General features: G+C 40.8%; 1 protein-coding gene across 1 annotated transcript; it reads left to right on the top strand.

Annotated features, from left to right (window-relative positions):
* Positions 1-44,605: 44,605 nt before the first annotated feature.
* Positions 44,606-48,411, top strand: LOC147883285 (putative receptor-like protein kinase At1g80870). Its single transcript, XM_087399864.1, has one exon. The coding sequence runs from the start codon at positions 45,442-45,444 to the stop codon at positions 47,977-47,979; it is 2,538 nt and encodes an 845-aa protein (XP_087255990.1). The 5' UTR covers positions 44,606-45,441; the 3' UTR covers positions 47,980-48,411.
* The last annotated feature ends 23,678 nt before the right edge of the window (positions 48,412-72,089 follow it).

The following is a 72,089-nucleotide window of genomic DNA, read 5'->3' as shown; positions in this document are numbered from 1 at the left end:
TAAAAGGGGTAGGCCTTGAGCTTGTGCACTCGTTGAAGGTTTTCATAAGATGTGCTAGGGTGAGAGAATTACTTGTCCTCAACTGCTCTGAAAAACGGCTAAGAAATGCATCAATATCTTCATGGATATGACCAACCATTAAGAAACCCATCTTTGTCATTAAGAAAACCCACCTAGCCACCAGCAAAGATAGGTATGCAAAAACATATATGTTTTTGTTCTCTGACCCACAGTTGTCGAATTACAACAAGAGGCAAGGTGGAAGAGTTTTGAAAGTGTAGTGGATGTGTTATATGTGCTTGCAAGCACTTGTTGAGCATAAGGATTTGACTTCCCATCCATTGATAGATGAATATCCATGGCTGTCCTCGAGGTCACACAATTTAGGAGCTGGCTTGAAGTATTTAAAGAATTGTGTACAAGATCACCATACTCATGCTTATCTTCTCTTTCCAAGTTATGAAAACACAATGCTAATGATCCCACGATAAAGTTTGGGTTTGCGGGCCAAAGACCACATGAAAAATGTCCATATGCTTCTTGTCCATGTCCATGTGTTAGCATTCCAGTCAATGATACTAGCAACAACTGATATGATTTATTGATATCTTTTGCTCTAACTTTGAGCCTCGGTATGGCTGTCTTCTGTTGATCCATCTTATCATGTATGATGCATAAGACTTGTTGAGGGTCCTTCTCTTATTTGTAACGCCATGAATAATATACATGTCGACAACTCATTTGTTGTGTCATATGCTCCCTCCTCTCTACAAAGAGCTTTTCACGTTCTGCTTGTTGGAATACTGAAAGGAAAGCAAAGAGTGGACACAAACTCAGAATACTTGCATTACTTGCTTGTAGAATGAAGAAGAGTGAGGTCCTTAAGTAGGCACCTCATACATGCTCACTGACATCACTGATGACTTCAGAGCTCCACAATCATCTCCTCAATCTGCTCCTAGATTCTCTCAATCATCCTATGTGGCTTTCCACCACCTAACTGTGCTTGTGGGCACCTAACTGTGCCTCTAGCACTCACACATAGAAACATAAGGTGTGCCTGAGGCATACACCTTGAGATATCCCAACAAACCCCCCCTCAAGGAAATGCCTCAGGCTATGTCAAGGATACATCTAGTCTCATAGTTTCTCATGCCATCTCATGGTGGTCAAGGATTAATCTATGGCTAGGTTCTCATGCTAGCAAGGGTTCCCTTGGGTGTAAGGTAAATAAAAGGGATACAAAAAGACCTTCCAATGGTTATCTCCCCTGCATGTACATGCACACAATGTCTGCAGGAGGTACCATGGAACAAAACATACACATGGCCTACATCATAAGGTGACCAGAGGTGTTTACAAAACACACAACACACAATATTTTATTTTCATTCATTTTGGAGGACTATCCAGGCTGAGTACCTTAACATAAAAGGAGAGATCTGGAGCATACATAGAGATGTGTTTAAAATGCATAATCTTCAAAGGATGCCTCATCTTGTGGAGGCTCATTCACTGTAAGTAGATTTGCATTTTCTGTCTTTGCTTTGGCTCTGCAAAACTTCTCACTATGGTTGTTTTTGCCACAGTACTTGCATGGATTAACTTTGAAGCAGTCCTTTGAAAGGTGATTTGTCTTTCCACAGTGATTGCAAGGAGTATACTTGCCCTTCTGGAATTTCATAACATAAGCAGTGTCATTGCCTTTCCTTAGCTCCATATGCCTTTCTTCTTCTTGGAGAGCTGAGATAATGCCTTCAAGGTTAGGATTGGGAAGATTCTTCAAAGTGCTAACAATGTGATCAAAACTTTCAGGCATACTCTTAAGTAACACTGCCATAGCATCATCAGGGGTGATAGGAGAGTTGATAGAAGCCAATTGAGTCATAAGACTCCGCATATAGTTGACATGAGCAGCTAAAGTAGTATCACTTGCCATCTTTAATTCAAAGAAAGAGATTTTAAGTGATAGTTTAGATATGTGAGAGCTTGCTCCAAAAATCAAGTCTAGCTTCTGCCAAGCTCTGATGGAGACTCCAAGTCAGAGATATGATGTATGTAATCATCACCCAAAGCAAGAGCAATGATACCATATGCCTTTTCTTCTCTTGCTGGATCCCTTGCTGGTCGTGTCGGTGTTGAGGATTCTCCAGCATTGGAGGCTGTAGAAGAAGCGGTAGGAGTAGGTTTGACAAGTCCCCATAAGTTCTCCCGCATCAATGCAAATTTCACCTTCATTTGCCATGTATGGAAGCCCTTTCCATTGAACTTCTCAAGATTATATATGGTAGCCATGAGAGGGTCTAACCCAGATATTGGGCAGTGTCTATCTCTCTTACAAGGCAAAAATAACTGAAAGACTTCCAAAATATGAGCACTTAATGTAGCAAATAGTAGTGACTAGATTTCAAACAATGATGCTTCTTCTTACATGCTTCATAGAAGTGGATGAAATAAACATTTTCCAATCAAAACCAGGTCTAGCAAGTCAAGACAAAACTGAATCCACACTTGTACTGAAGTTATTGAAAGCTTCAAAAAACCAGAAATGCTAGAGTAGCATTTTATGTAGCATCATCTTCAAAAACTTGTCCAAAACTGTCAAAACTGAAAAGCTGAACTTGGAGGGCTTGTAGCTCACTCTTCAAAGCAAGGAAAAGAGGGCTTTCTGAAGCAAAAGAAAGCTCATATACCAGAGAAGGTCCAGCACAGAGGTTGGACGAAATGGTGCGCACTTTTGCCCAGGAGAGTTGCTACAGGCTGAAACTGAGTTTTGACGATTTCTCCCTCGTTACTGAACCAAATGACCTGAAAAATGGCTCAAAATCTTCGTCTTGAGGTCGCCCATCTACTCCTAAGAGGGCTCAGGCAATGGCGGAGTAGGCAGGGAGTATTGAGCAACAGAAGAAATTCGCTGTTTGGAGAATGGCAGCCACCACAGACGTTTTTTCTTCAATTGCTTACAGGTGGAAGTTTGCCCATACTAGAGGAGTTTCCAGCTCAGAGGGTTTGGGCAATGGCTGTTTGTAGATGGAGAACCAAGCTCTCAAAGATTTTGGGAAGAAAGAGGAAAATGGAGAAGAAGAAGATGAAGAAGAAGATGATGATGTGGCAGAAATGGGCTCAAGGGGGATCAAATGGCTCTGATACCATGTTGGAATACTGAAAGGAAAGCAAAGAGTGGACACAAACTCAGAATACTTGCATTACTTGCTTGTAGAATGAAGAAGAGTGAGGTCCTTAAGTAGGCACCTCATACATGCTCACTGACATCACTGATGACTTCAGAGCTCCACAATCATCTCCTCAATCTGCTCCTAGATTCTCTCAATCATCCTATGTGGCTTTCCACCACCTAACTGTGCTTGTGGGCACCTAACTGTGCCTCTAGCACTCACACATAGAAACATGAGGTGTGCCTGAGGCATACACCTTGAGATATCCCAACACTGCTGGTATCTTAGTAGCACCCAATTTCAACTTGATTGCCCTACAAAGGCTACACTTTGAGAATGTGCTTGTATGAGAAAATGAGACATGCTTGAAATCTATGTTCCAAATTCTATTAAAGGTCGACTTTGGAACCTCCTTGTACCCTAGGTCTTTCATGGTCAAATTGGTCTCATGCATTATGTCCACTTGTTTGTACATATCTGGAATGACAAGTTGTGTTTCTCTCATGCCATCTATTGTTGTTAGAGCTTTATGCGGCATCCTTTCAACATTGTTATTCACAAAATCACATAATACAGCTCTTGCCATCTCCACATGATCCCACCCTTTTCTAATGATGCCTATGTTTCCATGCATGGCATTTGTGCATCCAACATTATGTTGCTCCTTGTGCCTATAGTATGAAGTTTTAGAAATTGCGTGCAATTCATACCATGCCCTGCAACATATTTCCCTCCCATCAAAGCTAAATAGGTGTGAAACAACACCTTTTAAATCAATCTGCATAGCATTAGTGAAGCTATTGAAGATATAGGTCATTCGATTCTCCAAGTCCATGCTCCAAATTTTCACTCTCATTTGCAAAACCAAATTATGATCTGCAATCTGGCAACACTTCAACTCACAACAATCTATAAGTGCCACTTGTTGAACATCTTCATACGTGCACTTCTTCGTCAAATGGCATTCAATTTCCTCTCTAGGCTTGTGATTGACCATATTATATTTTCATTTTGTGCGAAGTGGTTTGACATTTAGGCAAGTACTACCACTCCCATCATGTGCTTTGGAAATTTTCAACCAATCATCCATGTAGCTTTCATAGACTAAGGATTGTAATAATGAGCCATCCTCAAATGTGATCTACCATGTCTCTAGCACTAGAATAGAAACTTTAACCTTTTCATTGCTCAAGTTCTCTAAGTGTGGCATATTACCTTCCACTATCACTCCAACATCATTTTCACCTAACTCTTGGAAGTTTACAACCTCATATGGTTGTACTAGAAACACTACCCCTGTTTTAGGTGTTTCTGTCTTATCCTTAACCCATAGAAGAACTTTTTGCTCTCTCCATGTCTCCTGTACATCATATCCATCTAATATGCTAAGTTGCATACTAACATTATGTTCATGCACGTCGACCTCCTCTGCAATGCTATTTTTATCATAGATGTTTAAGTCTTTCTTGTCCTAGGCTAATAGTGCTTCTCACTGCATCTCTAAGTTTGCATGTGTCCATTGTTGGAAAAGGAAGTTCAATGTTTGCATCAAAACAAACATCGATTGACATAGATACACATGAAGACCCAATTTGCACACCTTGACACAAGCCACCTGCATCATTGTTGAATATTGTACCGTGTGCAACAACAATGCCACTAATACTAAGTTCCACCATATCACCAATGTTGAGCATATTGCCTACAGAATGTTCATGACATTGTGTCCAACATCATCATCTTATATAATTCATCTCTCTCTCTCTCTCTCTCTCTCTCTCTCTCTCTCTCTCTCTCTCTCTCTCTCTCTCTCATTGACATGCTAATTGGGAGCCAAAAGTACAAGATTGGTTTGAAAGCCAATCTTTGTCTCTCGTGCCCAATGGAGGATGAAAGTTCAAGATCAATTTAAAAATCGATTTGAACTGTCATGCATGGTGGATGATAAAAGTTCAAGATCGGTTTAAAAACCGATCTTAATGTCTCATGCCTCATGAAGGATGGAAGTTTAATGGTGGTTTCAAAATTGATCTTTGTCTCCCATTCCCGATTTGGGATGAGAGTTTGAGATTGGTTTTAAAACCAATCTTGATCTCTTATGCACGATGGATGACAAGATTCAAGATCGGTTTTAAAACCAATCTTCATCTCGATCTTCATCCCTCATACCTGACGAAGGATGAAAGTTTAAGATAATTTCCAAGACCAATCTTGGTCTCTCTTGTCGTATGGATGATGAGCTGTCAAGAACAGTTTTGAAACTAATCTGGTACAGAATGCCTCTTAAGGATTAAAGTAGAAGTTCACATTTAAAATAGAACGTGGTCACTCATGCACAATGGAGGTTGAATATTTAAAACCGATCTGGATCTTGATCTCTCATGTCTGAATTGATTTTATAACTGATCCCAAACTCCACCATGTCATATGAAGGATGAAGCTAAGATTGGTTTTAAAATGATCGTGGTCTCTCTTCATGGAAAAGATTAAATTTTTGTTAAAACCAATCTTGGACTCTTAGGTGAGTTGGAGGATCATTGATCAAGATCGATTTTGAAACCGATCTTCATGTCGGAAGCTAAACGGAGGAAGAGAATTTGAGTTTGTTTTTAAAACCGATCATGGTCTCCATCATATCATGTGAAGGTTCAAGCCAAGATCAGTTTTAAAACTGATCTTCATCTCTCAACCATGGTAAAGTTTAACATCAATCATGGAGTCTTATGTGTGGTGGAGGATAAAAGTTCAAGGTCGCATGAAGCATGAAAGTTTGAGATCAGTTTTAAAACCGATCTTAATCTCTCATGCCAGATGAAGGATGAAATTTGAGATCGGTTTTAAAACTGATCATGGCCTCCAACATGTCATGTGGAGGATGAAACCAACATCAAATTTAAGGATGATCTTTGTTTCCATCATGGAAAACTTTAAGATCGGTTTTAAAACCGATCTTGGACTCTCATGCATGTCGTGGATGGTGAAACTTTGAGATCGGTTTTAAAATTGATTATGGTTTCCATCACGTCTTGTGGAGAATGAATCTTAAAACCGATCTACATCTCTCATCATGGGATAGTTTAAGATCGGTTTTAAAACCGGTCTTGGACTCTCAGGCATGGTGTGGACTTGGCCAAACTTTTTAGAAACCAACTATACAAGCATTCTACACAACTACATCTATGCTTAGGATGCAAGAAAGATCCAAACCTTCACTAAGACTTGTACATTTTCCTCTTATTCAAACTGTACACAACCACCCAAGATCATGTAGACAATCGCCAAGGTCCATTTCTATAGGTAGTTTGGTTACTGTCGTATAGCCACGAGCTCTTCCTGGCTTTTCTCCCATTTGTGAATTACTGGCTATAGTGTGACCATAAGCATAAGGGTTGCAGCTATTCCACGCATGTTCCCAAGCTCTTCATGCTAGTTCTTTGATCACCCCACACGGTTGCAGCATCTTGCACCCTACTATGCAAGCATAAACTATTCATGCACTCGGACTGATGGCGCTTATCTATCTACATGATGATAACTACCTTATAGCTTCTCTCTTGCTCACGGAGCTCATGAACATGCATAGTAGCAATGCCACCTCCTGTCCATCAACTCTCGACTAGAGCAAAAATTTGTATTCTATCACGTGATCATAGTCAACACCCAGTTTCTCTTTTTCTCATAGTATATGCCCTCTATCTTCCAAGGTGCTCCAGCCCCGCAGTCAAGATCCACACCCAACCATAAGTTCCCTCAAGAGTAACATGTGACCCCCACTGCGCATCATTATAGACTTGCTCTCATAGCCAAGTCCTTGAGCTCCCCCGTAGAGATTCCCACAGCCCATCTCCAAGCTCCCATCGACTGCAAAAGTCTCTCCTTCTAGCTAGATCAAAGCTCGCTACTTACAATCGCCCGTTATCTCCATTGCCATCTCCTCCATGTAATCATAGTTGTCTCACAGTCTCCCTCATCATCATGGAGGTCCTCCCATACCATATAGTAGTGATGGCCATCTCAAGAAGCTCACTTCCCCCATCCAAAGCAATCCACCTCTGTAGTTGAGATGCCCTAAGCAACAGCCACCACTAGTTCTCTATAAGACTCCAGCAACAGCCAACTGTGCCAACTACAATGCACAAACGGTGGTGTACCAAGAGCTTGTGGCCACTCTACAAGGAGAAGATCACCTCAACACACGAGTGCTTATCCAATGGAAGCAACTCCAAATCAGGATCATATGTGCTCATCCAACAATCAAATGGGAATGTTCCATAGGGACCAAACTCTACCCATATTTTCCAAGACTTGTCCAAAGATAAGAAAAATTTATTCTGCATGTCTACACATGCCGGGTTTATAGTACTCAGGAAGGATGCTTTTATCACATATGTATTCCTCATGGGTAGTCCTCCCCTTAGAGTTATCGCTAGTTTGTTGCCATTGCTACAAAGGCCATCACTATTATTTGCAAGGAATGACATAACTGACATCCCACCCTTGCAGTTGATTCCCATTGCACCAGCAAAAAGAAGTGTCAAAAGATGATAGGGCCTATCTCACATCCAACTTCCCATATCTAACCACTCTCTGTGCCAACCTCATAACCTCACTTACCCTCACTACTACCACCCTCTTAACCTTCCCTAAGCTCCATCCTAACATCTATTCCCTTCATTGTCTCTTTGCTCATGCCTCTCACCACTTTCAACTAACCCAATAGTCACAAACTTACGAGCCCCTCACACCTAGCTTGTTCCCTTCCCTTGCTAATCCTAGCCTTGAGGATTACCAAGGTGCTCAAACCATTTGCCCAATTCTTCCCCCCCTCCCCTTTGATCCCCCTTCTACAACTAACACTCTTCCATTATTTTCCCCCATGTCCCCAGATTCTCTCCCTGCCCCATCATCACCTCCAACACTACTTGTGCTGCCATCAGTAGAAAATGACCGAGTATTTGATTTTGAATATCAGGATTTGGATAATCCAATTCGCACTCCCATGCAAAATTCCAATGATTGGTATGATTTTGATGTGATACCACTTCCCAGTAACCCCATCAAGGAATTTCGGAGCAAATATCCTGATATGAAAATGCGAGGTGGATGGGACCCTGGACAACTTTCCTACCAACCTTCGTTAGTGTCAAATTAGTGAAGATTGGGTAAGCAAGTTGGATCCCCAACCTGATTGGCACCTTCCCAAGCTCTTTGGATGTAATCTTCATGCCCCTCCATGTCTCAAAACCCATCCCAAGTTCTATGCAGTTCCACGATGTCACAAATGGGAAGCCAACATACACACTTTGGGTGAAGGTTGCACCATTACTTGGCCAATGATCGAACCATACTCTGGTGTAGAATGGAATATCTAAGGCACATTGATCTGACCACTTCAACCGCATGAGCAAATAATGATGGCAGCGGCAACATTGACCGCTTCCTTTGCTAAAGTGCTATCTTCTACAAAACATTGGAATACATTCTGGAGGTCCCCATGTGGGGGTTAAAGGTCACTGTGCCTTTACCCCGGTTATGTACAATACTCAAACACATATATAAATGAATGAAAAAGAAGATTAGGGTGGTTCTGCACCCACCAAAACTTGTGTGGCTCTCTGTCTCTCTGTCTCTCTCTCTCCTTCTTCCGTTCTTGCTTCCGTTGAGAGCACTCTCAACTGGTATCAGAGCCCGGGTGATCTAGCTGAGCGTGCGTGAATGCTTGAAGCTCAGCAGCTCTGTGGGAGGAAGGAGAAGCTCTGTGGGAAGCTTTGTGGGTGACTTTACTTGCATTCGAGTGTGCAGAGACCTTGGAGGAACCTTTGGAAAAGTCACTTTGGCTTTGTGAAGTGGTTTTGAGAGCCTGTTAAGTGTTTTCAAAGAAAAAGTCATTTTTTGAGCTTTTCCCTGTTCCGTTCGATTGTTCCGTTCGATGACAGAGACTCCGTATTGACTTGTAGAGGCAACTATTGCTTGCTTTTGGTGTCCACATTACTTTAGGAGCTTGGAAACACCTTTATTCTTGAATTTGGGATCATTTCAGTGGATTTCTGACTCACTGTGTCAGTTTCTGCGTTTTTTGCTCGGGTGTTGGAACTCAAGTTTGGAGCAACCATTTGCAGATCTGTCAGTTCCGGTGGACTCAGGAGGTCTTAAAACTGCTATGTTGCTCATCATTTGCACTCCGGTGGAGTTTACAAACAGCTCTGTTTCCAAAAACGTTTTTCAGTCCGTGTGTTGGACCCAGTGATTGAGACCACGGTTTCCAAAACCGTCTGTCCCATTGAGTTTCGGACGCCCAAAAACCCCTACCTGTCAGTTCTTGCGCGATTCGGTGGAGGATTTTCAGAGTTATAGATCTCTGTGTATTCGATTTCGTCTCTCTGTTATGCATTTTTCATTCTAAGGTTTTGAAACCTTAGATTTATGCCACATGGCAGTGGATAAGTGTTGACTCCCATTTCTCACTCATCGGTTGGGATTTTGGAGTTCTGGCAGAAGAGAGATATTTGCAGATTTTCTTGCTGAGTTCGATTATGCAATGGCGCCCATGTTTTGAGGCATCTCAGGTTCTATTTTCAGTAGCGGTCATTACCGTAGGACCATGATTTCCTGAGCATACCTTATGCAGATCACTCTGGTTGTAGTTTGAGCAGTGTGCACTCATTTGTGGTGTGCATTTGGTTGTAGTGGATGATTTGTAGGCCATTTGGATGCATTGCGGTCCTTATTGGATGCGCTGATAGGCTCAAATTACCTTATGGGATGCTATTTTTTATGGACGCTTTGCACATGGATGCTATTTTATGCTAAGGGACAGCTTTGACACATTGCAGGTGATGCACTGATAGTGCTATGCTCTCTTGGATGAGATATTATTGATGCATATGCCAGTGGACGGTGTTTATGCTTGAGTCATTTGGCACTTATTGGCATTTTCTTTTGGTCTAGATTTGCTCATATGGATGCATAGTATATGCACATGAGTCAGATGCATCTTTTGATGCTTTGAGCTTTGAGTTTTGGTGATATTTCACTCTATTGTGACATACACATTTGGGTGCACCTGGTATTTGGTGTGATTCTCTCTTGCAGGTACTAGCATATGGGATTTTGTTTTATTATCTGAAAAGGAGTTTTTCAACATTAAAAAGTTTGATGGGACAAACTTTTCTTTGTGGAGAGAACAAATAAGGGATGTGCTTATTCAAAAGAAGCAGATTAAACCCTTGGCAGGGATTGAAGCTAAGCTTGCAAATATGTCTGAGGATGATTGGAATGAGTTGGATGCATTAGCAAAGTCTACTATTAGACTTCATCTTGCAGAGTCAGTTTATTTCACAGTAGTGAATGAGCAGACTAAGGAAGATTTGTGGAAGAAACTGTGTGCCACTTATGAGAAGAAAACTGCCTCTAATAAAGTTTACCTCATGAAGAGGTTGTTTGAGCTGCAGATGAAGTAAGGGGTCTCCATTGCTTCTCACTTGAATGAATTCAATATTATTTTCAGCCAACTTCAGGCTCAGAAGATGAATTTTGATGCGGAGACTAAGGCAATATTTCTCTTATGTTCATTGCCATCCTCATGGGATACCTTCCATACAGCTGTCAGTAACTCTGTACCTGGTGGAGTACTAAAATTTGATGATGTTGTGGGTAGCTTGTTGGCCGAGGAGATTAGACGGAAGTCTATGGATGGCAACAAGAAGGATGCAGCCTTAAATATGCAAAGGGGCAGATCACAGTTTAGGGGGAACTCCCAAGAAAGAGGGAAGTCTCGTAGCAAATCCAAGGCACGGAACACTGAGTGTTACCATTGTGGCAAGAAGGGCCATATGAAAAAGGATTGCTACAAGCTGAAAAGAGAGCAAAAGGATAAGAAAAAGAATGCAAATTGGGGTGCAAATCAAAAGGAAGAGAGTCCAAGGGAGGACAAAGGAAAAGTGAAGATCGAGGAGATCAATGCAGTCACACATGATAGTGACAATGACGTTCTCTTCATGTCTAGTTTATCTGCAGAGTTGCTTACCACTTCAGATGATGCATATTCCCAGGATTGGATTTTGGATTCTGGTGCTTCATTCCATGTTACTCCCCATAGGGAATGGTTCTCCACTTATGACAGTGGAAAGACAGATTGTCTGCATCTTGGAAATGACTATGCATGTGACATAGTGGGAGTAGGTGACATAAAGTTTTCTTTTGCAAATGGGTCTGCATTTGTTTTAAAACATGTGAGACATGTGCCTAAGCTGACCAAGAGTCTTATTTCAGTGGGTCAGCTAGATGATGTTGGTTTTCACACCACTTTTGGCTTTCAGAGTTGGAAAATTCAGAAGGGCTCTATGCTTTTGTCTAGGGGTGCCAAGTGTGGGACTTTGTATCCCTTACATGTATCAGGGGTATTTGATCATGTTGTTGCAATAACCGAGCAGCCAAGCACTTCTTTGTGGCATTGCAAGTTGGGGCACATGAGCCAGAATGGAATGAAACTCTTATGCCGTTTGGGTTATGTATACCGCATTTGAGTTTCTCTAATTTTGAATTTTGTGAGCACTGTCTCTATGGGAAGCAGACTAAATCAGCCCATAAAAGAAGGGGAAAGAAAGAGTTTGAAAAGCTTGATTTGGTGCATTCAGATGTATGCAGTCCCATGCCTACACGGTCATTAGGTGGGGCTGAATACTATGTGACATTCATTGATGATGCAACTAGGAAAGTGTGGGCTTATGCTATAGCTCGAAAGAGTGATGTGTTCCAGGTATTTCAGAAATGGCTGGCCTTGGTTGAGAATCAGTCAGGTAGAATGATTAAAGGCCTACGGACTGACAATGGTGGAGAGTATCTCTCTCATGACTTTCAGCATTTCTGTGATACACGTGGGATTAAGAGGGAGCTCACATCCCCTCATACTCCAGAGCAAAATCCAGTTGTAGAAAAGATGAACCGTACCATTCAAGAAAGGTTACAATGCATGCTTTCCAATGCAAGTCTTTCTCGTGGTTTTTGGGCTGAGGCAATGAAGACTGTAGTGCATGTGATCAATAGATCACCTAGTAAGAGTTTGGATGGTGGTATTCTTGAAGAGGCATGGAGTGGCAAGAAGCCCTCTTACTCTCATTTGCGTATATTTGGGTGTGAGGCATATGCACATGTGCCAAAAGAGCTTCGAAAGAAGCTAGATCCTAAGTCTAGGAAATGCATCTTTCTGGGTTATGGTGAAAGTGGAGAGATGGGCTATCGTCTCTGGGATCCAGAAGCAAGGAAGATCATACACAGCCATGATGTGGCCTTCAATGAGAAGAAGATGCATAAGGCACCCATGAGGGATGTGGAAATGAGGAGAATCACTTTCCAGGATGTGAATCCACCTGCATATGTTGATAGACAGCAAGCTGTCCATGCACCAAATGTGCAAGAAATGGTACCACCAAGTACTCCCACAGGTATACAATCAAGGGTAGATGATGGATCATCTATTGGTGGAAATGATGAGCCAAATGTTATGCAGGTGGGGCAGCAAGCTGAAATGCCCTTGAGAAGATCATCTAGAGTGTCAAGACCGCCTGATAGGTTTGTTCCAGGGGTGGACTATGTGATGCTTACTCATTGCGGGGAGCCTTCTTGCTACAAAGAGGCTATGATGCGTGAGGATCAACGCAAGTGGGAGTATGCTATGCAATCAGAGATGAGTTCACTTATGAAGAATAAGACTTGGGACTTGGTTTCTTTGCCACATGGAAAGAAAGCATTGCCATGTAAAGGGGTCTACAAAATGAAGGTCACAGGTGATGATAAACCTAGGTACAAGGCCCATTTGGTTGCTAAAGGGTTCAAGCAAGAGAAGGGTGTGGACTTTGATGAGATATTCTCTCCGGTTGTGAAGATGACCACACTTAGATGCATGCTTGGACTAGTGGCAGTAGAGGATATGGAGCTTATGCAAATGGATGTCAAGACAGCTTTCTTGCATGGGGATTTGCATGAGGAAATTTACATGGTGCAGCCGGAAGGCTTTGAAGAAAAGGGCAAAAAGCATTTAGTTTGCAAGCTAAAGAAGAGTCTCTATGGTCTTAAGCAAGCGCCTAGAGAATGGTATCAGAAGTTTGATGCTTTCATTCGGTCCCAGGGTTTTAGAAGGAGTGAAATTGATCACTGCCTCTACACTAAAAGGGCTAAGGATAGTAGCCTGATAATCCTGGCACTATATGTGGATGATATGCTATTGGCTAGCAAGAATACTTATGAGCTAGATGCATTAAAGGCCAAGTTGCATGAGGCCTTTGATATGAAGGATTTGGGATTTGCAGGTCATATTCTTGGTATGCGCATCACGTGTGATCGGAGTAGGAAACTCCTTTGGCTTTCACAAAAAGAGTATGTTACAAAAGTATTGCAACGTTTCAATATGGAGGGGGGGAAGGCAGTGAGTACTGCATTGCCTCCATATGTGAAACTGAGTCATACAAATAGTCCCAAATCAGATGAGGAGAGGGCCATGATGGCCAAGGTTCCTTATGCATCAGCGGTTGGGAGTCTTATGTATGCTATGATAGCTACTAGACCAGACATTGCATTTGCAATGGGAGTTGTTAGCCAGTATATGGCTAATCCAGGAAAGAGGCATTGGGGAGGCAGTTAAGTGCATCATGAGGTACATGAAGGGTACCAAGGAAATGTGCATCTGCTTTGGTAAAGGAGACATGCGTGTACTTGGGTACACAGATTCAGACTATGCAGGGCATGTGGATAGTAGGAGATCCACTTCTAGTTATGTATTCACCTTTGCAGGTGGTGCAGTGTCGTGGATGTCTCGCACACAGAAGTGCATTGCTTTGTCTACCACAGAGGCTGAGTATGTTGCAGCCACAGAGGGTTGCAAGGAGGCTATATGGCTTGATCGGCTAGTGGGAGATTTGGGGATTCATACAGGTGTACCGACATTGCATAGTGATTCCATGAGTGCTATTCAGCTAGCACGGAATCTGGTCTTTCATGCAAAGACCAAACACATTGAGGTCAGGTACCATTTCATCAGGGAGGTACTTGAGGACAAGCGCATAGAGCTTGTCAAGGTTCATACAGATGATAACCCTGCAGATATGCTGACAAAGAGTCTACCTAGTCAGCGGTTTGAGTATTGTCGTGTATTGATGGGCATTGGATAGTATGCTCACTGGTTGTTCTCCCTTAAAGGCACATTGTCCTTTAAGTGGGAGGTTGTGGGGGTTAAAGGTCACTATGCCTTTACCCCGGTTATGTACAATAATCAAACACATATATAAATGAATGAAAAAGAAGATTAGGGTGGTTTTGCACCCACCAAAAGGTGTGTGGCTCTCTGTCTGTCTCTCTCTCTCTCTCCTTCTTCCGTTCTTGCTTCCGTTGAGAGCACTCTCACCCCAGCCATGTGAACATAGATTAAAGGCTAAGGTATGGTATAGGAAAGAATTAAAGTAGCCACCCTAGGATGTGGACTACATGATGTGGAGATGTGGATCAAGGATATCCACAAGGAGAAATGTGGATGAGAGGATCCCACAAGTGTTGACTATTCTAAGGGCACTCTCTATCTAAGAGGCCTATCATGTATTGTTGAGTGGAAGAGAAATGCACACTCACTCAAGATTTTGTTTATGAGTCCAAGCTAATCTATCTTGGAACCCTGGGGTGCCAACTCCCTTTAGTAAGAAAACCTATCAAAATCTTGAGTATGATATGAATTTAAATAAGTAGAAATTATTCAAATTAACATGGTTGTGTTCTACACTAAAAGAGCTGCAAATATGTCTTTACACCTTGAAATTTGGGTAACACATGATAAAGTTACATTAATATGAAAGGAGATGGGTTTTCATATTTTAGTGTATTTTTTGTATTACCCTCCCTCATCCAAAGGACCCCCCCCCCCTTGGGCCTCACATATTATGAAAAATATGAACAAATCTTAAAATCTTGCATATTTTTCAAGGTATACACCTTATATTTAATAGGAGGGGGGGCATGAAATTTTCATATTTTTCCCTTGCATATTTGAAATTTTTTAAGGAAATCCATGCATATTATATATGGACCTTGTCCCCCCATACCCTGGATTTTGGATGAGGGTAGTAACATATTACATATTAAGTTGGTGCCCCAGGCTTGGAACCTAATTGACTTGAGGTACATGTCATGAGCACTCTCTTCATCATGTCTCCACATAGGTTCCATCCACCTTAGAGCACTCCATCGATCTTGAGGCACTCCAGTTTTATTATGGTGTCAGAGCTCCCTTGCCTTCCGCTAAGGCATTGCGATTCGTATGCGAGAGTATGAGAGAGTGTGATAGTTTGAGAGATTGAGAGATCGAGTTTTCTCTTCCGTGAGAGAAAAATTCCGTTCATTGAGTGATAGAGAGATTTCCATTAATCTCTTTAGATTTCTTGAGTGTTTGCTTTGATTTCTTGATAGAATTCCGGTTGAGAGAGAGAGATAGATAAGACTTTGAGTGAGAGACTTCTTGTGCCTAAAAGAACTTAGGGAAAGAGAGAAAGGTGATGAGCTAAGGTGGCCTCTGTAACAACTTTAGTCATCAACTCTGCAATGAACCGCTCCTATGAACAGTGCCTCCAAGAGCCAACTCCAAAGGAATATGCCCTCAACGGCTAGTCTCTACAGCAACTTTGGTATCGGCCAATGACCTCTATGACTGCTCATGGCTAAGCAATAGCTCCTGCAAACAAAGCAAGTTTAAACAACTACTAGCAGGAAGAATTTGGACACGCTCCGAAAAGGAAAAGTGATCATCTTTTGGAGCTCTATGCGTCTGTCAAGTCAGCATCATTGTTACCAATTAGACACTACCAATATTGAAAGAAATCAATTGGTAAGACCTTTGCAACAAATGACAAATCAAAGCATGAATGTACACATCATTGTCATAAGCATGCTGGAAGCACAAGTGCATGAGATGACCATAGCACAGAACATGGCATCCACACATAAAGCATTAATGCACATAGAAGAACAAAGCATCATGCATCAAGCTACATAAGAAAAAGAAGAGAACGCCATCGATATGAAGCATTGAGAAGCAAAAACCTTGCCATTTTTAGCCCACATGCTTGTAAATCAAACCTGACCACCTAAGAGTAGCTAATGAAAGCACCTAGGGGAGGTATTGACATGTAAAAACCACACTTGACCACCTTAAATAGCAATGCATGCACTAAGGGAGGTGATGGAATGTAAACTCACATATGATCACCTTGGAGTAGCCCATGGATCATGGCACCAAGGGGAGGTGTTGAGATATGGTGCCATGTGCACATAGATTAAAGGCTAAGGTATGGTATATGAAAGAATTAAAGTAGCCACCCTAGGATATGGACTACATGATGTAGAGATGTGGATCAAGGATATCCACAAGGAGAAATGTGGATGAGAGGATCCCACAAGTGTTGACTATTCTAAGGGCACTCTCTATATAAGAGGCCTATCATGTATTGTTGAGTAGAAGAGAAATGCACACTCACTCAAGATTATGTTTATTAGTCCATGCTAATCTATCTTGGAACCTAATTGACTTGAGGTACATGTCATGAGCACTCTCTTCATCATGTCTCCACATAGGTTCATCCACCTTAGAGTGCTCCATTGATCCTGAGGCACTCCAGTTTTGTCATATTCTACATGCAAGTCCTACATGCGATTCCTACATGCATGTTCTACATACGAGTTCTACATGCAACATGCAACATGAGAGTTCTACATGCAACTTTGATATGCAACTTCTACATGTACAAAGAGAATGTCTTACAATTCCTACATGCAAAGAGAGAAGCTCTCCAACTTGTATAAATACCCCATAATGGAATGAAGCCCACACTCTTTGGGGCATTGTGTTGAGTTTTACTTTGGTATTCCAAGCAATTGTCTAAAGTGTCCTTGCTTCCTTGCACTTCACGTCCAAAAGCATGTCCTAACCTTGTAACTCCTCCTCCCCTCTCCTCCAACCTTGCAACCCATCCTCTCCCTCTCCTCCTCCCTCCTCCTCCCTTCTCCTCCTCCCTTCTCCTCCTCCTCCTTCTCCTCCTCCTCCTCCTCCTCCTCCTCCCTCCTCCTCCCTTCTCCTCTCTCTTCTCCTCCTCCTTCCTCCTCCCTTCTCCTCTCTCTCCTTTCTTGCCATGCTCTTACACCTTCTTCCTCTCCCACTCCTATGCTCCCCCTAAACCCTTAGTTCCTCAACCCTTGACCTCCATGATCTATGAGGGAGACGAGTTCTCCACCATGTACTCTACACTGAACCTTGGATCCTCCTTCTAACCCTTGAACCACTTCTAAACTCTAGAACCTCTCTCTGAACCTTGGAACCTCCTTCTAAAACCTAAACCTCCCTCTAACCCTTAAACTCCTCCTAAGCCCTTCAACCCCCAATGAAGTCGAAAGCCTTCATTACTCCAACCATGATGATGCATGTTCCTTTCACACATGCACGCACTATGTTTGCTTACCACACTTAAGCCTACGTCTCTCACCAAAATACGACTCGAGGTCCTAATCTATACTTATACTACAAACAAAAACACTGATATATCTGTAGGTGACAAAAAGCCTCGGAACCCTGCATAGTGAGAATACCCTGCTCTTCCTGCAGAGGCCGTGCGAAAGAGCCAACACCAAGGTACAAGGAATTGTAGCTCCCCTAAATATGTTAAATGTCTTGAAAAAACCAGTAGATGATCAAGGAGTGTGGAAGGTGAAGACGGTTCTTCACTGGTTGAGATATCTAGGTGCTATTATAGCACACCATGAGTTCTCATCCAATTGGGGAGCTAGATTGGACAAAATTAAATCCCCCCTTGGATACTTTAAGATAGAGGAAGCTCCTCTTTCCAAGGTTAAGCCTCTTGTGGAAGCGAAACTGCATTCATTCCAAATGGGATGATCATCTCAAGTATTTGAAACTTGCATTTGAGAGATGTTGTCTCTACCCAATCTCTCTCAACCCCTTGAAGTGCCAGTTTTGGGTGAAACATGGGGTTATACTTGGTCAAGTAGTGCCAAAATTGGAATTTCCATAGATTATAATAAGAGTAAACTTAATTATCCCCACACACTAATGAAAAGGTGTGCCAAGGTTCATCCAGCACACAAGCTATTAGTGCAAGTTTATCTACAATTATGCTAAAATTGCCTACCCTTTGTTCAAACTGTTGACCGTACTTCATTGGACAAAAGAATGCCAATATCCTATGAGATCCTTAAGCTAATCTTGCCATCAACAACCATTTTGTGAGCACCCAATTGGGACTTAATCTTCCATATCCATATTGATGCTTTAAAATTTGTGATAGGGTGTGTGTTGGCACAAGTAAGTGAGTTCAAGTTGGACTATCTGATATACTTTGCAAGTCACCAACTAAATATGAATTATACTATGACCAAATATGAAGGACTTGCCATGGTGTATGCAGTCAAAAAGTTTGTCTTCTTTGTGGATCACTAGGATCTATTTTATCTAGTTAACAAGCCATACATGACTGGATGCATCATGCGGTGGATGCTCATTCTCTTATAATTCGATTTCACTTGCTATAAGGAAGGGTTTTATGACCGATAATACGTCTTGAATTCCCAGTGGAGAACAAGCAAACAAGAGTGGAAGATGATCTTCTAGATGCCCCGTTATTTTGCGTTGACTTACTTCTTGAATGGGCATAGGAGATCAGACACTTCTTAGCTAATGGATTCCCTTAGGACAAAGTACTCAACAAATACAGGGCAAGGAGATTGACCAAGGATGCAACCCCAAATCAATTAATAGCTGAACAACTTTATTGGATGGGGAAAGATGGTAGTATGCACTGCTGTGTTTGAGAAGATGAATTCATGGAGATTTTGGATGAAGCTCATTAGGCCTCGTAGGCAGTCACTTCACGGGAGAGCTTATGGGGCATAAGGTATTGCAAGCCAGATTATGGTGGCCGATGATCTTCACATATGCAGTCGAATTTATCAAGCATCGTGATCTGTGCCATTAAGTCTCCATACCTCACAATCAAGATTATATGCCTTTAACCGGAGTTCTCATGGACTAGCCCTTTGAAAAGTGGGGAATAGACTTTGTAGGTCCAATTAGTCGAGCTGCAAAAGGGACCTAGGCCCATTACATTATAATGGTTATTTCACCAAATGGGCAAAGGTCAAAGCCACACAGAAGGCGGATGTGAGAACAACTACTAAGCTCTTATATGACAATGTGATACCCCGCTTTGGTCTTCCACTAAAAATTGTAAGTGACAGAGGAACACATTTTATAAATGACATGATTCGTACATTGATGAGTGAGTTCCTCATCATGCATAAAATCCACACCCTATTATCCTCAGGTGGATGGTCAAGCCAAAAGATCAAATAAGTTCTTGTGCTGCACAATGACGTGCATGGTCGAGGCTAGATGGTCGAGGCTAGTCACAATGATTGGGCACACAATCTCACCGCAGCACTATGGGTATACCGAATGGCATACAAGGTCACTACAAACTGCTCACCCTTTAGCTTAGCATTTGGGGTAGAGGCAATTATGCCGATGGTGTTTATTGTCCCAAGACTCAGAGTTATAATTAGAGAGTTTATTGTCCCGATGGAATTTATTGTCCCAAGCCTCGAAGTTATAATTAGAGATCGGATATCTGATGAGGCAATCCCTGAATGGATAGTCAAGCTTGAAAAGCTTGATGAAATGAGATTGAGGGCGACCTACAACATAAAATTTGAGAAGCTATGCCACAAGAAGTGGCTTGACCACAACCTTGCAAACAAGAAGCTAAAGGAAGGTGATCTCGCATTGTTATATAGCGTAAGAAACAACAAGCATAAGCCAAAATATCAAGGGATGGGTTCATATTGGGTCGTAGAAATCACACCTCAAGGGTCATGCAGAATGGTGACACTTGACGATATCGGAATGGATGGTTACGTTTATGGTAGCAAGCTTAAGTGCTACTATGGCCCATTAGCACTTCAAACATTACAAGCCATTCACCGAGGAAAAAAACTTAAAAAAGAAGTCACTCGAATGAAGCAAAAAGCGATAGAAGAAGCAAGGGTGTGTTAGGCCAAAGGAAAAAAATTTAGGGCTCATAACAATTTGTAAAGGATCCATGGAAGGGTTAAACCCCATGGAAGATCTTCCCATTGCCCCTGCAAGGGTGCAAGAAGATTTTTTAGTTGTGCAGGAAAACCATATGCTCACTAAAGCCTTCATCGATCTCGATGCTAGCCTAACTTGATTTCATACGAGGTGTGTATCCAACTCTTGACATTCAAGGTAACTCTTGATTCTATGTTGGTCATGGATTGGAAAGATCTCACCTGCTATAGGTTGTATCAAAATTCCCTTATCAGTTAATAACAATCACGTGGCTAGTAGATTTTATGTTATGCCAGTAGGTGCTATAGATGAATAGTTATCCTTGGAAGGACATGGTGTTGAGCAGTTAACTGCCAATTTGATTGGTTGGAATGCATTGCAACTCTAACCAACGATGGCTGCACCTTGGTGATCACAATTGATGATGGGTCCTCTAGTCCACCCTTCCCTGGAGTACAAAAGTCCAACAAATAGCCCATGACTCCAACAGCACCAACAAAAGCTTCCTCATCCACTATAGTCACTATTCCAAAAGTAACTGCAGCTATAACTAGGAAGGGCAATGGATCTATTGCATGTGCACCATGTATAGACAAAGGCAAGAACTACTACACGCTCTTGAAGAATACAGCCCTAGCTTCCACTTTAAGACTATGCAAGGCCAAAGTAAGTATGATATTCGCCTCCAACCCCATCCTAGCTCCACAAAATCTCAAGCTATGCTATTGCGAAAAGTCAATTCTCAAAGACACAAGCCTACAAAAGGTTAGCGAAGCACCACTCCAGCTGAATCTCCAAGAAATTGTTGGAGGCTCAAGGATTTTACTAGGGCCACAACCTCATATGGGTGCCTAACGCATACAATTCTCTTGTTGGTGCCATGCAACCCCCCACATTGTCCATGACAAAGGAGACCTCTCAGAAGGAGCCATGGTGGCCACTTCCAAGTATAGCAATCAGCAAATCTTATAGAAATAGAATATTCCATGATGTGAGAATTACTATGAAACAAAGTACTAGTGGAAGAAATGCTAGCTGAGATATTTTCTACCATTCCCTTGCTTTGTACACTTCTTTGCTGATTCTAGGCAATTGAGAAAAACAAAGATTACTTAGCTTGGATTTGGATTGGTTGTGCAAATTCTTCAATATAGGATGGACAATAAGAGTATGTGATATTGAAGATTTAATAGAATGTTGAGTGAAAATTTTAGATGTGAAATATTGGTGGTTAGTCTTACAAAGCTTGTTTGCATTAAATATGATAATATTGCAAAAAATATAGATTTATTAATTTCAATTTGAGCAAGTACTTCAATGGAAGGTCAAATCTCTACATTCTTTACATATAGAAGGTGGCAATGGAAAAACCTGCAGTGGGAAGAATGGATGATGACTTGCATGATCAAATCACTGTCTCATTGTCAAGGTAATCATTTCTTGGCAATGACACCTTAATATCATGTTGGAACTAGAATAGAAGTGGACCATGCGGTTCATATGAGAAGAAGTGCAATTGGCAATAGCAAGCCCTCCCCAAGGCTATTATTATAGACTTGACAATCACAAATTTAGATACAAGCATGATCCAATCATCCCTTATGAGAATTGTTTTTTTCCACAAACTCTAGAGATAGTAGAGACCAATGGTAGGGGTTCATGATTTTGTAATAAAGCTTGAAGTTTTGTAATATGCATTTGCTTGGATTCTTAGTGCTTCAAAATGCACTTTTCAATGAGGCTTTATTGGATCTATGAACAAAAATTATGAATAATATAAAACAATTATGCGATGGGTCCTTACTATTTTCTTATGCATTGTTCACATGGTGATTGCATTCACCCTTAGATTTCATTGTTGACATAGTGGTTACATTTTCTACATGTTGATTGCATCCACCCTTTGATTCAATAATGGGCTACATTTCTTCTTCTAATATTTCAATGACAATGTACATATTTTGTCTCAAAGTACCTTCAAATTATTGTTGGAGCCTAAAACTAACTAGACATTCAATTTATGATTGCTTGACTTGAACTCACTTGAAGCCTAGCAATGTTGTACAAAGATACAAATAAGACCACACATTGATTTCCATCTTTATAAAATCAACCAAAGTTGGATTTTGTTATAGTGTGTGTCATTGAAGCCTCATTATGGAAATTGATCGCATGTTCTATTTGAAGCTAGATTATATTCTCCTTGTCACCCTCTATTTCTTAAAAATTTGTCTTAATACTTGGGAAATCTAACTTGCACTCAATTGTATATTTAAATAGAGATCTTGATGTAGAGGATATGACTTTGAGAAGGGGGATTCTTGTCTTATCTTGACACATGGTTGAGTTCTATGCTATCTCTCCCAAAACATCTCATTTCTCTTCATCTTGTGATGGATAAGAGATAACAAGCTTTGTGGTGATGATACATGTCAATCAATGCCTCATCGTCTTTGTTTTATCCATATGTAAGGAAGTGGCTGTGGAGCAAGTAGCTATTCATGATGGGTTTATGGCTTCACAATTAAAGCTATGGAGCTCATAGAATGTGCACAGTGCAAGTTTGTGTAGGTTTGGGCATGGTAAATAAGTATGGGATGAAGGGGCATGGATCATCACTTTGAGTGCATCTATGATAAGGTGTAAAGCCTGAGGAGTTGCATGAGGTCATCTGATAGGATAGACTGCTCATCAGAAGAAATTACAAGCAAAGTCCATAGAATGGAGGGATGGAAATTGAGAGTGATGGGATTGCCCATGGTTTCTAACTTTTCCCATTTGGTTCACACGTAGCTAATGTCTTATGACTTCCTCCCAATGATATTCCTTGCTTCCCCTTCACCCCATTTTATTAGGAGAAGGATCTTGCCTCTCATTTTCCTTCTCTATTGGCCAATCCATCCTCTCTCCTTCTTAAGGGTCCTCCAAAAAAATACCTCCTTCATAGCCAATAAGACTGATTCTTGAGAAGCGTGGATGCCAAAACTTTAGGCCGTCGATCTCAAGTTGGATAAGATACAAATAAAACTTCAAGAGCATCTTACTCACGTCTCCTTCAAAAGTTTTAAAGGAGGAATTTTAGCACTGCCAAGCTCAACCAATCAAGGTGGTTCTTGCTTTGGAAGTCTTGGAATCCCACAAAAGGGACCTTGGTAATAATGAAGGTGGAAGCAAAGGAAGAGACCCCCGTAGTAACCAGCAATGGGTATAAAAGAGATGACTTAGGAAGAAACTCCCATGATGGTAGAAAGAGGTCAAGTGGTGGAGATAAAGAGACAGCCGAGATAGAGTAACTAGTTAAGATAGAGTGATAGACGGTGACAAAAAATCCAATGGAGCTAGAATGCCTAGTGGAGCATCTAATAGAGCATCCAATGAAGGGTATAGTAGAGCATCCAACAGAGATGGTGGTGCCACAAATGAACTTGAAAGGAGAATTGTTATGAGCATGTCTAAATAGACTTGTCCATCACAACCCTAGGGAAAACATTAGGACTTACAACTATATGGATGATTCCATCAATGGAGAGGAGAATTCACAACAACACATATGGGTGAGGGAAGCAAACCTACACAAGAGGAGGAATCTGATTCTCCAAGTAAGAAAATTACAACCTTCATTGATGAAGATCTACATGATGAATTAGTTGCGTGGCTTTAGCCTCATTCCTTAATTAGATTTCTTAGAAAAGGCTACTATGTGTTTCTATTTCAGGAAGAATCTATGGCATTCAAGGCCCCGAACCAGCAGATTTGGAACCTTGACTCCTCTATTTGGAAACTTGGCCTCCCTACTTCTCCTTGATAACCCTAGATCAATAGTTATCCCTATTTGTGTGGAACTCCCTGACCTTCCACTATCAATGTGCAACTAGGATGCCAACTTTTGTGAATGTCTAGGTGAGGTTGTGGTAGTGGAAAGAGAGGAGTTTATTAATCCAAGGGGAAATCCCCAAGTGTGCCTAAATCTTGGTCTAGCTAAGGATCTACTTAAAACCTTGGGTATAATGAGTAGAAATGGAGAGGTCTACAAAAAGCACAAGAACCTCCCTTATTCTTGTTTTTTTTTGTGGACTTGCTTCTCATGCTATAAAAAGCTGCCCATAGAGAAAGAGCAGACCCAAGGTGGTCAAGAAGACTCCCTTTCCTACTGTATCTCAAGCTCCTAAATCCAATTGGGCTCCCAAGGCAAAACAACCTCAGGAGGTGGGAGCTCAAGAGCAGGCAATTAGTAAAAAATGAGTTTCAAGTCAGCCTCATGCGAAAGAAAAAAATGACCCCCCTCCTTTTTATCAAAAAATGCATTTGAGCTATTAGTAAATTAGAAGATTGAAGAGTGGATCCAAGAGAACAATAGTAAGTTGCAAAATTTGATATCATTCCAGACTAAATCTCTCCGGGGGGTCACTCATCATATGTAACCCTATCACGTGAGTTCAACAGAAGGATATTTTTTATTCCTAAAATTTACAGAAATAAATATACATAAGGGACTATTTAAAATAGTTTTGGAAAAAATTTACAGATTTGTATAGAAAAAGGGTACATTTTATTAGTGAAAAAATTTACAGATAAGGGATTTTAAATATAGGCCTTGAACGCACGTGATATAGAGGGTTTATACATAGTGACCCCCTCGAGCTAAATCTCTAGCTTTTGAGAAAGATATAAATCAATCAAATGCATGGTCACAAACTTGGTTGAGGAGGGAGAATCTGATGAAAATTTACTAAGACTTCTCAGTTCAAGGGAAAAAATTTTGTTACTTTCAAAAACAAAAGAAGACTCTCACAATTGAAGAAAGTAGCTTTGGTGACCAAAATCCCTAACCCCAAGGCTAAGAAGAACAAAAATGGTAATTAAACCTCTTTCCTACCTCACACTTCATGTGTGTGGCTTGACAAACCCTTAAAGAGGGTGGGGGGTGTCTGTTGGAGAAGTGATCTTCTAGAATTGACATGCGTGGAGTGTGATAATTGGGTCACCATGCTAGTTTATGGTTTTTGATAGGCCATGCAAGTCCAGTATCTTGATTGGTGGACTCTGTGGTGAGCCTTTTCATGATGAGCATGGGGTAGTTGGATTGAGACGTTTCCAGCTTGTAGGAGATGGCAGTGTGCATGGCGGGTTAATTGAGGCAGCACCGAGATGAGGATATACTCATGGGTGATAGTTCGGTGCCTACAAATCAAGTATGGGTGTGGCTATTTTGACCATTGATTCGTGATAATAGAGGAGTTACTTTGCTCCACAATTGTGTCGCTTTGAATTGTTAATATTATATTTTGTCTCTGAGTATTGAAGGTCCTAGGTTAATCAGTATATGCATGTCTATGTATGTGTGAAGAGTGGATCTCCAAAGGTAACTTTCTCTCATAATTTTTATCCAACATATGGTATCAGAGTAGATTGCTCATGAGCCTGTGAACAATTAGAGCATTTGAAGTTGTGTGCATGTCAAGAGGTTTAGCAAGAAGGGTACAGTAGAAGCACTTGTCTTTCCACAATGACTCAAGAGACCAAGAAGCAATTCAAGTTGGAGAAGAATAACATAGATAGTTGTACTAGCAAAGGCTTGCTTTCATGAGTCCTTAGGCATTTGCTCATTGATCCATGGATTCAGAGAAGAAGACGAAGATAGAAGCCATGCTAATCAAATCCAATGGTCAAAATTTTGCGAGCTGGCAACTATCAACTAATGTTTGGTTGATAAGGCTATTGGCATGATGGGTTGGGCCCTCAGTGAAGATTACTTCCACCACATCGAGGTCACTAAGCCAGCTACTGCCAATTGGATAATTATTGAAGCTTTGTTTGAGGTGAAGATGTGCCATTCAAAGGCAAACTTAAAGAAAACATTATATGATTTGCACATGAACAACAATGAGGAGCTAGCAACCTTCCTAAACCACATGCAATCATTATTGAAGCAAATTCAAGATCTGGTTCCAAATTTGAGGATGAGGACTAGCAGGCTATATTGCTGAAGAGTTTCTCTTCTAGATTCAGTGAGACTTCACATATCCTCAAGATGGATGATGAAGCTGATTTCAGTGAGACTTCACGTATCCTTAGGATGGATGAAGTTTATTTCATAAACTGTGTGGGATTGCTTATGAGCGAAGAAAATCAAGAGGAGGACCTATTTCCAGTAGATATTGCATATGCTATGAAGGATAGAAGGACTGTGACAAAAGATAACCGTGCATGTTATTATTATAACAAGCCATGCCACATTGAGAGGTTTTTATCCAAGAAATAGAAGGATGAGGAGGCGAAAAAGGAGAAGCAAAAGACATATCATGGATGAGTCTAATCCAAAGGAGATGGCTGTGTGGGGGTTAAAGGTCATTGTGCCTTTACCCCGATTATGTATATTACTCAAATGCATATATAAATGAATGAAAAAGAAGATTAGGGTGTTCTGCACTCACCAAAACTTGTGTGGCTCTCTATTTCTCTCTCTCCCTCTTCCGTTCTTGCTTCCTTTGAGAGCACTCTCAACTGGTATCAGAGCCCGGGTGATCTAGCTGAGCGTGCGTGAATGCTTGGAAGCTCAACAGCTTTGTGGGAGGAAGGAGGAGCTCTGTGGGAAGCTTTGTGGGTGACTTTACTTGCATCCAAGTGTGTAGAGACCTTGGAGGAACCTTTGGAAAAGTTACTTTGGTTTTGCGAAGTGGTTTTGAGAGCCTGTTAAGTGTTTTCAAAGAAAAAGTCGTTTTTTGAGCTTTTCCTTGTTCCGTTCGATGACAGAGACTCCGTATTGACTTGTAGAGGCAACTATTGCTTGCTTTTGGTGTCCATTTCACTTCAGGAGCTTGGAAACACCTTCATTCTTGAATTTTATTGGATTTCTGACTCATTGTGTCAGTTCCTACGTTTTTCTGCCTAGGTGTTGGAACTCAAGTTTGGAGCAACCATTTGCAGATCTGTGAGTTTCGGTGCACTCAGGAGGTCCTAAAACTTCTATGTTACTCATCATTCACACTCTGGTGGAGTTTACAAACAGCTCTGTTTCCAAAAACGTTTTTCAGTTTGTGTGTTAGACCCAGTGATTGAGACCACGATTTCCAAAACTGTCTATTCCATTGCATTCCGGATTCCCAAAAACCCCTACCTGTCAATGCTTGTGTGATTCGCTGCAGTATTTTCAGAATTATAGATCTCTGTGTATTCGATTTTGTCTCTCTGTTATGCATTTTTCATTCTAAGGTTTTGAAACCTTAGTTTATGCCACATGGCAGTGGATAAGTGTTGACTCCCATTTCTTACTCATCGGTTGGGATTTTGGAGTTTTGGCAGGAGAGAGATATTTGCAAATTTTCTTGCTGAGTCCGATTATGCCATGGCACCCATGTTTTGAGGCATCTCACGTTCTATTTTCAGTAGCGGTCTTTTTCGTGGGACCATGATTTCTTGAGCATACCTTATGCAGATCACTCTGGTTGTAGTTCGAGCCATGTGCGCTCATTCGTGGTGTGCATTGGGTTGCAGTGGATGATTTATAGGCCATTTGGATGCATTGCGATCCTTATTGGATGCGCTGATAGACCCAGATTGCCGTGGGATGCTATTTTTATGGACGCTTTGCACATGGATGCTATATTATGCTGAGGGATAGCTTTGACACATTGCAGGTGATGCACTGATAGATTTATGCTCTCTTGGATGAGATATTATTGATGCATATGCCCATGGACGTTGTTTATGCTTGAGCCATTTGGCACTTATTGGCATTTTGGATTGCCATTGCAGTTGGCATTTTCTTTTGGGCCAGATTTGCTCATATGGATGCATAGTACATGCACATGAGTCAGCTGCATCTTTTGATGCTTTGAGCTTTGAGTTTTGGTGATATTTCAGTCTATTGTGGCATACACATTGGGGTGCACCTGGTATTTGGTGTGATTCTCTCTTACAGGCACTAGCATTTGGGATTTTGCTTTATTTGCATCATGGCATCCTCTTCCATGTCTGAAAAGGAGTTTTTCAACATTAAAAAGTTTGATGGGACAAACTTTTCTTTGTGGAAAGAACAGATAAGGGATGTGCTTATTCAAAAGAAGTAGATTAAACCCTTGGCAGGGATTGAAGCTAAGCCTGCAAGTATGTCTGAGGATGATTGGAATGACTTGGATGCATTAGCAAAGTCTCCTATTAGACTTCATCTTGCAGAGTCTGTTTATTTCACAGTAGTAAATGAGCAGACTACGAAAGATTTGTGGAAGAAATTGTGTGCCACTTATGAGAAGGAAACTGCCTCTAATAAAGTTTACCTTATGAAGAGGTTATTTGAGCTGCAGATAAAGAAAGGGGTCTCCATTGCTTCTCACTTGAATGAATTCAATATTATTTTCAGCTAGCTTCAAGCTCAAAAGATGAATTTTGATGCAGAGACTAAGGCAATATTTCTCTTATGTTCATTGCCATCCTCATGGGATCCCTCCCGTACAGCTATCAGTAACTCTACACTTGGTGGAGTACTGAGATTTGATGATGTTATGGGTAGCTTGTTGGCCAAGGAGATTATACGAAAGTCTATGGACGGCAACAAGTAGGATGCAGCCTTAAATGTGCAAAGGGGCAGATCACAGTTCAGGGGTAAGTCCCAAGAAAGAGGAAAGTCTCGTAGCAAATCCAGGGCATGGAACATTGAGTGTTACCACTGTGGCAAGAAGGGCCATATGAAAAAGGAGTGCTACAAGCTAAAAAGAGAGCAAAAGGATAAGAAAAAGAATGCAAATTGGGGTGCAAATCAAAAGGAAAAGAGTCCAAGGGAGGACAAAGGAAAAGTGAAGATCATGGAGATCCATGCAGTCACACATGATAGTGACAATGACATTCTTTTCATGTCTACTTTATCTGCAGAGTTGCTTACCACTTCAGATGATGCATATTCCTAGGATTGGATTTCGGATTCTGGTGCTTCATTCCCTGTTACTCCCCATAGGGAATGGTTCTCCACTTATGACAGTGGAAAGATAGGTTGTGTGCATCTTGGAAATGACTATGCATGTGACATAGTGGGAGTAGGTGACATAAAGTTTTCTTTTGCAAATGGGTCTGCATTTATTTTGAAACATGTGAGACATGTGCCTAAGTTGACCGAGTCTTATTTTAGTGGGTCAGCTAGATGAGGCTAGTTTTCACACCACTTTTGGTTTTCAGAGTTGGAAAATTGAGAAGGGCTCTATGCTTTTGGCCAGGGGTGCCAAGTGTGGGAATTTGTATCCCTTACATGTATCAGGGGTATTTGATCATGTTGTTGCAATAATTGAGCAGCCAAGCACTTCTTTGTGGCATTGTAGGTTGGGGCACATGAGTCAGAATGGAATGAAACTCTTATGTCATTTGGGTTATGTACCGCATTTGAGTTTCTCTGATTTTGAATTTTGTGAGCACTGTCTCTATGGGAAGAAGAGTAAATCAGCCCATAAAAGAAGGGGAAAGAAAGAGTTTGAAAAGCTTGATTTGGTGCATTCAGATGTATGTGGTCCCATGCCTACATGGTCATTAGGCAGGGCTGAATACTATGTGACATTCATTGATGATGCAACTAGGAAAGTGTGGGCTTATGCTATAGCTCGGAAGAGTGATGTGTTCCAGGTATTTCAGAAATGGCTGGCCTTGGTTGAGAATCAGTCAAGTAGAACGCTTAAATGCCTACGGTGGTGGAGAGTATCTCTCTCATGACTTTCAGCATTTCTGTGATACACGTGGGATTAAGAGGGAGCTCACATCCCCTCGTACTCTAGAGCAAAATCCAGTTTCAAAAAAGATGAACCGTACCATTCAAGAAAGGCTGCAATGCATGCTTTCTAATGCAAGTCTTTCTGGTGGTTTTTGGGCTGAGGCAATGAAGACTGCAGTGCATGTGATCAATAGATCACCTAGTAAGAGTTTGGATGGTGGTATTCCTAAAGAGGCATGGAGTGGCAAGAAGCCCTCTTACTCTCATTTGCGTATATTTGGGTGTGAGGCATATGTACATGTGCCAAAAGAGCTTTGAAAGAAGCTAGATCCTAAGTCTAGGAAAAGCATCTTTCTGGGTTATGGTGAAAGTGGAGAGATGGGCTATCATCTCTGGGATCCAGAAGCAAAGAAGATCATACGCAGCCATGATGTAGTCTTCAATGAGAAGAAGATGCATAAGGCACCCATGAGGGATGTTGAAATGAGGAGAATCACTTTCCAGGATGTGAATCCACCTGCATATGTTGATAGACAGCAAGTTGTCCATGCACCAAATGTGCAAGAAATGGTACCACCAAATACTCCCACAGCTATACAATTAAGGGAAGATGATGGATCATCTATTGGTGGAAATGATGAGCCAAATGTGGCTGATATGCAGGTGGGGCAGCAAGCTGAAATGCCCTTGAGAAGATCATCTAGAGTGTCGAGACCGCCTGATAGGTTTGTTCCAGGGGTAGACTATGTGATGCTTACTGATTGTGGGGAGCCTTCTTGCTACAGAGAGGCTATGATGCACGAGGATCAATGCAAGTGGGAGTATGCTACGCAATCAGAGATGAGTTCACTTATGAAGAATAAGACTTGGGACTTGGTTTCTTTGCCACATGGAAAGAAAGCATTGCCATGTAAAGGGGTCTACAAGATGGTCACAGGTGATGATGTGCCTAGGTACAAGGCCCGTTTTGTCACTAAAGGGTTCAAGCAAGAGAAGGGTGTGGAATTTGATGAGATATTCTCTCCGGTTGTGAAGATGACCACACTTAGATGCATGCTTGGACTAGTGGCATCAGAGGATATGGAGCTTATGCAGATGGATGTCAAGACAGCTTTCTTGCATGGGGATTTGCATGAGGAAATTTACATGGTGCAGTCGGAAGGCTTTGAAGAAAAGGGCAAAGAGCATTTAGTTTGTAAGCTGAAGAAGAGTCTCTATGGTCTTAAGCAAGCGCATAGAGAATGGTATCAGAAGTTTGATGCTTTCATTCGGTCGCAAGGTTTTAGAAGGAGTGAAATTTATCACTGCCTCTGCACTAAAAGGGCTAAGGATAATAGCCTGATAATCCTGGCACTATATGTGGATGATATGCTATTGGCTAGCAAGAATACTTATGAGCTAGATGCATTAAAGGCCAAGTTACATGAGGCCTTTGATATGAAGGATTAAAGGCCAAGTTACATGAGGCCTTTGATATGAAGGATTTGGGACTTGCAGTTCATATTCTTGATATGCGCATCACGCGTGATCGAAGTAGGAAACTCCTTTGTCTTTCACAGAGGGAGTATGTTACAAAAGTATTGCAGCATTTCAATATGGAGGGGGGGAAGGTAGTGAGTACTCCATTGCCTCCATATGTGAAACTGAGTCATACAGATAGTCCCAAATCAGATGAGGAAAGGGCCATGATGGCCAAGGCTCCTTATGTATGAGCAGTTGGGAGTCTTATGTATGCTATGATAGCTACTAGACCAGACATTGCATTTGCAGTGGGAGTTGTTAGCCGATATATGGCTAATCCAGGAAAGAGGCATTGGGAGGTAGTTAAGTGCATCATGAGGTACATGAAGGGTACCAAGAAGATGTGCATCTGCTTTGGTAAAGGAGACATGCATGTACTTGGGTACACGGATTCAGACTATGTAGGGCATGTAGATAGTAGGAGATCCACTTCTGGTTATGTGTTCGCCTTTGTAGATGGTGCAGTGTCGTGGATGTCTCGCGCACAGAAGTGTGTTGCTTTGTCTACCACAGAGGCTGAGTATGTTGCAGCCATAGAGGGTTGCAAGGAGGCTATATGGCTTGATCAGCTAGTGGGAGATTTGGGGATTCATACAGGTGTACCGACATTGCATAGTGATTCCATGAGTGCTATTCACCTAGCACGGAATCCGGTCTTTCATGCAAAGACCAAACACATTGAAGTCAGTGTTGAGATATGGTGCCATGAGCACATAGATTAAAGGGCAAAGGTATGTGATAAGGAAAGAATTAAAGTAGCCACCCTAGGATGTGGACTACATTATGTGGAGATGTGGATTGGGGATATCCACAAGGAGAGATGTGGATGAGAGGATCACACATGTGTTGACTATTCAAAGGGCACTCTCTATATAAGAGGCCTATCATGTATTGTTGAACACACATTGCAAGAGAGGATCACACATGTGTTGACTATTCAAAGGGCACTCTCTATATAAGAGGCCTATCATGTATTGTTGAACACACATTGCAAGAGATATAGATTTGCAATCTCCCTCTCATGTCTTATTTAGTGTGCTTTGAGCCTCCTTAGTTCTTCCGTTGATCTTGTGTGCACTAGGCTTAGTGGTGATCTCATGCTGGCTCTTTGACATGGTATCAGAGCATAGGTTGCCCACAAGCCTAGGTAGTTTAGAGTGAGTGGCACACTCTTCTCTTGATGTTAGGAAGAGTTTGTGAAATTATGTCCATGAGATTTGTGTGAGAGAGAGAGCATTCATTTTGAGAGAAAGAGAGTGAATGGTTATCCAATTGTTTGAGAGAGAGAGCCCGAAGCTCTACCTACACACCCATCTCGAGCATTTTAGTATAGACTCGGTTCCTTATGGAAGTTCTCATAGACTCTCTTCTGTGAGACTGTTCATTTTATGTGCGTCTTGAGAAAGTAAGGTTCAAGGTTTGCTTTCTCTGTTGCTGTTCCAGTTTCGGTGAGCCTCATCGATGAGCTACCTCTAGTCCATAGCTCTCGACTTCAGAGCTTTGCAACGCCTCACATCTAGAGAGAAGGCTCTAAGCCCAAGCTCCTGCCTGACTACAGCAGCCCACGACGCTTCATGCCAAGCCCACTACAACAAGGTCTCCTGCTATCTGCAACTCTACTCAGCTCACGGGTGCAACGCTCTACCTACGACTAAAGCCTCATGGCTAGCCCTTAGCGAGCCAAAACGAAGGCTCTAAAGCTACTCAAGTTTACAATGACCTCGAGCCTCGAATCTCTACAATGATACACAACGCGGAGCCTACGACTGACTCCAATCTCTTCCATCGACTTTCAGCAAGCTTCTACGAGGCTACATCTCCAGCCGCCTGCAGCCATTGGCCAACCACACAACCAAGCAGACAGTGCTCGAGCAAACGGCAAACGCTCAAGCTCCCACAGCGCCTCACAAACAAAGCACACACCACCTCCCCTTGCCTTCATGAGCCGACTTGTAGTCTCAACATACGCAGATCCAAAACAGCAGTTCTAATCGGCTCCTACTTGGTGGCCTGCGCAACGACTTGAGTAGCACAACAGCCCTCTGCTACAGCCAAAGCCTCTCCAACTTGCAACGACACACATCTAAGGAGCTCTAAGACTCCATCGGAGACCCACAGCTCCAACAGCGTCGCTACCACAGCCAGATTCAGCTCCCCGTCTACGTCTCTTAGGGAGGGAAGAGTGGCGATTGGAAATGCCTCTGTCGTGCATGTGCTGGAGGATTTGATTCAGAATGGTTCGTCTCGCAGCAAGGAGAATGGAGCTGCAGTTCTACTAGCACTCAACATCAGAGAGAGCGGCGCATAGCTCTTGGGTCAGCAGAGCCTTGGCAAGCTAAGGGGAGGCACCGAGGGAAGACGCTCGAATTACTGAGGAGAGACATTTCTTTCGAGAAGTTCCACCCGCCATCGTCCTCGCTTCATCGCAGACCCTCTCTGCTCAAATCTTTTCAGGTCTTCCAAAAAAAAAAAAAAAAAAAAGCCATGTGGTAGGATAAGAACTAACCGTGGTTAAGTTAATCTAACCACAGTGAACCTTGGTTGAGTTTGTAGTCACTATGGTTAGGTTCAGCTGCCTAGGTTAGTTGGATCATGGTTAAGTTTGTGTAACCTTGGGTTAACTAACTTGGGTTAGAAGGTTGCCACATGGCATAGTGCCACCTAGGCACAGAGTCCCTTTGTAAGCACAGTTTGAATTCAGCATGTGAACAGCCTCTGCCACATCATCAAGGCCTCCTCCTCTTCACAAAAGCTTCAACAAGCCATAACTTGCAATCCAAAAAGAATTTGCACACGCTCCAGAAAGGAAAAGTGATCGTCTTTTCGAGCTCTACACGCCTGTCATGTCAGAATCATTGTATGGAATTAGACACTGCCAATATTGAAAGAAATCAATTGGTAAGACCTTTGCAACAAATGAAAAAGCAACGCATGAATGCAGAAAGCATGCCAAAAGCACAAGTGTATGAGATGACCATAGCCCGCAGCATGGCACCCACACATAAAGCATCAAGGCACATGGAAGAACAAAGCATCATGCATGAAGCTACACCAAGCAAAGAAGCAAATGCATCGTCATCAAGCCATGAGCAGAATGATAGGAACAACATGTATTGAGAAACGAAAAACCTTGCCAACCTTGCCCATATGTTTGTAATCAAACCTGACCACCTGAGAGTAGCTATGAAAGCACCCAGGGGAGATATTGACATGTAAAAACCACACTTGACCACCTTAAGTAGCAATGCATGCACTAAGGGGAGGTGATGGAATGTAACTCACATCTGACCACCTTGCAGTAGCCAAAGGATTATGGCACCAAGGGGAGGTGTTGAGATATGGTGCCATGAGCACATAGATTAAAGGGCAAAGGTATGTGATAAGGAAAGAATTAAAGTAGCCACCCTAGGATGTGGACTACATGATGTGGAGATGTGGATTGGGGATATCACAAGGAGAGATGTGGATGAGAGGATCACACATGTGTTGACTATTCAAAGGGCACTCTCTATATAAGAGGCCTATCATGTATTGTTGAACACACATTGCACGAGATATAGATTTGCAATCTCCCTCTCTGTCAGGTACATTTCATCAGGGAGGTACTTGAGGACAAGCGTAGAGAGCTTGTCAAGGGTCATACAGATGATAACCCTGCAGATATGCTAACGAAGAGTCTACCTAGTCAGCGGTTTGAGTATTGTCATGTATTGATGGGCATTGGATAGTATGTTCACTGGTTGTTCTCCCTAAAAGGCACATTGTCATTTAAGTGGGAGGTTGTGGGGGTTAAAGGTCATTGTGCCTTTACCTCGGTTATGTACAATACTCAAATGCATATATAAATCAATGAAAAAGAAGATTAGGGTGTTCTACACCCACCAAAACTTGTGTGGCTCTTTGTTTCTCTCTCTCCCTCTTCCGTTCTTGCTTCCATTGAGAGCACTCTCAGGCTGGCTTGGTGAGTGATGATTTGCCCGACTAGGATTGGATAATCTAGATATTTTGGCTATGATGCCAAACACCAAGCTACAATACTTGGAGGACTTTTCTATGCTTGGGAGAGTTTTTTTGTCAATGGGCTACGATGCCCAAGTGTGTCATTGAGCTACGATCCTCAAGAGTGTGATGTGTGATCAGTGGTAATGGCGTTAAGCCAGTTTTTCTTGTGTTTTGATCCTGTCTCCCTATTTAGATCAAGGGAGGGTGTTGGAGAAGTGATCTTTTAGGGTTACTATGAGTGGAGTGTGATCATTGGGTCACCATGCTAGTTTATGGTTTTTGATAGGGCCATACAAGTGTAGTAGCTTGATTGGTGGATGGCATGGTGTGCCTTCTCATGGTGAGCACGTGGCAGTTGGATCAAGATGGGTTCTAGCTTGTACGAGATGGTAGTGTGCATGGTGGTTATGTGAGGTGACACTGAGATGAGGATATACTCGTGGGTGATAGTTCATTCCTCCTCTCTGTCGAGGCTTCATGCATGTAGGAGTGACACAATACTAGTAGCTGCATAGGGTTCTTAGAGATTCTTTTGTGTTAGTGTTTAATAAGCTTGTAAAGCCTACAAACTGGGTAGATGTGCGGCTATTTTGATGGTTGATTCGTGATAATAGAGGACTTACTTTCCTTATCAGAGGTGAAATGAGGCACTAGCACACATATACCAAATGTTGTACTTGAGGATATCACACAACCTTCTATGGCTGATTTTTTATCTTTTTTGTTGTTTAAGAACCATGCAAGGAGGTGCTTGAAACATGATACTAGAGGAATGGAATATGCAAAGCAGAGATGACTAGGTGTAGAGAAGGGTACTCTTATGGGCACAACATTTGGAAACAAAGCTCAAGAAGGGTCACATACTTGTGCATGCATATGAAGCAATTGATTCTAAAGAGTTAAGGAATGGTCACCTTAGAATAACCAGATGGTAACCAGTAATCAATTTAAATAGGATGGTCTTTAGGTGAAGTTGTTGAAATGGCCAATTGAAAGACTTACATTCAAGATGTGAGTAGGTAGTTGCAAAGAGACCCTTCAGAAAAATAAGGACAATATTGAGCTTATTTTCTTTTTATTGTGACTTACATTGGGCAAACATCAAATATCTGAAAAAAGAAAAGACCATCTAAGATGATAAATAGGAAAAGTAGGAAAAAACTAAAAGTGAAATAAGCTTGGCCATGAAGACTACCCTCTAGGGGCATCCAAAGGTTTGCAAAGAAATGGTTTTGGATGTGTGACAAAAATACTCAGGTTATTTTTTTCTGACTATATGAACCACATTTACAATAACTTGGAAACATGTGAGAGGGTTGAGAGACATACGAGTGGATTGACATTTTTCATTGGAACCATGAATGTTTGTTTCAAGTCTTGGTACATGATATACAAAATTCCAAAGACAATTAACTTCCTACAGGTACAAGAAACAATATGATCTTGGAGGCTCAAAAGCCATGAATCAAATCAAATGAGGCATGTGGAGGTTGGAAAAGATGTGATTCAACAATTTGTTGAGTATAATGCCACGTAAAAGTTGCACAATGACAAGGGAATGTGAGACACAAATGGTCATCCCATCCATGCACAAGCAAATGGATATTTTGCAAGAAAAAAACAAAATTATGGAGGGGTTAAAGTACAATACTTTGTCAAGTCGACATTCAATAGGGCATCCACTAATTATATGAAGGTATTTCCGCAATAGTGGACTCCAATCCATAAAGGAAGAGGTAATGATGCAGTATGACATGCAAATTGCTGGAAGAAAGAGTGGCAATATATGGGGGATGAGGACCATTGGGATCATATGCATTTAATAGTATAGAGTTGGAGCACTACAAAAGTTCCAAATACAAACAATAAGGTCAGAATACGATATAATGCAATCTTAAAAGCACAAGAGAATCTTCAAATGGTTGAGAACAAGAGTGGGAAGGATAATTGGGATATTGATGATCTCTTGGATGTTAAAGCCCATTTTAGCAAAATTCCAATGTAGGATAATCTCTTTCTTTATAGTCCAAATGTAATTGATCTTGCTTTATGAATGTTAATTAGCCTCATCCTCTGCATTCTACTTTTTAATACTTGTTCTTTTGAACTTGACGTTCTTCTATGAAGCAATTTTCAAAATAATATTGTATTTAGCAAAATGTATTATTAATTATCTTAATTAACAAAATCAATATATAATATATTATCTAGTAAACTGCATTAATGAAGTTGCTTAGAGCCTTAAAAATTTGGAACTCATTGTAGTAGTCATCACATGACAATAGATGGAAACTATGGTGTTGGATTGTATAACCAAAATAATAATCTAGGTTGTTTGCAGGTTGTTTGCAGAGACTAAAGTTTTGACAAAAATTGAAGAGACCTCTTTAATCATTTCAATCAACAAATGATGGACTAAGACAATATATTTGCATTCTTGCTAATAGGAAAGAAAGAAGACTCTAAGGAGAGTTTAGATGATAAATCAAATGAAGTTTTTGTTGACTTATGTATGTAAACAAGCTTTGTTGGATTTTGCAGATGTCTTGAGCATTAAAGCACCTACATCCATCCCAAGCCACATTTAATAAATAATAGCTATCACCCCAATGCACTAATGTTGAGCTTTGTCAAGGCCAACACTTAGTAGGGCATACACTAATTGTATGAAGGTATTTGTGCAATATTGGACGGAAGAGATAATTATGCAATATGATATGTAAATTGGTGGAAGAAAGAGTGGTGATATATGGGGGATGCAGACTGTTGGGAGCATGTGGATTCAATAGTATGGGGTTGGAGAAGAATGAAAGTTCTAAATAAATGAAGAAGGTCTGCATACTACAAAATGCAATCTTGAAAGCACAAGAGAATATTCAAATGGTTGAGAACAACAGTGGGGACTTGGAGGATTTGGGTATTGATGATTTCTTAGATCATGAGTGAAAGTTAAAGTCCCTCTGAGAAAAAGTCCGATGCATGTAATGATTGGATGGTATAAATCCAAATGTAATCGATCTTCTTTCATGAATGTTAATTAGACTCAGCCTTTGCTACTTTTTGGTACTTGTTCATTTGAACTTGGTGTTGTTTTATGAAACAAATTCTAAAATAATATTGTATTTAAAATTTTTATTATTTATTATCTTAATTAAGAAATCAATAGATAATATACTCTCTAATCAACTACGTTAATGAAGCTTCCTACAGAGCCTTTGCTCATTGTAGTCTTCACACAGCAATAGATGGAAACTATGGTGTTGGACTACATAATAAAAATAACAATCTACGTTGTTTGCAAAGACTAAAGTTGTGACAAAATGAAGAGACCCGTTCAATAAATAAAATGATGGACTTAGACAGTGGATTTGCATGCTTGCTGATTGGAAAGAAAGAAGACTCCAAGGAGAGTTTAGATGATAAACCAAATGGAGTTTTTGCTAACCTATATATGTCAACAACCTTTGTTGGATTGTGTGGATTGAAGCACTTACATCCACCATCCCAAGCCACATCTAATAAATAGTGTCACCCCAATATGCACTGATGTTGTGCTTTGTTAAGGTCAATATTTAGTAGGGCATGCACTAATTATATGAAGGGTGGAATATTAGACTCTAATCCATAGAGGAAGATGTAATGATGCAATATGATATGAAATTAATGGAAGAAAGAGTGGCAATATATGAGGGATAAGGACTATTGGGAGCATGTGGATTCAATAGTATGGTCTTGGAACACAACAAAAGTTCCAAATAAAAGAAATAAGGCCAGAAGTCCAATGGAGGTAAGATCATCCAATCATGCATATTAGCTGACATACAGTTGGCCCTTTCTTTGGTTGTACACCCTCTCCTTCATCGAGTTCATCATTAGGATGGGCACATGGGGAAGCTACTAACATCTACTTGGAGATCTAGTCTTCACTTGGTTTTCCCACTCCATCCATAACTTAGAGGAGCACATTGGAAAGCTATTAATGTCTAGGAGGAGCGTGTTTCTTCAGCCTGATTTGTGCAACATCTATATGGGATCTACCTTGATCATCTTAATCCTCTTGAATTTATTACTTGCACTTCTATGTATATATACATGGTTCTCTCGCATTGAGCATGCAATCTTGAAAGCACAAGAGAATCTTCAAATGTTTGAGAAAAAGAGCACGAAGGATGATTTTGGTATTGATGATTTCTTGGATGAGCAAATGTTCAATGCATTAAAAGACAATTTGTAAGGATTGGATGATCTCTTTCTTGATAGTCCAAATGTAATCCATATTCTTTCATGAATGTTAATTAAACTCAACCTTTGCATTCTACTTTTTAGTACTTGCTTATTTGATCTTGATGTTGTTTTATGACTCAATTTTTAAAATAATATTGTATTTAACAAAAAATATTAGTAAGTATCTTTATTAATAATTATTATCTTACTTAAATTAATTAGTCTTAATTATCTTAACTAATAAAATCAATATATAATATACTCTAATCAATTGTATTAATGAAGTTGCTTAGAGTCTGAACTCATTGTAGTCATCACATGGCAATAGGTGGAAACTGTGGTGTTGGATTGCATAATAAAATTAACAATCTAGGCCGTGTGCAAAGAATAAAGTTGTGATAAAATGAAGAGAAGCCTTCAATAAACAAATGACGGACTTAGACAATGTATTTGCATTCTTGCTAATAGGAAAGAAAAAAGGCTCCAAGGTGAGTTTAGATTATATATCAAATGAAGTTTTTATTGACCTATATATGACTACATTGGATTGTGTGGATGTCTTGAGCATTGAAGGATTTACATCCATTGGACTACATTGGATTGTGTGGATGTCTTGAGCATTGAAGGACTTACATCCATCCCAAGCGACATCTAGTAAATAGTAATTGCCACCCCAATATATAGCATCTAATTGTCACAATACTAGTCATTGTACCTTTTTAATTACCTTACTAGACAAATTAGTCAAAACATATGAGGTCAATGATCGTCAATGAGAGCGTTGAGCAATGAGCTTGGCCAGGATGTAGGGTTCATGTTCTTTTGGAGATATTTGTGTACATGACACTAGATGCATCATATTCAAGCAATCACTATTGGTTGGTGGCTTGTGTTTTGATTATGACCTATGCAAATGCCATACTACAACTGCCATTTATTAGCATCCTTTAATCGTTTGTTGTGATTATTGCACACATTGCTAGTGGGTGGCAAGTTAGTTTGGCTTAGGTGTCCACCTCTCGAATCAAACAAGAGTATGTCCATATAGAGGAAAATGATATTCTAACCCACATAGGCAAGTGTTTTTATAAATGTGTTCTATCAATATTCATATTGAAATATGGGCTCATAACACCGTGTGTTGCACAATATTTAACATCAAACCTTGATAAACAAAATCCATGTGACATGGTATAGTGTTATAGCGATATTTTAGTGGCACGAATCTCCTCCTTAATGTGGCAAAATCCACATCGATTCCTCCATGTAAATCATCAGGTATCCAATCGAAGCTGTACATTACCTTGGAGAGGAGCAATAAATTCCAATAGCATAACTTTTTTTAGGACGCCGCTATTACTAGCTTGATTGATGGCCTTCTTTGGAACTTGAAATGAGGAAGGATGCAACTTTATGTTTATGTTCTACTTTTATCATCTAAAGCAAACTCTTGGTAAAAAATGTGCCTATGATGCTTGCCTATTTGGCTTTTGATACATTCATTTCTCTCATGCCATTGTCCTGGAAATGAGGAAGGATGCGATTTTGTGTTTATGTCCTACTTTTATCATTTAAAGCGAACTCTAAGTAAAAAGTGTGCCTTGCTGCTTGCCTGTTTGACTTTTTTGACACATTCATTTCTCTCACCCCATTGTCCTACTCTCATGGTATCATGTTGCAGACCTAATTTCTCAAGTTCTGAGAAACTTTTCAAATGTCTTGGGTCATCATTAACGCTCCTTCTCCTCCATTTGCTAATTTTGTAATCTAATAGATGTAATGCCTTTACTCTTTAATCATATAAGTTGTTTGTGTATGTACCAACAATGTAAGAAACTTACTCACTACCAAAGAGGCAAGGCCTTATTCCTACTTTGCTACCATGTTTGAAAATAATTTATGGCTTGCATTATTATGCTTCATATCTGTGAAACTAGGCCCCTCAACAAAAAGTAAATACTAAAAAGTACAACCTTATATCTTAAAGTTGTATTTCTCCACATTAATCTTAGCCTCATGACAAGATTGTACCTTTTTTCTTGTGTAGTGTTAGTCTCATGAGAAGTCTATTGCTGCTCATTCAACTAGTTTCCATTAAATAAAACAAGGATAAATTTACAAAAAGCAACCATAACTTATACCTTGTAACATAGTTTCTAGACTAGCACTAGTTACACAAGTAACTACTAAAAGTAGACCTAGCCTAAAAATGTTGGATGTGTCCAAGAGTGCAAGTGGGTAACATGGCATTGCAATTGATCCACACTATGTCTAGAGAAAAAGAACTCCACTTGTCACTTAAATTCTATCATGGATTCTGATCATTTTTTATATCAACCTTCCGATGAAGCAGAATATATGGGGAGCAACTTGGATTCTATTTTAGCTAAAGTTGTGGTGAAAAAAATAGAATTCAAAAGACGAGAGAGAGAGAGAGAGAGAGAGAGAGAGAGATTCTACAATTTCTGGTTACAAGGCTAAGAACAAAAGCTATTAGGGGCATGGCAAGGGGGGAGGGTGAGGAGGGAGGGGGAGAGAGAGAGAGAGAGAGAGAGAGAGAGAGAGAGAGAGAGAGAGAAACCTTGCTTGGGGGGGGGGGGGGAAGGGGGCGGGGGGAAAGAGAGAGAGACGGGCAAGACAGAGAGAGGGGTGACGGGTGGTGGGAGAGAGAGAGAGAGAGATGATTATTAGGCTTCTAGAGAGAGAGAGAGAGAGAGAGAGAGAGAGAGAGAGAGAGAGAGAGAGAGAGAGAGATGATTATTAGGCTTCTAAAAACCATTCTAGAAGTAGTAAGTTGTGACTAAGAGAGAGTTGAATATTCTCCTTTAAAAAACCATTCTAAAAGTAATAAGTTATAACCAATTAGGGACCCCCAAATTGAATTTGGGGCCTTATTAATTAATTAGTTTGATGGTGGAATGGTTGATTAACATAAGGCAATGGCTTGAAATCGATTAACATAAGCGAATAGAAGCAATTAAGTTTGACATCAAGAAGCTTCGATTCTAGAAGCTACTCCAATTGGTAGCTTCTTCGAGAAGCTTCCTACAACTAGTATAAATACCAGGGCAAGCTGGAGGGAGGAGAAGGGGGTTTGTGAAAGCCTCCCAGTGAAGAAAGGAGGAATGGAAGGGGGGGGGGGGGAGAGGCTGTGAGAGAGGAAGGGAGGGAGAAAGAGGGAGGGAGAGGAGAGTGAGGTGACTGAGGGGGAGAGAGGTGAGGGAGGCTGAGGAAGAGGAGAGGCGAGGTAGGGATGAGGTGAGGGAGAGGCTGAGGCGAGGAAGGGCGAGGAGAGGCTGAGGCAAAGGAGAGAGTAGAGTGAAGGGAGGGAGAGAGGATGAGGTGAAGGGGGAGAGATGGAGAACCAGGAGTGTAGTAGAGATGGCATGCGGTGAGAGGGGAGTAGACGTAGAGGGGAGGTGACGGTAGGGAAGGAGACATAGAGATGAGGCAAAGCGAAGCGAAGCAGAGGGCTTAATTAGATGCAGGTAGGCTTAGGTTAATTGGTAAATAGGAGGCCGATTAGGAGATACGATTAATTAATTAATCGAAAACAGTGTAGGAGCGAGTAGGAGATGATCAATAAATAGTGGCTATTGTTAAGGTGTTAATAATGTCTTTCTAATTCTAGGGAAGGTGATTTGAGTGCCGTTAAATCCAACCTTGTGTCTTATGTAAAGTACATGGAGAGTCTTATTATGTAAAGTGCATGGAGAAACTCGACGTAATGTTGTGCTAGAAAAGGTGCAAATTCATGCAATAAGAGCACCTCCCCGTGCTAGCCTGTGGGGCTGGGAGAGCCCCACTTGTAGAATGCTTTCACCACCGCATGGCTGGAAAATGCTGAGACTTACATATTTCCTGGCAGTGGATTGCTAGTTTGGCTGCCTGGAATTTCCAAATTCCAACCCAGCATCCCACTGCTGGACTGGATGAACCTGCTAGACCAGCATTTATCTCTGCAACCGCCTAAGCTACAGTCTCCATGGATGCTGGAAAAGACTGGTTCAACAAGTTGCAGACGGTGCAATAAGTAAAATATCAAGGAAAACTTAGCAGGACTACATGGGGGGACACGATCCAGCCTAGTCAGCAACCAGCCGAGCCAGCAGCCTCCCCAACGCCAGCATTGACGCAGGGAGCTGCTCTCTAAGTTGGGGAATTTGAACTTTTCAGAGGCCATTCACACGAGACAGGCCAAAGAGAGGCCAAAATGCTACGTTGGCAAGCAAATTGCAGCAAACTTTCCCATGCAACACTGTTGGACTCGATTGGTGTCTGTCCACACCAGAAGGAGGGTAGCCCCAGATGGCCAGGGAAATCTTGGTCTTCAAAATGGGGCAAAAAACATGCGCGGGGATGGAGCATACTAGCACTGGAAATCAAAGGTTGGACCTGGTATTTTGCTGCAAAAATGCCATCGTGGGAACAAAAAACATGAGTGGTCTAGGACGCTGACATGGGGGCTTACGCGGGCGAGAATCTAAAGAGAGTTGATGACGTGTCAAGCGGGGGCCAAGGATGACATGGAGAAGCTACCAGCATGACTAGGACTAACGGGTGACAGGAGTGATATACAACTAGGTGGGGGATGAGACACGTGGTTATTCATTTGACGTGGCGATTGCGTGGCGGAGTCCACGGAGGCCAGACTGTGGACCGTTACGTTGTCATCAAGTGTCATGGCACTGTGACAGTCAACCGTCACAGTCAAACAGTCAAATGTCACATCTTCCTTCAGTGTTCACTTCACTTCACTGCAATTCACTGCCCTTCGTCAGATGGTCGTCTTCTTCACCTCTCGAGTCTGTACCATCACACAGGTCCATTGCATCGTTTGTAGACTTGCGCGGCCTCTCATTTCGTTCTTATGGTTGGTGGTTTACTCTCCTGCCCGTCCAATTGATTGCTGGTGGAGAGAAAGAAAGAGAGAGAGAGAGACATGAGAGAGCGAGAGGGAGACAGGCAAGCACAGATTGAGAGAGAGACGCAGAGATTGAGAGAAAGACAGAGAGAGAGAGAGAGAGAGGAGACAGTACCGTATTGCACCGACGAGACCGCTTGCATAGTTACTACTAGTATACTGTGTTTCAGCATCGCCTATACAGCCAATCGGTGAAGAATGCACCCACATAGAGCGAGCGAGCGAGCGAGAGAGAGAGAGCGCGCGCGAGAGAGAGCGAGCGAGCGAGAGAAAGATGTGTTTCCCTTTGCCTTTTTGACAAAAAATCCCTTCCCTCTCTGATCCTGTTGCACTTCCCATCTCCACTTGATCACAATCACCGTGCGAGTCGTTGGTTTGGCCGACAAATGGGAGCTACAGAAAAAATTAAGAGCTTAGATCGACAAAGTTTAGAGGCTCCAAAGCTGGAAGACGAAGCAACAAATCCAACATCTGCAATCAGCATGCCCCAGATTGTAACTGCCTTGTCTGTTCGGTAGCTCAATACATCTGGAAGTCGAAGAAGCAGATCGAACATCTGCGCTCCCCATGCTCGAGATTGTAACTAAAGCCATGTGAGACAGCGTTGCTCGTCTCGACAATCTCTTTCGGCTCAATAAGTGTACCTTTTGCTTGGATCTCGGTGAGGTAGCTTGGATCTCCAACTCTTCGCTACTCCTCTTGCTGAGCTTTTTCGTGCTCATCTACGAGTTCAGCATGGTAGATCACATGTAGGCCTCCGTCTCGCAATATGTCATCGAGGCATCTCCCCCTTTTCTTTTCTTCAGCTTTCCGCACATCAATTCGACTAGATCCTGCCCGCCATCCTCCGTCTCAGCGTTTTCTGAAGATATCTTTCATCGCCCCGATCGCTGCGACAGTCCTCGGTATCTTGGTTGCGCTCCTTGCGTTCTTCCTATATTGGCACTACAGGATTTTAAAGCAACGAATCACCAAGACAAGCACTGATAACGGGTTTCCTGTCAAGCTTCGCAAGTTCAAGTATCGACAGCTGAAAAGGGCTACGAAATCTTTCTCAGACGCTCAAAAGCTGGGTAAAGGAGGGTTTGGAATAGTTTACAGAGGCGTCCTGCGGAACGGAAAAGAAGTTGCAGTAAAAAAGTTGGATCTTTCATCTGTACAAGGTGAGAGAGAATTTCAGAACGAACTGTCCATATGCAGCAAGCTGAATTCTCCTTATGTGGTAAGTCTGTTGGGTTACTGCATTCACGGCAGAAGAGGACGGCTATTAGTGTATGAGTGCATGCCTAACGGGAGCTTGCAGGATGCCTTGTTCGAAAAAGGCTACCCTGTTCATCTAGACTGGGGTAAAAGGTTCAAGATTATCTTTGATATCGCCAAAGCTCTTGAATTTTTGCATTTGGAGTGCAGCCCTCCAATCATTCACGGAGACGTCAAGCCAAGTAACGTACTCCTTGACAGCCAGTTCTCTGCACGCATTGCCGATTTTGGCCTTGCAAGACTGAAAGCCGAAGATTTCTCTATGGATGTTGCAAGAATGTCTACCTCCACTGACAAATTTCCACAGGATACCCCCGACAGATTCCGCACATGCACTCCTGATAGGTTCAAATTTGAGACTCCTGAACGTTTTTCACCTGGGATACTGGAGACATGTCAGAGCTGGGCGAGGACTTCTCTTCGTCTTTCACCTGGGACACTCGACACAAGTCAGAGCTGGGCGAGGAATTCTCTTTCGGAGGAGTCGCCCCTGAAGGCTGTTGCATTTGAAAGAGAGAACTTGACGGAGGAGAAACCGGTTGTTATCGATGTCCCTCCGACCGAAGCTCCACGCTGCTCTGATGATGTTGTTGATTATGATGCGGTATCATGTTTACCAAATTATAGTCATGTATCCGTCCAATTGGCGGCATCTGAACACATACCCGATGAATTGGCTGACATTGAGATGCATGAAGATGTTTCAGGCTTTGTAACTCAGGAAAACAGGAATGGGAAGGTGACCTCGATGGTGAAGGACGCCCAGCCCTCATGTGCTGAAGATTCCGATGAAGGTAAAGCCTATCCCTCGGAGGGTTGCACTACGGATGAGGTAGTCAGTGATGATCGGCCTAAAGACTTGGTATTACAGTCTTTCCAGAGACAGAGATCCTGCATGAAGAGATTGCCAGGTAAGGACTGGTGGTGGAGGCAGGATACAAGTGGGGAACTCAGTGGAAAAGACTATGTCATGGATTGGATAAGCTCCGAATTCTGTGTTGGTAGTCAGGATCCCGAGATCCTTGCAGGAGAAGAGAACCATCCCAAAACTAAAGCACAGAAGAGCAAGTCGAGACCCGTCATTGCAAGGGGTGAACCGAATACAGAAATCATGAGCACTGAAGCTCACAAGAAAGACAAGCAGAAAGTGAGGCCTAAACACAGAAAGAGCAGGGAATGGTGGAAGGATGAGTACTTTGCTGAACTAAGCAGTAAGAGCATCAGCTTCCGCAATGGTGATGGAAAGAGTCATAAGAATAAGAGTGTAGATAACTGTAAAGATTATCATAGTAGTGATGCAAGCGGTCACAGGCAGGAGTCAAGGCTTGATTGCAACCCTGTGATGCAAAGGTTTCGAAGCCATTCGAGAGAGTGGTCGAGAGAATGGCTGAGGGAACATCCAAGGGGTAACTTGAACATGAGCAGAGGTAGGGAAAGACGATCAAGGGCACGTTCTATAGGAAGTGACGTGGGGAGCAGGGATCTTAACCGCTTTAGCAATGATTTGCTCAGCCCTCAATGGAGTGGAGATTTGAGCAAAAGTGGTGAGCTTATTAGCAAGGATGTGAGTAGCACAACAAGCATGAGGGGCACTGTTTGTTACGTAGCTCCAGAATATGGAGGACGTGGAGTACTCTCAGAGAAAGGTGACATCTACAGCTTTGGTGTTCTGATGCTGGTCATCTTGTCAGGGAGACGGCCAATCCAGGTCACTGCATCACCTATGAAGGAGTTTGAAAAGGCCAACCTCATCTCTTGGGCACGGAGCTTGTCTCAGACAGGGAAGCTCTTGGATCTAATGGATGAGGCACTTCATGGAGATTACGACCAGGAACATGCCAACATGTGCATCACATTGGCACTCTTATGCCTTCAGCGAGTGCCTGCCATAAGGCCCAACATAGCACAGGTTGTACAGATTCTTTCAGGAGAGACTTTGGCTCCATCACTGCCTCTTGAGCTCTCCCCCTCTCCACCTGCAAGGGTATCATACAAATCCTCTCTCTGCTCCCCCAAGGAACATCCTCCACCACTAGAGACTCCATGAGTTAAGGGTCATAAGGGTCATACCATGCAAAATATGAAAGTTGTGACTCTAATTGAAATCGGAGCTGAGGAAGATGCATTTCCTTTTGGATTACCTGTACAAAATTCGTTCATCTTACATGCTTAAGTTATATTTACATGTATTGAGATCAGGTTTCTTAGTTTTAGGCACGTTGCATACCTCTGTGATGATGGTATGTATCGTGATTATAGAGCTGACTTTTCACATATGTTAGTGGCCCTGCAGTTCTACGAACTAGTAGAAATTGTAAGTATGCAGGATGCAATTTGCACTTATTATGAAGTCAGTGCTGGCAGTGTATATAATGATGCTATAGTTTACATACTGCAGAGGAATGAACTGTCGATAATTTCTGTGACCCATATTATTGGTCAAATGCCTTGCTTGCATTCAGGCCCGAAGATTCCCTTTGATATGGCTGATAAGACTCCGTGGGTCTTTAGAAACCCAGTATAGCTGCTTATGCTTGGGCACTGATGACGACATAAGTATGTCTTCCTTTTGTTTTTCATAAAAGTTTTTGTTTAGCTCTTTTTTCTTCTCTTTCATTCAGTGTAGATTTTTGGTCTTTAGAACAACAAAAAATCTAAATTTGTATGATTGGACTTATTCTTGTCTTATAAAGGTGTATATATATATATATATAAGATGTGCACGTCAAGAGTTGCTTAATGTTCAATTGGACTGTAATGCAGATTAGTGAACTGCATTCAGTTGAGAAGTCAGTCACTTCCAAACAGCTGCTTAATCATAAACTGTACTGCAATGATGACTCCCTGAGCAGCATGAAGCTGAAAATCCTTAGATGTCAGCAATGTCAGAATGCAATCGAGAGAGAGAGAGAGATGAGACGAGATGAGATGAGATGAAATGATACTGAGAACTGGAGACCTTACGACTGTGTCCTACAATTTATTGTATGCAGGATCCCTTGATTTTTACTGACTGTTCAACAGAGTTGTGTAGTTTCATATGTGACTATCCCGTCCTCTTGGATGTGCTGATATGACCGGCCTCAGAAAAGTCCCTGAAAAGTGCATGGTATGCATCTCAATGTCGCATATTTTGCAGATGTTTTTTCATCTTCCCATCTCCACCTGACATCATGAGAGCTGATTTTGGATTTGCATGTTAGTAGTGTCTTGAGGAGAGAGATGCATTGGATTAACTGATCCTTTTCTTTGTGCCATAGTTTGTCCAGTACAACTTTTTGTTACCACTTCTCTGATAGCAATGCTTTTCTTTTGTGCCATAGTTTGTCTTAAACAACTGTCTTACCAGTTCCTGATACCAATGGCATTACAAAGCTATCTCTCTCTCTCTCTCTCTCTCTCTCTCTCTCTCTCTCTCAGCCTATTTGGTTACAATGAAGAAACGTATCTACATGTGCTAATAATAGGAGTAAACAGTTTTAAGTTTTAGCCTCCAGTTGCCTCCAATTTTGTAAATCGTGCAGGATTGTAGGTTGTGCCAGTGTAATGAGCACAACATTTTCTAGAGCAAAGCTTAGAGTCCGCCCTGGCACTGCTCTCTCTACACCCTTGTAGTAGCTTCCAGATCTCAGACGTGTATGTTTGTGAAGAGAGAGAGAACTGATATGAGAGAGAGAGAGAGAAAGAGAGATCATGTTAAAATCCCTATGGAGGCCAGTGGGATGTATAGGAAAGCAAATCGACAACACATTTTGGGTAGGCCATGGACCTAACTTCTTCAACGATCATGCAGTAACAGCATCATATAAATTGTGTTATAGTGCACAGATGGTAGCATCCCAGAAGCAAAGCCACGATGTTCCCTTGCAAGGAACAAGAAATACAATGATGTGTGTGTCAAACAAGGGTACCAAAAATACATAAATGTGAAAATCATCATTCTACACGCACATTGAGGGGGGGAGAATTGTTGGCAGCCAAGGAAAGGCTGCCACGTGTCAAGGGCAGCGCCGAGTACGTGGAGTCCCAATCCTCCCCTCCTAGCCATGCATAGTTGCATCATACACCCAAAGGTCCCGAGAGGGATTTGAGGGGTCTTCAAATGAGCCTATATATGCAAAACCAATAAGGCCACATATTTGCATCTGGGATAACTTCCCACTAAGCAGTACATGTGTTGATTCGCGTGAGCCCCCCTGCAATTAACTACGTTCCATGCCCAAGCAAAGGGTGAAGACCACCACCTCCAACACCTCCCCGTGGACAAACCCTGAAGTGCAGTTGATCAAAGCAAAGGCAACCCCACAACCAAATCAAGATGGGGGCTAACCGAACTAAGGCTACGTGAGACAAACCACATGATAGCAAAGTCACCCCAAAATCAACATATACTAGCCTGTCGCCAAAGTCCACGAGAAGTCATATGAAGCTGTCCATAACAGCTGTAGCCCTCGAAAACAGTCAAGTCGCACTTAAGCCACCTATGATCGCTATGTCTCTACAGTACAAACAATCGTCGCAACAATCAATACATGCGACCACTTGCGATCGCGACATCTCCGCAATAGAAACAGTTGCATCAACCACTTCATGTCACACATGTAACATCCATGTCAAAGCCACGCATAGTCCATAGGATAAACTTGCTATAATACCATGTTGTTAGCCAAGCAATGGCTACCATGTGTCGAGGGCAGTGTGGGGGGTCCCAATTCCTACCCCCAAAAGGCCCATGGAGGGATTGATAGAGAATTTTCAAATGAGAATATATATCCAAGGCCATTTTAGGCCACACATTTGCATATGGGAGCAATCCCACCAAGTGGTACGTGTGTCGATGCGAGTGAGCCCCCCCTTCAATTAAACATGCTCCACGTCCAAATGGGGGGTGAAGGCCACCACCTCCAACAAGAACCATGAATCAATGTTGATTGCATGTACCACAAACACAATCCCAAAATTGACTGCGTAGAATAAAGCAAGAGTAAACTGTGGAGAAGAGCTCTTTATTTATTGGACTCAAGGTGCAACAATGCCAATGGGAGTCTAGTAAGTCCAACAAGTTGAAATAGCTAGTTTTAAGCTAGGGTTGATACAAGTAGAGCAAGTAAAGAATGGTTTGAAGTTGGGAATATTTTGATGCTCTGTGTATGCATGCAAGAGAGAGAGAGAGAGAGAGAGAGAGAGAGAGAGAGAGTTATGAAATACGCCTTGAAGACAACTTTAGATACAGGTATATTATCCCAAATGAAAGAGCATAAAGGAGGGTAAAAGAGCATATCTTCACTTAGGCTAAAGTCACTGTGCTAAACTGTTTGAGTAGTGCATCTAACACTGCAAAGTATTGTTTCCTCTTACGTATGAATAGTGAGGCTTGAGTAAAAATGAGTTGATTTGCTGGTTGGAAAAAGAGAGATGATTGATTAAAGTCCTCTAGAGCCCAACATATTATTTGGGACAACAAATGCCACACAATTATTATAAAATCATAATGCAATTCTCTATAGCTAGAAAATTCCATGTAGTTCCTTCAATTGTCATTGGGGAATGGAATGATAAGGTTAATTTTCCTCTATAGCTTCTTGCTTGCATAATTGTTTAAATATATTTTAAGGTTCTTTGGGCTCCACATATTAAATATATTGACCAATCTTTATGTCTTGGTATTCTTGGAGATGAAGCATGTTTAGCTCATATTCTATTTCCACTTTCCACACGTTTGCATGTTCTCTCCACTTTTGGGTTCTTCTACCTTCTTGTATACACATCCAATTCCACCCTCAAATAGTTTGAACTAAAATGGTTTTCTTGATAAATGTTTGTTCTTCCAACATATCATTGTGTGTGTGTGCGCACGTGCGCACTATCGTCTTGTATGGCAGATCATTACTCGGATGCTTCAGCCATTTCAGCCACTATCACCTTTAGAACTTCAAGCCAAGCTTTAGGATTGGACTCTTCTTTTAGGTACACTCATCCATTCGTCCTTTAAAGCTATCTCATATAACAGTCTGCTCTTTATATGAAGTTCTGTTGTCTCCACCCTTTGCATCAGACAAGGCCAATCAAATTTGGTGTTTGCATCATATGGTCAACTGTGGAGGAAGAGATTGAAATAGATTTGGCATTCCAAGGTCGCTCTACAACAACAGGTCTTTCTATGGCATCTTTTATTGGGGGTTGTTCCATCTGGATAGCTTTTATCATGGGGATGTATTGCTCCAACTATTTGTCGTAGGTGCTTAGCTCCGAGGGAATCTGTATCTCATATTTTTTGACATTGCCCCGACACACGAAGCTTCTTGGGCATCCTTCGGTGGAGATTGCGACTAAGATTTCCTTAGGCTTCTTTTGGCAAGCTTTTCTGGGTGTTTGGGATCTATCCTCGACAATCGGATTTTGAGTTGTTCTTTACCTAGGTTTGCTACTAGGTGCTCTAGACTCTTTGGAAAGATAGAAAGCACAGAGTCTTTGGTGGTCCAGTATTTTCTACTTCGTCACTCTTTGTAGCAATCTCTCTTCGATTCTCTGCAAACTCGCTACATATATCACGATGTATATTTTCCCTACACTGAGATTTTCTCTTAATGTAATGTTTTAGCTTACCAGTTTTTTTGGAATAGCTATCTTATAATATAAATCATTCAAAGTTTTCATGAAGAGAAAAAATGTGTGTGTGTGCACATGCGCACGCACGAGCGAGAGACAGAGAGAGAGAGAGAGAGAGAGGCTTGAGGCCCATAAGTGACACAGCATGGGTTCTAATCTTCCCCCTCTAGATGGTGGCTCTTGCTTCCTATCTAGGCTGTTTATAATCCTTCATTGAAAATAAAAAAGAGCCATTAATGGTACATCCCCTTGTCCACAATTAGAGGGATTGTTACACATAGCTTTGCGAGCTTAAAATATCTCAAGGATTAATATGCCCTCATCCAAATTGTTGAAATAAATTAACCCATAGCCTAATTATACATTATTGTATAGTATTGGCCCATGGCCCTAATCAACCTTTCAATATTTTGCTCACCATCTCCATTCCTCATTATCAAACTCATTGTTTGTACTCAAGTCGTCAATTGTGTAAGTAAGTAAAAATCAATTACTAAATCATCATGTCAACTAATCCTAGCAAAATTATACTTGATAGAGAAACATCAAAATACACAATACATATAACACTAGTCACACTAGTGACATTAGTCTTATGGAACCACCCACAATACTAACCATCTAGCCTAGAAAAATATGGATACTTTGAAATTTTGTGCGATAATCAATCAATATCCTCACAATATCTCATCCAATTTCCATAGTCATCCTTAGCAAAAAGGAAATTCGTGGAAAATACCTTTCCATAACATTCATCTTGCTTTTCAATTGACCTCACTTGTATATTTGATTTTATGAGTCAAGAATATAAGTAGAGGTGTGAAGATGACTATCATTATTGACATGGTCAAAAAGTATCTTTTTAAGATCGTAAATCTCATGAATGATCCAAAGTTAGAACTTGAGAGATTATTATTATTCTTATCTAGTACCAATAGAAATTATCATACTGCATCGGTTCGTTGCTCATGTTAATTCGATATAGGTTCAAGTTGTCAAATTCCTCAATATATGTGTAGCGCCATACCAGTATGACATTGAGAAAATTAGCAAAGACAACTTATCTTTTTCTTATAGTATGAGTAGCAATAACTGACACCAATTATTGTAGCAATAATTGACATGTATTAATTGTGGACCAATGTACCTCATTGTCTAGTCACAATTCAAAGTCTTTTATCTTTGCAATCATTCATGTCAGAGTCAATAAATAGAGTTGTGAGAATTGGATGCAACTAATGCATAAGGAGTTTGTGATACTATAGGCATACGTACAAGGGCATACTAGTTCATGTTTAAAAGTTAAAAAAAAGCATGCCTTTCTATGGGAACAAAAGTTTAAGTCCCACTTTCAAAACTAACCATTGTTGATGAGGCTTAGCATGCTCTCAATTTGGGTGTACTCAATACAGTCAATGAGCCTCAGCAAGCACATAGTACGCTAACTATGAAAGGGAAGGTTGGCGAGTGGAAAGAACTAGAAATCATAGTAAACATCAACTTTTTGATGGTTGTTTGATGATTTGTTTAGGCCATGGTCAAGTTTTATAATATCCTATGCTAAAATACAACGCTTAACCAAACATTGTCCTAAAGCTTGATGAAAGTGAGTGGTGAAAGGGAAAATTTTATAAAGAGTCAGTTTGATATTGATAAATAGAATACTGGATCTTGGAGTTGACCTTGATGATGCAAGTTAATCTAACGTGCAATCAAAGTAAGAGATTTGGTGGTTGGCTACATTTGAGATAACATGAATATTTGAAGTGAATTGGTTTTATTGGTCCCAAAAGAGTCACAATCAATTTTGAAGTGGCTCTTTGCCCAAACTGATATCCCAATTGTGATCAAAGGTTGTAACTATGGTGAGATGCTTGAAGTTGAGGGCTATGAATCCTACCACATAGAATGGCATCTTTCTGCTAATCTCAAGACTATTAAATGTATGTATAATGTATCACATGAACAAATACAAGCTATCCTTGTCTACTTGGGCATTTGTTGAAACCTACAAGCTTTAATTTTTATATTTATTATTTTGGGCTTGGTGATAGACCTTACAAGGATTTTTATATTAAAATTAAATATAGAGTATAGAGATGAAAAATTGCATTAAATAATGGAAAATGTGATATAAACCCTAAAAACTAAGCTAGTAAAGAGACATATCTTTTTTGCTTCATTGTGAATGACATCAGTTGCTGCAATGTTTAACTAAAACCCCTTTTTAGTTGGTTCTTGAGCTTCATGCTGACTTGATGTAATAACTTCTTCATCCTTATCACCAAACAAAAACCTCTACAAAATCCAGGCCTTCTTGAACTTTCTTACTCTGTTTTTCTCACCTTATTCTCCTCCCCCCAACACCCCCCTTCTCTCTCTCTCTCTCTCACAGACACACACACACACACATGCACGCATGCACGCATGTGCACACACATATGCATGCACGCACGCATGCACGCACACACACACACACATACACACACACACACATTGTCTATCTATGTTGCAGCCTCTCTCTCTCTCTCATGCATAATACACACACACACACACACACACATGTTTGCACAGGTTTGCAACTATAAATCTTTGGCAAACTGTCATTCATAAAACATAGCGAGCCATCAATCCAGTAGCATAAATGATGAAACCAATCAATGGAAAGTTGAAAATGTAGCCCATTATAGAATCAAAGTGTGAATGCAAGCACTATGTTAATGATACATAAGAAAATGGTTAGGAAATGGAGCATCATGTCATGTGACAAGTCATAAGAATGGTTCATAGAAACAAAACCTTGGGAAGGATCCAAGAATGTGATCCACAGGATAACAATGCAACAAATCCTATCTATGGAAAGGAAAAGTTAATTATGGATATTTTTAAAGGACATAAATGATTGGTAAATTATGTACTCTTGTTCCAATTCTCAACAAGTATCTTTTATCAATTGGTCAAGTGAAAGAGAGAATTTATAGAGTTATCTTTAAAAAGATAGGAGATAAATCCAAAGGATATGAACTTGTTTGGAAAATCAATTAAGGAAGGTATATTATTCATAATGATAGCATCAATACCAAATCATCTTGCAATCTCTACAAGGCTTCAACCGATACAACTTTTAGAATTTTGGCATAAAATATATGGACATGTCATTTTCAAAAGTTCAACACAATCCAGACATCAAAGTATGGCAAATGGAATTTTAAGCCTCAAACTTGTTGGAAATTTTTGTGAAGCATGTTGCTTTGGAAAATAACCTATAGCTAGATTTGGTAGAAGCACAAAAAGACTAAGAGGTACTCTTACATTGATACACTCCAATGTTTGGAAAGGTTCGCTCTATTGTGTATCATTTATATCAATGACTCTAGCATACATTATTGGGTCTATTTTCTCAAAAGAAGTTGAAGGCTTAGAGCATTTATAGAATTCAAGGCCATGGTTGAACACAAAATAAACAAAAAATCCAAGGTACTCAGATCAAATAGAGGAGATGTTTATATGTCCGTAGCACTTATGAAGTTTTCCAAAGCATACACCATAGAAAAATGTAACTGTATGAAGAAAGAATAGAATAGTAGTATATTTGTGCTAGAGCAATGCTTAATGAAAATAATTTTCCCAAAGATTAAATATCAGGTAGAAGCCATCAATACAATGAATTACTTATTGAACAAGCTAGCAATAGAAGTTATATAAATATGGTAAAACACCATATGAAGCATTAATCAATAAGCCAAAAGATTGAGCATCTCAAAATTTTTGGATGCATTGCATATGCTCTCATACATGTTGATCATAGTAGGAATCTAGATACAAAATCAACAAGATTTATTATGGTTGGTTACTGTGAACAAAGAAGAGCCCATATGCTTTATGTACCAATCATCGCCGAGAAAACTATTATCTCCAAATATGTAGTGTTTGATGAGGATTCATAATGGAAAGTATACACATCATAGGAAATGATAGTTATAACAAAAGAGGATATTAGAGAGCAAATAGAACAACCAAAAGAGCAAAGAAAGAAAGAATAAATTAGAAGATATACTAGAGAAATAAAACAGCTAGCAAGGGGTTGGTTTATATCCAAAAAGGAAAAGCTATGCAACCTGAAAGCACAAACTATGCTCTAATGACAATCATGAAAAACAAAAGAATACCAAGATTTGAAACTATCATGCAAAAATTGTAAAAGTTTTGCCAGTATTTACAAAGTTTTACTTAGAAATTCAAAAGAAAATATATAAAATCATACTATATTTTGTCAAATCATGAAACTAAAAAAATCATCTTGATAAACTTTTGCCATGATTTTATATTAATATAAAAGTATAGCTTCGATAAAAACATCCATGATGCAGATCATACACATACTTCAAAGGTCAAGGGAAGATATGTTGAATGCATTGGGATATCTATGTTGCAAGCGAAGATGTATGCACTTCATTGATCTTGCAGACATCAGGGAATGTAGAGGACACATGTGGCAAAGAAGAGGAAGCGAAAGAAATGAATACCTTCTCACAAGTCTCTCTTGCATTCTTCAGAATGGCAATAAAAGGCTAAGTTCAAGACAAAAGATAAAACCTCTCGTAAATGGAAAAAGGATTTGCAATAAGGCATATCGCAATATTACTGGATGTCTTTTTTTTAAAAGATGATTTTAAAAACAAAATATTTACATTTTCACATTTTAAAAAAAAAATTACGTAATTCCAAAAATAATTTTAAAAAACTTTAAAATGCATTTCAAATTTAGAAATATTTTATAATTATTCCTATAAACTAAGATTTAAACGTTTTTTGACTTAAATAAAAATAGCTCTAATTTAAAAAATAACTTTAATCTCTTTCAAAGATGATTTTAAAAAACCTAATTTTTACATTTTCACATTTTAAATAAAAACTTAAAATGCATTTGAAATTTAGAAATATTTTATAATTATTCCTATGAACTAAAATTTAGGAGCCCCCATCCGATAAGTACTTGTTTGAATAACACACCTAGGGATGTGTTTTTATATGGTTGTGCATGACACTAAGGCAAAAACGGTGTTTTATGCTTGATCCACAATGCAAAGCATATCCGATGGGCACAATACTTTGCACACACCTTCAACCAGGTGGAATTGACTTACATGCAAAGTGGCATTCCCATCGCATAAGTACTTGATCGGATAACACACCTAGCAGCGTGTTTTTTTTACGGATGTGCATGACACTAAGGCAAAAATGGTATTTAATGCTCGATAGACCATGCAAAGCATATCCGATGGGAATAATACTTTTCCTATGCCTTAACCTAGGTGGTATTGAAATTTTCTCAAAGAGGCACACCCATCCGATAAGTACTTGGTCAGATAACATACCTAAGGGCATGTTTTTTTGCAGATGTGCATATCACTACAGGAAGAACATTGTATAATGCATAATCGACCATGCAGAGCATATCCGATGGTGACAATACTTTGCACGCATCTCAACCTAGTTGAAACGGACTTGCGTGAAAAGTGGAGCCCCCGTCCAATAAGTACTCAAGGTTTGATTAATACACTTAGGACCGTGTTTTTTCATGGTTGTGCATGACACTAAGGAAAAAACGGTGTTTTATGCTTGATCGACAATGCAAAGCATATCCGATGGGCACAATACTTTGCACACACCTTCAACTAGGTGGAATTGACTTACATGCAAAGTGGCACGCCCATCCCATAAGTGCTTGATTGGATAACATACCTAGCAACGTGTTTTTTTACGGATGTGCATAACACTAGAGCAAAAATAGTATTTAATGCTCGATCGACCATGCAAAGGATAACTTGGCATGTCCATCTGATGAGTACTTGATCAGATAACTTCTCCCGCCAATAAATTAAGTACTCATTAAAAATTATAATAAATGAGTAGATTATTAAAAAGAGACTAATATTTATGTAATTGTGCTACTGTAGCTTGCTTACGAAGGACTCTCACAAAGGAGATGGCTATAGATTTTGTTCCAGGGATGGATGTGACTTTATGTAGCAAAAGAGAAGTAGTTGCATTTGCTACAATCCATGATAGTGATCCCAATTCAGTTTGCCACTTTCAAAGACTTGGCAAAGATAAGGTGGCAGTTACTGTATCAAAGATTCTTAGTGCACATGTTGAGCTAAAGTATAAATGTGGAGATATGGAAACACTTGGAGATGTTATGCCCTACAATACATCCAACAAATCATTTATAGCATGGGACAAAGATGAGACTTATGCAACAGACATTGTCAAGAATACAAAGTACACCATAGGGGACATTTTACAAATGAGATCATTTGCAAATAAGACTATAGTAGAAGGTGAAGTATTGGGATTTGAACAAGTGGAGCAATAGTCATTTGCACAGATGAGGATTTTAAAAGTCACTGATGATGGTATGGTTGATAACATAACATCCTTATGTGATCCCTACTATGAGGTAGGCAAGAATATGAGATGGAGCACGCAATTTTTAAACATGAGAAAGAGACATGTGGTTTTCAATGATGAAGACAAGGTATACTACAATATCAAAGGACCTAAAAAGCGTGCCCATGTGCCAGGCTCTATCACTTCAAATGTGGATGATTTCAATATACTCAATTATAGAAGTGACATCTTATCTAGAGTGGATGAGTTCATTGGTTCCGAGAAACAAAATGATTTTAGAAGCGAAGCCTTATCTGGGGTGGATGAATTCTTGCACAGTGAGAAGGGCAAAGGTTTCAATAGTGATGTCCTGTCAAGTGTGGATGAGTTCATGCATATTAACAAACCGGTGTCAATTAAGCTTGTGGATTTGTGAAAGCCATGCAAGATGTCCCAATGAGTGATGTTCTCTCAGGAGTGGAAGAGTTTCAAGGTTCTCAATACCCTTGTAGAATATTGAATTCATTGAATGGTCCTAAGAGTATGTTAAAAACGAGGATGAGATCAACAGAGGATTATTCAATATTTAACTTTGATTGTGATATGGCCAAGGATGCAACAACCAATCATGGATGCTTGGTTACAAACAAATGTGAGGAGAAGAAGTGCATAAATACAGATAACAACGTGCACGAGGAACGAAAACAGTCATACATATGCATGAAGAGAAAGCGAATCCAGGCAGATCCACAAAAGCAACTAAAGAGGAAGAGAGTAATGAAGGAGGAGAACATGTTAAATGCATTGGGATATCTATGTTGCAAGCGAAGATGTATGCGCTTCATTGATCTTGCAGACATCAAGGAATGTAGAGGACACGTGTGGCAAAGAAGAGGAAGTGAAAGAAATGAATACCTTCTCACAAGTCTCTCTTGCTTTCTTCAGAATGGCAATAAAAGGGTAAGTTCAAGACAAAAGGTAAAACCTCTCGTAAATCGAAAAAGGATTTACAATAAGGCATATCACAATATTACTGGATTATCCCATGGTACATATTGGGATTTAGTCACCAAGGCAAAGGCAACAAATTTAGCATTCACGGTAATAGAGGAAGGTCCAAATCAAGAATCTCAACTGTCAGGGCAATAGCAATTTAAGACTTCATACATGAAAATGCTTACCCTCAACCCCATATATCTACCAAACTTCCTAACGGTGACGCAATCACTGAAATGCACCTTTCAATGGGCTTGACAAAGCTCGAAGTATTTGACTCTATTGCAGAAAAGCAAAGGCAAAGAGGGGATGCCGTAGCTTCTTCTCATAATTTGTATACTCTTTGAAAGAAGAGCTTTGGATATGTTAAAATCCCAAGGAGGCAAAAAATGTCAAAGTGCAATGTCTGTGATGATTTAAAGTGAGCGATTGAGAGTGCAACATGTCCAAATCAAAGGGAATTGTACAAAAAAAACCAAAAATCTCATCATGACCTTATTCGACATTCCAAACAAAAATATGCATTTTGGAAGGAGCAAGCTATTTCGCATCCCGATGACTACATGTGCCTTATTGTAGATGGCATAGATCAGAATACAACAACATTGCCTCATTTTGTTGCCACTCCACCTAAATTACAAGGAAAGCACTTTCTAAAGACACATCTATGTGGAGTGTTAGTGCATGGAATTAAGTTCTTTGCAGATATATGGATTGATTCCTTGCATCTACATGATAGCAATCAAGTTGTAACATCTATTATGAAGGCAATTCGAAATGTACATGCAGAAAAAGGTCGCCTACCATGACTTTGAGAATACAAGCTGATAATTGCTGGCGAGAAAATAAGAATGTACTCATGTTTGCATTCTGCTCCATGCTAGTTGCTCATCGAATCTTCAATGAGGTCGAATGTGGATTTTTGTATGTTGGGCATACACATGAGGATATCGATCAAGTTTTTAGCACAGTCTCAAGGGAGCTTAAATGCAAGGATGTGGAGACAATAGATGACTTGGTAAGAAGATGTGGCAGGCAAGTTGGTGGTCGCAAGGAAAGTACAATATGTGAGAGGCTCAAAAGAATGTATGATTGGAAGAGCTTCATTCTACCTTTCATACAAACGGGTGGTGATGCATCGACAGGTCATACCAATCCACACTACTTTAGTTTTTTTTTTAAAGATGAAAAACACGTAATGCAATGGCAACAGTATTCTCATGATACAAAATGGGAACCTGAAGAACCTTACAGTCTCTTAACTTCAATTCCCAGCAAGGAAAGGTATCCAACATGGGCTCCTATACAAGAATTCAATGAGAGGTCTAATTGTGAAATAGAAGGATTAAAAGCATTTATTACATACAAAGAGAAAATGCTCTAGAGATATCCTAATTCAAAGCCTACTTGGAGAGAACACACTACCACTGTAATTAACAAGACACGAAATTTAATAAAGGACCTTGAGAGAATGCGAGGCTCAAAGGATGTCAAGGAAGAATGCAATATGTTTTGGCCAAATTCTCATAACGATTTGCGCCTAGCTCCAGTCTTTGAAAATGAATTTGTATCATTACTCCCACATCCATATTGTGGACCGAAGAAGAGAGAGTTTATGCCACAAGTAGATATAGAGGTTGATTGTTTTGTTGTGGTTCGGCCATCGGATGATGAACATGAGAATGTGAAGTTTTGGGTTGCAAAAGTAGTTGATGTGCAAAGAGATGACCAAGGGAGAGCTACAACATTTACAGCGGTATGGTATGAGCCAAAGGGCAGGAAGGAGAATATGGATAACAACACATTGTATACTAATTGTATAATGAAGGAGTGGGTCCCAAATGATGAAGCGGTCTCTGAAGTTTCGACGGAGACAATCATAGTGTCTTGGCATTCAAGGGCAAAGAAATCAAAGAAGTGCATGGGATATGAGGTAGAAGGAAAAATAAAAATACCATAGCAAACTATTTTGCATATACATGAATTTTTAAGGATGCTCGCCATGGAGGAAGTAGAAGGAGATAGCGCAAATGAAGAATGTCCATGACTAAAGCTTTGTATTGAAGTCCATTGAAGGATTTTATTTGGGTACTAGGCAAGAAGCCAATCCAAGACAATTATAATCAGAGTCATCACCTCCTATGTCAAATGAGAGTCAAAATATGCATTGGATGTCACCCAAGGGTCAAAGCTTGCCAAGACAATAGGGAATTAATGCAGATGGCACCTGGCAAGGGACTATCACATTGAGCAATAAGACAATGGGGAGTCAATGCACCCAAGGGGCAAGGCTTGGCAAGATAACTTGTGGGAGTTAATGCAAATGGCACCTGTATTTTGCACTGGATGTCACCCAAGGGTCAAGGCTTGGCAAGACAATAGGGACTTAATGCAGATGGCACCTGGCAAGGGACTATCGCATTGAGCAATAAGACAATGGGGAGTCAATGCACCCAAGGGGCAAGGCTTGGCAAGACAAGTGGGAGTCAAATTATGCAGATGGCACCTGGCAAGGGACTGTCGTGACATTGAGCAATAAGACAATGGGGAGTCAAATTATGCAGATGGCATGAATTGAGGCTCTTTAAGAGCAACAATTTAAATTGTAAACATATGTTCAATCTATATCATTTTGGATATAAAGACTCTAGCTGAGAGCAACGTCTCTCAATGTAATCATATAATAATAGCTATAATTGCTATTATACCTCTTTGGTTCAATACAAAACTTGGGTCTTATGGCATCATGTCTTTTTTCTATTTATTAAAAGTTTTAAAAATTTTGTGCATATTGCGAGTGACAATGTTATTTTCATGAAATATTTAAGTCTCCTTTTATGGATTTATAAATTTATCACGTCAAGAAAAAATATTAAAAATAATTAAATTAACAAATAACTTAGATATAGCTAGAATTTCCAATATAGGATTATTTCAAATTCTTGCATGTTGGTGCAAAAGTATAGATTGAAAAAACAATATTTTTATGTGAATATGATAGTGCCACAAAGTGAACTTTTGATTTGGGAAGAATATTTTCAGAAAGTAAAATTTTGATTTGGGAAGGATATTTTCACAAAGTAAAGTTTTCATTTGGGAAGGATTTTTGGGCTTTGTCCAAAAATAACACAAAAAGTCCAAAATTAATGAAATAGGTGTTATGATTGATTTGTAACTGACCCCAATAAGGAATCTCATGAAAGATCGATAGCCTCTTCATACCAGGAGGAGGTTCCTCTCCATTCACCCTCCAAGCTTGAATCCAGTCACTTGCCTTCAAATATGATGGTGGTGGATCAAGCTGACCTCCACGTGCGAGATGGTTGAGCGGAAGGTATCGAGCATGACCTTCATAAACATTTTTCCTCATATGCTTGGAGTAGCGTGCAAGTGATTTCAGAGCTGGTCCACAAATAAGACAAGCATGATACCCACTTGTAACAAGTCCTGCACGCATGCATGAATCTGTTAGTACAAGACATGCATACGAAAGAGAGTCAAAAAGAGGTCAAAAAAGCATAATCCCTCATTGTACATGTAAAGACACAACCACGTAGCTGCGCACTCTCCATATCCTGGGTAGTTATGCATGGTCCACATCAAGATACCCCTGACCAAAATATCATTGGTATGTCTAGGAGCTCTGGAAATATCAAAGACCTACACTTCTCTCCATAAAAATTGTAACTCCTCTATCAAAGGTGCCATATACATGTCCATATTTTTTGCCTTGTACTTTCTTGGCACAAGTAGTGCAAGCATGAGGTGTCCCTTTTTTATTGTTAGCCATGGTGTGATATTGTAATTCACCACGACTATGGGTTATGTCGACCAAGATGTCGAGCGTAACCCGAAAGGATTCATGCCGTCCATGGCTAGCCCAAGATGTAAGTTGCGTGGCTCCCTCGCAAAGTCCGGCCACTGATTATCTATGTGCATCCAAGCTACACAATCTACGGGAATCCTCAATGTGCCATCAATGGACCGATGAGATGCATGCCATGTCATCAACTCCATTATGGATTTGCATCGGAACATGTGTTGTATTCTTGCAATGATGGGAAAGTGTCTCAAGACCTTTACCGGTATCTGCTCACCCTACAAGTCATCTCTATATCGTTGTTCCCCACACTTTGGATAACTAGCCAAATCTCCATGCTCACGACAAAAGAGAATACAATCATTACGGCAAGCATGGATGGTATCATAATCCATACCCACCGTTGTTAGCATCTTTTTCGCTTCATCTCTTGATGCAGGCATGGTATTTGGTGTAGGCAACATCTTCTGGAGCAACCTATGACAATTCAAAACATACATAGGCTTCGAACAATGATGATTCGGTATACACTATCCAAATGATGATTCTCAAAACAAACAATATCCAAATAATGAGTCAAATTAATGCAAGAGCTAACCTCATTAAGGCCAAGACACTTGTATCCGACCACCCATACTTTACTTGTAGATTCAAGATTGAGAGACAAGCACGTAGTTTAGACATCCTAGCACCCTCGTACAATTGTGTTGATTGCAACTCTCACATTTTGACCTCAGACTCTGACATCACATGTACATGGGATGTAGTGCCCCAAAAATTGGAATCCATCATGTCGACCATACCATCATCATCATCCGGGAGACTATAGTCTTACTGAAAGTGAGAAGGTATATGCACACCCTCGTCACCCTCCTCATCCTGTTTTAAGATTTCGTGTAAATATAAGATCTTGTATTTCCTGGTATACAATAAGACTACAAACTTAAATAGATTTGACTTACCGATGGTCCATCAACACGTGCAACAACAACGGTGGGTACTGGTTCCGGCTCCTCCCCATACATCCGCAAGTGGCGCATGATAATACGATGTTGATGTCGTACTTCTCGCTTGCAATGAGTGCAATGACAATATAACCTCTCCGTAAGCCACTTCGTGCTCCCGGGCATTGGCACATTATCGAACGAGCTTCCACTCGTCCCTTCCATCTACACTTATAAAATCACAACATAAGCATGAAGAAGAGCTATTAACAGTTATAAAATAGCATCTATAAGCTTTTTTTCATGCTACAATAAAAAAGTGACTGTAAGCATCGCTATATAGCGACATTTTTGCTATGTTCCATCGCTATATAGCGAAGTTTTTAATTAAAAAACGTCGCTATATAGCGACGGATAAGCGTCACTATATAGCGACACTATGGGTTAAAACTCGAGACTTTGTCAAATTAACAAATATTTTTCACTATTGCAAATTGCCTTCTCTTATGATGTGCTGAAGTTGAAGTAAAAGATCTACTTAAGATCACAATAAACCCAGATGGTAGTTGAATTGAACCGAGCATGTTCTCCTTGGAAGTTGCACAATTGAAGGATAAATATTTGAGTTAGAGAGAGAATAATTGGTCTCAAAGAGGGAGAAGGGCACAATTCAAGAAATTAAGGATTTCAATGACTTATATGGACATTAAAACATTTATTTATTGGTGTTACTCCAACCATGATTAGCATCCCTTTCACATCCTTCTCAAGTGTGCGTTTGCATGTGCCCAAAGGTCTTGACAAATGATATGGAACATATGAAACTCTTTTAAAAAAGAGCAATCCATCATCTGTACAAAAGAATTTGAAAGATGTTATGAAAGAACGTAAACACATCCATATAAAACTTTCTCTTTAAAATGGGCAACCCATCATGTGCCTAAAGGCATTGACAAATGTTATGGAAGAACAAAACGCAGTCATATAAAACTCTTTAAAAAAAAGAGCAATCCATCATATGTACAAATACCATTAATAGAAAGAGTGGTAAATATTTCATTATATTAACAATGCAGGATCCCAAAGGACACATCCCCTAGATCTTTGATAGGTCACCATAGAAAATAAATTATTGTTCAAAACATGAGGCCTTTCCTGCCACTTTATGTGTAACTTAATCTATAACTCATGCATTGCTCAACAAATTTGAAAAACTTTTGACACGGTCTTTAAACTAATCTACATACTCCAACTTGAATATGAAACAAAAAATTATAGGTGTTTCTTGAATGAGATAATTAAAGGTCATTGCAAATATCATTTTACTTGTGAAGGACCCATGGAGCAAATATCTTAGATTGTAAAGGATATTAAATATATTTAAAAATTAATTTTATTTTACATCTATATGCAAGCAGTTATTCATTAACAAGGATACTAGTTTAGATTCTTACAAACCAAGCAATTGACAATTAGCAAAGATTTGGATTCTGGTTAATCATACTCCATATATGGTCATGTTTGTAGTCAAAACGAGTGAAATGATATGAATGAATCCATTTATCATGTTAGAGTGGAAATTCTAGAGCTTCGAAAAATTGGTACTTATCTTTGTTTCATCAGAGCTAAACCTCATCAAACTCTATATTTTCTTAAAATTTTCTCATATAGAGTTTGGGTCCTTGGTTCCCTCCCTCCATCCCACAAGTATATACATGGTCATGGACATATGAAGGTGATCCATATTTTGTTAGCATCATGGTTATAAGGTGATCAATAATTTATTAGCTCAATAGTTTAAATATTTTATTCATGTGATCATTCCGTGTACAAAATGGGATCAAATCATATGGGTAGCATAAAAATCGATGAGCTACAAATACTTTTATGTGAAGGATTTTTCTAGGAGGAGCTTCTATATCATGGGCAGGACTATTGTTGTTTGTTTAGAAACCCGTTTAGCTCACGTGCTACCTTACATAATTTTGAGTGACTACCTTGAGGTGTAGACATTCCAGCATTTCCCCTTCTGTTCTATTAAATGATTTCTAAATTGCATGGATTTATTATTAATCGAATAATAGGTTTTCTCTTTGTATGTTGCTAATTATTTTTCATTTGGTATTCATTGAATCATTGTGACTTGCATGGATTTATGAGTTACCTCTAAAAGTAATTTTCATCTTTGTATGTTGCCTTAAAGAATCATATGAAAAATAACTAATAACAATCTGTAATAGTGTAATGTAAATTCAACCATTTCTAGTAAAAAATGATTGCTACTATATGTTTAGAAAAAGTTCATTACAAGCATCGCTCGAACTTTGGGCTCGCTCAAACGCAATCGCTCGATGTTTCGGCTTACTCCTCCCTGCTTCGTGCAACACAGTCTCTGGCCTGACTACGTACATCATGCAGATCTGCTTTGCTTCATGTAGTACAGTCTCTAGCTTAACCACCTGTCATCACCCAGCCTTTTGCCATAGCTTTGCCACCTATCACTAGGTAGCGTGCCTATACAGATCATGAAAATTCAAGGTTTGCTTAGAATGACCACCATGCCAGTTCTTGGAGTTATGGAGTTACCTATTTTTACTATTATTATAGAAGGAGATTTATGATGACCTTCATGCTGGCAAACAGAAGGAGGTCTATGATAATGGCCGTGCTGGTTCTTGGAGCTACATGTTAGTGCACCAAGGAAAATGTATTTCCTTGTGCAACCAAGGAAAATGCAATTGCTGATATGGTCATTGAGGGGTCCCCTTTAGGGGCAAGGGCCATATCTATCTAGTGGCATCCTAGATATTGTATAATGCATGTCAATATGGCCCTTGTCCCTAGATGGGACCCCTCAAGGGCCATATCATCAATTGCATTTTCTAAAGTTTAATTGTATTTTTCTAGATGTATCTCCATGCAACCATCATGGTGGGTTGTTAGAGCTATTTTAGCATTATTTTGGTCCTAAACCAAGGAAAATATAGTCCTACTTTATTGGTATTTTAGTCCTTGTTGCAATAAATCCTAAATGAGGGTAAAAGTGTTCCAAGCCACCGTGGTGACTAGAAGCCCAGTGGTGCCATATAGATAATCAACTACAATTCATTGAGTAAAAATTGAGCAAAAGAGATTACATGAGGATTACATCTACATCCAATTATAATAGGTTATATGAAAATTAACAAAAATTTATACTGAGAGCCTCATGGAGTAAAAATTGAACAAAAGATCTACATTTATAAAAATTCAGCAATTGCTGAGAGCCTGAGGCCAAAAGATTACATCTAGCAAGCACAACCACTCAACAATTGCTGAGTGGTCTATGTGACATGATCGAACACATGGACATGCAAATCCTGATGACCCGTATATATATGCTAAAGGTGAAAATGGGACCTTTGACCTCACCGTGCCCACATCCGGCGTCGGATGGGACTCAAACTTTGCAAGAGCATGGAAACCATAGGGTTTAGGACCTGTGAAAATTTTGAGCCTGATCGGGCACATGGACATGTAAATCCGAATGACCCATTCCATTTTTTGCTCCTTCATTGATGCAATGAGGTGCATAGGGCCCTCTAACCTCGTCATGCCCACATCCAGTGTCAGATGGGAGACTCAAACTTTGCAAGATCATGGAAACCATAGGTTTAGAACCTGTGCATTTTTTGAGTCCGATCAAACACATGGAAATGCAAATCCTAATGACCCATTCCTTATTTTTTGCACCTTGAGTGATGCAACGAGTTGCATAGAGTGAAAACGGGCCCTCTGACCTTGCTGTGCCCACATCCGATGTCAGATGGGACTCAAACTTTGCAAGACCATGGAAACCATAGGGTTTAGGGCCTGTGCATATTTTGAGCCCGATCAGACACATGGAAATGAAAATCCTAATGACCCATTCCTTATTTTTTGCACCTTGAGTGATGCAACAAGGTGCATACGGTGAAAATGGGCCCTTTGACCTCGCTGTGCCCACATCTGGTGTCGGATGGGATGCAAACTTTGCAAGACCATAGAAACCATAGGGTTTAGGACCTGTGAAAATTTTGAGGCTGATCAGACACATGGACATGCAAATCCGAATGACCCATTCCATTTTTGCTCCTTCACTCTGATACAACGAGGTGCATAGGGTGAAGATGGGACCTTTGACCTCGCCGTGCCCACATTCAATATCGGATGGGACTAAAACTTTGCAAGAGCATGGAAACCATAGGTTTTAGGACCTGTGAAAATTTTGAGCCCGATCGGACACATGGACATGCAAATCCTTTACACAATTTATTATTCCTTTATTGCATGATATGTGTACAATAACCACTTAAATCACCAAAACACGATATGCCATGGGAACATAGCTAATAATAAACACCTGTAAATGATAAAACAAGGGATGGAATGAAGGAGGCAATGCGGATCATGAATAAAATATAGTCAAATACAAGATGTGCATAACACTATATAAAACCAATCATGTCGTATACAGTGAAATGCATAAAAGAAGTCCATGCAAAATACAATGGTGTGCTCACAATGTGAGACTATAGATCTCCAATACAATGACATGTAATAAACTAGCAACCCCTAATACAATGATATACCCTAAACTACTCCTCAGGATCTGCTCTCATGCCAATAGTCGCACAAGTATGCTCTCGTGATCCTCAAGAGAAAGGCACCATCAAGGAGTGGAAGTCATCTTGCGACTACAAACACGAGTTAGCTGGAACCCTGATCGGTACATAGGTGTGGTTGCTTCTTCGAGTATCAAGAGTACATGGCAGATCATGAGGCATACATGTATTCCCATCTTGTTGTTGCTGCTCAAAGTAGTACCCAGCTACGATCATGCTGTGAGCATCGAAATGGATCCCGTGCGTGTCCACTGCATCTTGGTTGAGCACACTCTTCACCATAGAGCATCTCAATAGATAGTAATCCACGTGCTCAGGATTGCGCTCTGGAGCAATGACCTCATCAATACGTAAGAGATCTGTCAACTGGTCGTAATCTCTGCTAGAACTGGAACCCTGCATCTTGATTGTCATGTACCACATCCTAGGGCTAGGTGGGGGAAAGTACACGTCTCATCCATGGAGGATCGGCCCATGGCACCATGGAACAACCTCCCCGATCATCATCGATGCATGCCGAGCAAAAACATGCAAAGCGTCTAGAAAAAATCGTGGGTCTGAGTCGCCTGTGCTTCTGATAGAATGTAAATCAAGAGTGCCAGGCACAGTACAACAATCAAAAGTCCTAGACTGATCAATGCTCCCTACGTCCACACACTAGAAAAACCGTATGGCCACCACGCGCCTGATACGAGGACAACACACTAGTGCTGGGTACACCATTGCACCACGTCGCATGCATCCACAAAGCAAGCAGTACTGTGACGCAATTAATGTCACACAAAGAATGCTTCACGTAAGCACCTGCCCCATCATGATATCCTTTACATGCCCTATCTCAAAGTAGCTCCACATCAGCAGAATGCCCATCTTGCGGTGCCATCTGTAGAACCAATAAACTACCTGGTAGACTTGAATTGACCACCACAACCATCAAACCGAACCCAACACCACTGCCATGTCACACCCCGATCCCTCAAGAAACTATTGCGGAGACTGAAACAATGCTGCACAAAATGGGCATTGCATGAGCGATCATCACTAATGTAGAAGTGATACTCCCACACAATGATGCATGAGTCCATGGTGCTATCAATGCCATCCACCTAAGCCTCTACATGATGATAGCTAATATGCACAAATATAGCAACCTACAAGATGGCACATTAAAAACAATGAGGATGATGGAAAGAAATAAATGAAAGGCACAAGAAAACACAAGTAAGAACAAGACTCGTTCACATGTCACCTGTTCGAAAAAATAATACTCCGATTGGATCTCATGTTGTGGTGCAAAGGTATAGTTCTCCGCAAAGTCCACCATCGAGACAACCACCCCTATAGGAAATGTGCTCAAGAAAGCACGAAACTGTAGATCCTCCCACTTCGTAGTGTGGGACTACCGTATGTAGTGGTACAACTTCCCTAAAAAAGCATCAATGAAAGCAACACATGGAGTCTGCTACTCCATAAGCTACAACCTCCTGGACTGTGCACCACCATCTAATGTCAACATGATGTACTCGCATTGCTGCCAATGCACAATCTCCACATCATTGACATCTATCAGAACTCGTGGCACTCTAGCAAAGTGACCACACACCGTACACCTCCCCTCTACACAATCAAGGGAGTGGTACAAAGTATCGCCATCTCGTGCACACAATATGGAGTGAATGAACTCACAAGGGCTAGTAGGAACCACTCCCCTATGACCATCAAGGGAACGAAATACATCATACATCAATCCAAAATCAACATGATAGTAACAAAAACACGTGTCACGCTCTCTAGAGCACAAACCATGGACTGCACCGCTCAAATGACCTCTGCCCAATCCTAACCTCCATTTGCACCTCTATAATTTGAGTGTACAACTCAGTCTGGGTACTCTCCAAAAAACGTGCACCATGCTCAATGTACATACCATGTGACACCCTCTTTTGCACTGACACTGGAGATTCCCTACAATGCTACTCCCAAAACTATTGTATGATGGACCTAGTTCGATCATCCAATAGTCGATCACTACAGAGTGCATGGCCACTCAAAGCCCAAAGAGCATCAACATCATGGTCCTCTAGACTCTGCCTCCTAATCATACCTACTTGCAATGTGCATGGCAATGTCAAGGAGACGTGATGTGGTGCTAAATGGCCAGCCATCTGCGATCTACTAATGGTAGCCACAATGACACGACATGCTACCAAGGCATTTGTGGTGTTCCTACACTTGATGGATGCGTAGGACCGATGAACACTAGAAAGGACCTCGCTACATACTGCCCTATCTCAAGATGCAACAAGACCAGCAAGCCTCCTACACTCCACCAAGGCAGGGTGATCTATCAAGCAAGATAGTAGAGCTGACTGCTGTGAAGTTGATGTAATGTCACTGAAGAATGACTTCACTATCCTACTAGCACGACAACAAATGGTAGTCCTAGGCAAGTCACGTCGTGATCCATCACAAGGGGGAGGTGAGGGGGGAGGGGGAGGGGTGGGAGGTAGAGTGGAGGGAGTAAAGCTAGAGGGGGAGGTCGGGGGGGAGGGGGGGAGGTAGAGTGGAGGGGGAAGAGCTAGAGGGAATAATGGAGGGGGGAACAAGAAGGGGGGGGAGGTATGTAAGGCAAATGGAGACCTAGTGGAGTGAAGGAGGGAAGTGGATGGGGGAGGGGGGTGAGGAAGGGTGGAGGGAGAAGAGGTGAAGGGGAGTAAGGAAGTGGAGAGGGTATGGGGGGGAGGGGGAGGGG

Source organism: Dipteris shenzhenensis, chromosome 28 (genome assembly GCF_047967505.1).
Source record: "Dipteris shenzhenensis isolate YYH24624 ecotype China chromosome 28, Dip_SZ_1.0, whole genome shotgun sequence".
NCBI classification, from domain to species: domain Eukaryota; kingdom Viridiplantae; phylum Streptophyta; class Polypodiopsida; order Gleicheniales; family Dipteridaceae; genus Dipteris; species Dipteris shenzhenensis.
This window is presented reverse-complemented; position numbering and strand designations above follow the sequence as displayed.

Bases quoted from the DNA above. Each gene is read 5' to 3' on its own strand.
- LOC147883285 (XM_087399864.1), top strand. From the start codon at position 45,442: ATGTCATCGAGGCATCTCCCCCTTTTCTTTTCTTCAGCTTTCCGCACA.